A 72,089-nucleotide genomic window follows, 5' to 3' on the forward strand; every position below is an offset into this window, starting at 1 on the left:
TAATTTCGATTTCAATTTCGATTTCAAACAGTTTTAGTAAACAACATCAAATGAATTCTGATTCTCATTCCAACAAATTTATGATAAACAACATCAAAAGAATAATATTCACATTCCGATTCATGTCTATTCTGATTCCTCGTAAGTAAACAGGGTCTTAGTTTTCCACATAGCCCTAGCCTACCATCTAGAAGAATATTTAAATAGAAATACAAAGTTGAATTAATTAAATTTGTCGAAGGTAAATGATTCCCCATATAAATAAATATTTTTATTTTTTATGAATTAAACTTTTATATATGAGTTATAGTATATGAAATACTTTTGGATAAAATAAATTTTGGTCACTAAGTTTAGAATAAGTTTCTATTTGGTTTTTAAGTTTCAAAAAGTGACAGTATAGTCTCTCACGTTTGAAAAATGGTTCTAAATGATCGCTGAGCTTATTTGACCGTTAGTTGACTAACAGAAAAATGAGGTTGCACAATTGAGTTGACAAATTTTAAATAATATGACAATATTAGATACTTTTATATTATTTTTATCTTATGTGGAAAATTTTTTCATTTTTTCATTTTTTTTCTCCTCCTCTCTCTTCCTCCCCTTCTTCTCCAGATTTGGCTTGCTCCCTCTTTTCTAACTTTCTCTCATTAACACCAACAACTCTCCCTCTATAACCCTGTCTACTCCAACTCCGACCAAAATTGCTCCCTCATCCTCCCGCCTCTATCTCTATGGTCTGATGACCCACCCCGACTTAATCAACACAGCAAAACCGCCGATTATATACAAAAGCAAAATTCAGTTCAATCAACACAGCAACAAAATAACTTATCAATTGAATCTCGGTTCCTTTAAAAATATCTTAAATTAAGCCTTTTTTTCTCTCTTTTGTGAAAAGTAGTTATCTATTTCGTCCCTTGGATTTGTATGAAAATTGACATCACTCGCATGTCAAGTTTGAATTTTTACACACATTCTAAATCTTGGAGTTTATTTCTAAAGTATCCAGATTTCATTACATTATTGGCCAGTGGTTTGAGATATTTTTTTCGGTGGTAGACATTGGATCGGAGGCTGTGTTTAACATAAGTGCATGAATCATTTAAACTGTTCGGTGGGTGGTCGGAGCACAGAGACAGGGGCTAGAGAATGAGGGAGCAGTTTTGGTCGGAGTTGGAGTAGACAGGGTTATAGAGAGAGAGTTGTTGGTGTTAACGTGAGAAAAGGTGGACCAATCAAGTCTGGAGAAGAAAGGGAGGAAGAGAGAGGAGGAGAAGGGAGGAAAAAAATGAAAAAATAAAAAACTTTCCACATAAGATAAAAATAATATAAAAGTATTTAATATTGCCACATCATTAAAATTTGCTAACACAATTATGCAACCTCATTTTTTTTAGTTGACTCTTTGTTAGTCAACTAATGGTCAAATAACTTCAGGGATCATTTAAAACCATTTTTAAAACTTGAGAGATCAAACTGTCACCTTTTTAAACTTAGGAACTAAATAGAAACTTATCTTCAAACTTAGAGGCCAAAAATATATTTTACCCTATACTTTTTAAGGTAAAACCCATAAATAATGTTAGAAAAACAAAACTTAAAATATTTTTGTAAATGATTTTGAGAAGTAAGACATTAAGAAATTAAATTTTGATATATAAGAAACTATAAAAATACTAATTTCACAAATTGTAACGTCAGTATAAAACTTGAAATTATAAGTTGGAATGTACGGTTTGGAATTAAATTTTGATATATAGGTAAAGTTATACAAATAATTATTTTGTAAATTTACGCATAAAACTTTTTTTTTATAGTACAATGGACGCATAAAACTTTTACTCTAGGTTGAAAGTAAATTTATATGACATAGAAATAAAATTATTACTTCGAATGTTGGTAAACAAATGTGATTATATAAACTAGATAATTTAGATACATTAAATAATTAATTATTTTATAAACTTTAAATTATATAACTTGAAATAAGATTATAGATTAGAATTTAAGTAAAGAAATTCAATTCTATAAAATATAAAATATTTGTAAATCTAAGAATACAATTCTATAAAATATTTGTAAATCTAAGAATACAATTTTTACATTTGTATAAAATAATAAGTAATTATTTGATAAATTTGAGAGCTATATATCAAACATGAAAATTATATAACTGGAAAGTTAAATTATATAAAATTATAAATAAAATTGAACTTGTAAGGTAAGTTAGAATTAAACTTTTAAAAAAGAGCAAAATTATATAAAGTACTTTTTTTTCTTGTTTTGAAAGTAAAAATCAAGAATAAGTTATAAAAATAGGTAATATTTTGTAATTAATTTTGAGTGATAGAATTACGCGAAATATAATTTTGAAGAGTAATAGAATTAAAGAATCCTATTGAATAATTATTCTGAGAATGTCAGTATGAAACTTAAAATCAGGCAAGTTAAAATTGTAAAATTATATAACTTAGAAGTAAAATTAAAACTGGAAAATATAAGTATTAAAATTATATAACTTAAAGTTACATTTGTATAATTTAAAACTTGGAACATCTATCCTACTTCGATTAATTTATTGTTTTTAAAACATCTATTTTACAAAGTAGAAAATAAGTGTTATATATATATATATATATATATATATATATATATATACACACATATATATATAGACTCGAACCTGCCTTCATATGTATATATATGTAGACTCGGTTATATATGTAGACTCGGTCTCGCCTTGATCAAGTCGCTGATTCCGAGTCTCGTGCCAAAAAGGTCGAGGAGGATCTAGAAATTGCTAGGGTTGATGCTGTGTCTTGTGATACCAGGATTGCTGAGTTAGAGTCAAATGCCTTTTGGAGGTTGAAGGGAGGCTTATCATGGCTGTAAGTAGGGGTGAGCATCGGTCGATCGGGGTCGATTTTTGACTGACCCCGACGTCGAAACCGACCTAGTCGATTTCCTATTTATGGAAACCGACTTCGTCTATTCTCCTAGCTTGCACCAACCGACCAACTAATCGGTTCGGTCGGTCGGTTCGTCGTTTTTGTAATATTTCTCTATTTTTTTGGTGAAGATGCTGGTGTCAGAGCCGTGACCAGTGTTGTACACGAAACGAAGTAGGAAAATGCTGGGAAACATGGACAATAAATGAGTTTCTATGTGATTCGAGATATGAGAAGAATAAAAAATAGAGAAGAAGACGAGGAAGAATAATGGGGAGGCGGGAAGAAGAAGGATGAAGAAGATGAGAAGGAAAAAAAAGATTGTGCGCCGTGTGCTGCGATGGGGAGGGATGAAAGAAAGGAGAACAAACTAAAAAAGAAGATAGAATAACGAATGAGGGAAGGGAAAAAAATTGAAAAAAAAAAAAAGTTAATTAATTTTTTTTTAAAAAGTTATCTTGAAAACCAGAGGCTATTGGCCGCTGGTAATCAATGCTGCTACATGCAGCAGCACGCATGGCAGAGACATGCAGTCTCTTCTCTCTTTTTTTGTAATATATAAAACAAATGTTGGTCGGTTCGGTCGGAAATTACTTCTCCGACCAAACCTACCACCCAAGAAGTTGGTTTTGTGATTAAAACACCGACTCCGATCGAATTCTTCATAAAACCGACCGACCGACATTGGTTCGGTCGGTTTTAGTCGGTCGGATTGATTTTTCGAAGTTCTTTGCTCACCCCTACTAATAAGGTCTAAAGAGGTTGAAAGTACTGCCTTAGATTCCTTGGGGCAGGAGTCTGCTCACGCTGCTAGTCTTGAGGGCCACTCTAGCTGACATTGAGCGCACCCTCGCTAAGGCGATCCTGGATGAGTCGGAGCTTTTAGAGTCTCATTTTCGTGGTTCTATTGGCTTCCGCCAATTGGAGAGAGAGTTCCAGCAAGCAAGGATGGACTTTATGAAGGTCCGTCTCCATGGAAAGTGTTCAGATGAGGACCTCCAACGTGTCCTCGACACCTTTGAGCGTTTTTGGTCTAATCCTAGCAGTTGCGACTCCGAGGAACATCTTCAGCATCTCATCTCCGAAGGCTATGATTATATGATACATGGGATGAGAGCAACTACTCATTTTGATCCCCTCCCTCTTAGACTTAAATGACTTGCTTGTATGGGTTTGTGTTTGTTGCCGTTTGTCTTTTGTAATCACGATTAATTTCAATGTTCACCGGCTTATGTTTTTGGAACATCCTATAAATTTAACACATTTCCAAGAATAAATTGTGCAAAACAAACAACCCCTAATTGTCATACTTTCCTTCTCACCTCTTACCTCTCTTTACCGTCATAGTATACAAACGCCCACTCCATCCCCCATTAGCTTATCTCATTTTGTTTGTCTATCGCTATTTTCTGTGATCTTCGTCTCCTAATGTTTGGCTTTTTATTTCATATCCTCGTTGTTTCTTAGTTGTCACTTGTGCTCTCTCTATTCATTCATTACTCAATTTGTTGCTTGTCCCTGCGTGTATGGTTCAAAATCAGCTTGTTTCTTCAATCTCTCCCTCACTAAATTAATCTGCATTTAACACAATATTGTTATAAGTACAGAATCAATAACAATCATAAAACATTTAAATCCCCATATATTTGATCAATAGAACTACAGACTCTTTATATCAAAGAGTTGAAGTCAAAAGATTACACATGCAGTAGTTTCAATTTACAAAACAACCCTTAATCCAACTAACTACAACAAATCCGCATTTAGTTGTTATAATAGGTTCAAACAATATAGAGATTATCACGTACAAAGCCACCTCACCATACTTAGTGCGTACCTTAATACCCCTTGAAGCCCATGGCTCATGGAGAAAAGACATTAAGCTTGTCAGAAATAGGGAGAAACGTTTTTGTTGACTAAGGTTTTGCAAAAACATCTGCAACCTACTCAGTTGAAGGAAGATGCAAAACAACCAACTTCTTTTGGAGAACTATATCACAAATGAAGTAAATTTTTTTTTTCAGGTGTAAAAATTTATTTCAATAAGGAGATATAAATAGTTATTTCTTTGCATTACTCCTATTCCAATAAACTAAGATCGAAGATTATTTAATGTAATTGGAACAAGATATAACTGATATACTGTATATATTCTATATGCAGTGTATATATTCGATATACAGTATATAATAAATATACAGTATATTCGATATACAAGTGAAGAATGTTTCAGTAATAACCTAAAATGGTCTATAGTACATGGATAAGGTTGGGCACCTTATCATGGCAACATTATGGATACGACCAGCTTTGTAATAGTTACAAACGATTTTATCCAGGTCATTCATGTGGAGACATGAGAGTAGGGGTATCCTATACAATGAGTTTGTATAAGATCGAACCGCAAAATTATTAATCATTAGCTCTAACACCATCTCCAATAGATTGATATTTCATAGGATGACTAGGTAACTTGATCTTAATCCGAAGCGAGTTATGGACTCCTGCCTATAAGGGATCGTCCTTTGATTTGTATAGGTGAGAGTGGCCTGGGTTGCCGACTCAATAATCCTAGCATTTTGAGGACGAGACCGAGTGAGGAGCTGAGAACATAACTACGCAAAATGTAATTCACTCTTTCCCAACTTTAGGGTAAGCAGATGAGTGTTCCCCCTAAATGCTGACTCTAGAACTTGAATAAGGTGCCCCACCCTCTCACTAGCCCGAGAAGGACTTCTGTTTAATCGTCGGACCATAAATAGGTTGTTCATTAGAGGAGCAATGGTACTTAAGGTGCAAGATGTAACTCAGTGGCAAAACGGTAATTTGACCCAGTTGAAGTTACGAACACTCATAAACGATTGACTTGTTGTCAATGGTCAATTTTCATGGACACGGAATATTCTACAGTGAGAAGAGTGTAGCTGCGAGTCTTTAGTAGAGTGACCCACAGTTAATAAATGTTGGTTAATTTGGTTAATGAGTTTAATCAATTAACCTCGTATCATTGGAGCTTCTGATCTGTAAGTCCATTAGGTCCCTTTGCTAGCTCACAACAGGTAAAACGAGGATCAAGTTTTTGAAAGAATTTGAAATGTTCGAAATAGGGGATGTGTATAATGTATATTGATACATTACATAAATATGTATATTAATTTTGGATAAAGATTCAAAATTAATACTATATATTATGAGAGAAATATTTGAATAAGATTCAAATAAGAATTAATATGAATTGGATTCATATTTAAACTATAGGTTAAAATTAATGTGCATAAGATGTACATTAAAAACTATAGATTATAGGAGACGAGTATATTTGAATATGATTCATGTATTAATTTAATCAAATATATGATATTTGATTAATTGATTAATTATTTAATAGTTATATTAATTAAATAATTAATTTTAATATTAATTAAATTACCAACCCCACAGTTTTTGGTGGGGAGTGGTAAAGTGATGAGGTGGGGTAACTTCACCACCACATCATTAAAAAGGGATACATAAAGGGTTTTGCATCTCTGTTGGTTCTCCTGCAAAATTTAGTTTTCTCTCAAAATCCCACTGCTTTCCACTACTTTCAAAATTCTGAAAAGGTTCCCACAAACGAATCCTCATCAGAGACATAGCAAGGAGGATCATGTAGAGGTGTGTTCTTTGGTGTTACAAAGGAAAAGAAAAATTTCAAAGGTAAAAGGTTTTTCCAATGTTTTTTATTTTTATGTGTTCAAATTTCAAAAGAAAATTCAAGAATACGTTATACCATTTCAGCTTGGGAGTCACATCCCATCACCCCAAATTGTCACACCACAATATTGGAGGTTTACCAGAAACAATGGACAACTCATTTAAGAGAGAATGAAACTAAATAAGTTCCATAACAACATTAGCATTAAATCGAAACTTGGCTTCAGTGTTTAATCGAGAAAGAATTTGTTGCTTCTTCGATCCCCAAGTAACAAGATTACCTAAAAAATATATACAATAGCTAGAGGTCGACTTCCTATCATTCGGGTTGGAGGCCCAATCAGCATTAGCAAATCCATGGATATTAAGATGGAAAGGCTTAGATAATAACAAATAATGATGTACCTTTTCAAGTAATGAAGGATCTTTTTAATGACAAGAAGAGAAAGTTGATGCATAAATTGACATACATGATTAACAACAGAAGCGATTTCAGGTCGTGTAACAGTGACATATTGCAAGGAGCCAACAATAATTTTAATTATTCATAAATTTTCAAATTGTATAATATTTTATTAATAATAATTAATATATTATTTATATTTCATGTTAAAAATTTTCTAATAATTATAAAAAAGACTATGTAATTAGATAAAGATTCAAGTATTGCACGTGCTAACTAACTAGTATCTTAAAAAGTGGCATTGTTTGTGCAATAAAAGTCGGTCAAGGTCAACCTAGCCAAGGGATGCTGATTGGGCAAGCTTGGGTGTTCGAAAGACACTTGGCAAGGAACAACCTAAAGAAGGGAACAAAAAATCGACACTCAAGTAAGTTTTAGTTCGACCTTACTATGGAGACTGAGCTAGAATATGATACTTGACTGAAGAGTGAAGTGTCCTATTAATAGGTTGGGGTATCTGACATGATATTTGACCGGCGGTTGGACATGTCGGGCTGAAGGTCGGGCTGTTAGGCGCGCATGATCAGGAAAGACCTTCATCCGACTTTGGTGCCTTTTTGTTGCTAAGTGTTTAAGGTCGTTCATATGGGGGAACAATAATTCAAAGTAGACCTATTGATCCATCCACCCTCCAACAGGCACGATCTTGAACACCAACCAAATAGAAATGTACTCTAAGAAAATTATCTAAAAGCCAAGTATGATTCCTCCCTCCAATATTGTTATTATTTTTCTTTTATTACCATTTATTGATGTTCTATTTATTTCTTTTTAATTTTTTTCACACTAGCAAACAAAATCGATCATATTTCGTATATCAGAAAAAGGAACGATCCATCAGGTTCAGGATTGACCATTAATAATGAGTTAGACCGCACCAATGTCAATCCGTTTTATTCTATTTATTCCAAGGCAAGGGTTCAAGAATCACTTCGTCAAAATCAAGGAACTATTTGTACACTCGTTGTAGGATAGGAACAAAGAACACTAATCTTTGAGAATTTTGTCAGCATCTAATAGCCTTCAAATGAATCCATTCAACGATGGAAAATCTTAGAATGTGACAAGAGAGTCAATTTTAAAAGATCCTCGATGATACGCGACAGCTCAAGCGTATGGACTACTCGAGCCTCTAGCCACTTGAATCTAATCGTATAAGTGGTTCAACCCGAAAGGTTAAGGGTTAGATGGATTACTTTTGCAGTTGTTACCTTGAGTAGATAAAGAATAATCACTATGCTCGAGGCCGAAAACACTCCACGAGTTTGGTGACTAATCAAACAAGTATGCTCCGAGGGGTAAAATATGAGATCCTAAGTTCAACAACACAAACGAAATCGATATTTTGGGGGGGGGGGGGAAGGGTTTTGCACACAGCACAGGGGTGAGAAAACTCTCAATAAAATAAAATAAAAACCAAAGATATTCTTCAATTGCTCTTGGAACAACTTAGGAAAATATTTCCTAAATTTTTCCAAAAGTGGGCGGCAAGGACCAAGGGTTGGCGCCAAAGGGGATAGGCAGCAGCATCAAACAGGCACGTGCCCATGAGGCAGACGTGCGCATAGGGCAGGCCGGCGTGAGCGAACAGGGGTGGCGGCGTGCGAGGGTGTGATGCAGGGGCGCGAGGCAGAGCTGGTGGGGCGCGCTGGGGTAGGTGAGGCGTGCGGGCAGCATGGTGTTGGGTGCTGGTGGTAGGGCGTGGGGTGCGCAACAAAAGAGTGCGCGCATGGGCGCTGGTGGCGGTAGGGCGCCTTGCGAGGTTAGCAAGGCGTGAGCGTGGGCGCCCACAGAGGCACTGGCGGTGTGAGCGTGCAGGCACGGGAGCAAGCAGCAGCGTGCGGGTGCGAGCGGCATGCATTGTGAGGTTAGCGCAGTAGAGGTGCGTGCGCTAGTCGAGTGGGCGAGCGGTTTTGTCAGTAGGTGGGCGAGCGCTCGAGTGTGCAAGCAGGAGGCATGCATTAGGATTGAAGGGTGCAGACGTGTATGGGCTAAACGTTGGCTGGCGCGCGGGGGCGACTCTTTCTGAGGTTAGCCTGCCGTTGGTGGTGTAGGCATGCGCGCTATGGGCATTTTGCTTGCGGTCGAGCTCGTCTCTTGGCTTGACTTGGTTCCAAGGACTTGAGGCCACTTATGATCACATCATCTCCTCTTTCTTGAAAAGGATCCGTCCTCGAATCAATAACGTCACCTACATAAAAAGTAACCTCATCAGTGACAAAATCGAACATACCACACTATACTCGCCATAAAGTGTTATTTTGTACTCATCATCATGCATTGTTGCTAGCACTTGGAAAGGAATTCTTCTCTTTGGTTCAAACTCAAGGTAGAATTGTTAAGCATATGTTGGAATCTCCTTTCCTTTGGATTCAGTCTAAAATTTTCAAACTTTGATAAGTTTAGCATTTGCTCCACAACTTCCTCCATTTGGTTCCATCTCATCATGTTGTATTCTTATTTATGTAATTTTTGAAAATCAACACAAAAAGAATTCAAGCTAGTAGAAACTTTAAGATTTAATTCATACTTACCTTGTGGGGCGATCTTAAAATCATGAGATGACGATATGGTGAGTTCTTTTAAGTTCCTTTTGATCATGAACCTCCATGGCTTTCAACTCTCCTTGTGTCTAGTCGTGACTGACCTTAAGAGTTGTTGAACGTTCCTGCAAAAGTCTCAAAAGAGTACAAGTACTAGGATAAAACATGTTAGCTTGTAAGTAGGGATCCTTATGCAATACTTCCATGAGATTTGACTTGTAAGGTCAAATATGTTGGATCTCACTGTCTTTATTTTCTTCCTTCTTTTCATACGTGTTTCTCAACTCTTCTTCTTTTTCTTTTACTTGCCTCGGCTCACATGTATCCACAAATATTTCTTCATGCATTAATTGTTCAAGTGTAGATATTTCACAATCAAAAGAAACTTTGTCATCTAAAGAATTAAGAATACTATGCATACAATCACTACTCTCATTCTCATCAACTTCGTGCAATGCTTTATTACCAATGGGAATATAAATTTCATACATGGTTCCACAAAGCATGTCTTCTTTTTCATCACCTTCTTTTTCAATAATGGGTAAGATGTCATTCAACAACTTGTAATCCATGGGAATAGGAATTTCATGTTTAGATTCACAAGGTGTTTTATCTTTAATTGTACCACTTAACTTTTCATCAATAGGCATACAATCATGTAATACTTTGCAATCTAATGGAATAAGATCAACATGCATAGCATCACAAAACATTTCATTTGTTCATCTTACTTTCTTTCTTAACAATAGAGATAAAGTCATGCAATACTTTTCTAGCACTAGTAATAGGTATGCCACACATACTTCCACAAAGTATGTCATGCTCTTTATTTTCTACTATTGGGACTAAAGTAGGCAAGCTAATCTTTCCTAACATAGGAATTTCATGATTATTAGGTTTAGGATTAGCATACCTTGAAGATTCTTGTTGATGGCTTCTTTCAATCCTCTTAGCAAGGTGTAACATTTCTTCCAACCTAGTACAAGGTCGAATTTCTTCTCTTTCTGCAATCACCTTGACAATTTCTTTATTGAGTCCATTGTAGAACCGATCCATGATGGTCTCCTCATCTTCAAATATGTTAAGCTCCTCAAGTAATGAGCACATCTCGTCGTAGTAAGCTTTAATATTTTTGTCCCTTTGTCTCAAGTTTTTCAACTTGACTAATGACTTAGGAAAAAACTCTCTCCTCATTATTGGCTTAAGTTCTCTCCATGAGGTGATTCGACTTTCTTGATTCATTTTCCTACTAAAAAATAAAGAATCCCACCATATTATAGCATAATCTCTAAAACAAGTGATAATAAGATTTACCTTGATGCTTTCACTCCAACCATGGTGTTTCACAAAGATGCTCTCGACTTGGTCCTCCCAATGAAGATATTCTTGTGACTTTGTACTTCCAAGGAACTTAGGAAGTGTAGGGGTTGAGTGCCCAAGGTAGCCATTAGTATGGTGATCTTTCCTCCTTTGATGAGCTACATTAAAAACATGGTTATTATAATTCTCGCATCTTGGACTTATTCCTTCTCCTTGAGATTTACGAGATCTCATTTGTTGCTCCATAACTATAAAAGACAACGTTAGTAAAACAAGAATACAATTCTCACTTCACTTCCTCACTTGGTCTCTCAGCTTACTCTCTCTTTTGTGGGGGTAATGTTGGCATGGATACCCTCTTGAAGATGCTTACTTACTTGTTCGTGGTGAATAAGCTCTTGAACAATCAAGCACAAGACTACAAATAAATATGCAAAGATGTTTTTTTTTTGAATGGGTCAATAATATAGATGATACCAAAGACAATAAAGAATCAAATGATATTGAAGATACCAAATGATACTATAAGGGAAGAATGGAACAACTGAATGATAACGACAATGAATGATGACAAAGGATGCTTAAGAAAACAAGATGCAAAAACCTTGAACCTAATGCTCTTGGTGACTAGGACTTGACAACAATATATAAATTAAAGTCAAAACACAACAATGAAAGGGATATGCAATAAAAATTTAAGAAAACAAAAATTAACTTAAAAAGATGTACAAAATCCAATTCGTAGTGCAACACACACAAAAAATGTCTTACCAACAAAAACAGTGGGCTTTGAGGCAAGAGGGGTTACTTTCAGTGAGCGGTGCATGGTGTATACATCTTGGATGGGGCTCAAACCAATGACCAATAGAAATACAATTGAGTGTACTGAACCTATGTCGGCTGCCAAATGGTTTTGAAATTGTTTGGAGGGACTGCTCTCTCAAAAAGAATTCTGGAGCTGCACTAATGATTCTCTCGGGTGGCCCGGGGGGTGTGGCGGCTGTCCTCCTTTTTTAGGGCTGTCCTATATTTGCAAAATAATCCCAAAATAATTTTAATGCGAAGAATAAACAATAATACAATTACTTGCCAAAAAGATTATAGATAGTCTTTTGTATAGACACCTTATCTTCAATCGTTGATAACTTTTGATGCAGACCTTGGATGATTACGATCTTTATGTTCCTGGAAAGCTCTTTCAAGGATCTTCAATTTGAAATCTAATTTGACTATAAACAACAAAAAGGTCAGTGAGATATAAATCATCAAAATTGGTACAGGGAACTCTCGGCTGCTGCAGGATTTTTTTCAGAATTAGTGCTTCACTAAAAATTCAATAACTTCCAGACTGCAGATCTAAAGTTATTGGTTCTAGTCTCTCTCGAAACCTAACTCAGAGATCTTTTGAATGTCACTTGCTTCACTCAATTTGAACTTTAGAGCAAAAAGTTATGATATTTAAAGTCGGCTCTCGGATTTGGCTCTCGCATATTTCTCTCAAATTCTGGGTTCCAAGAAAAATTGATAACTTTGACTTCAGGGCTCGGATTAAAGTGAAACTTGGTTTGTTGGAAAGATTTTTTGATGCTGAACAGAAATAAATAAGATTTAGGCACTTTAATGTAATTTTTGAAATAAATAATTCTTATGCAAGAATGATAGAAAGAATAGCACGTAGAAGAAACAAGAACAAGAGTGATCTTTTTATGAATTTTTCGAATAAGGTAAAATTAAAGACAATACTGAAATTGAAAGACAGGAAAATAACATAAATCCCGATCTAGAGCCTAAGCTCTGATACCAAATGATACGCGACAACTCAAGCATATGGACTACTCCAGCCTCTAGCCATTTGAATCCAATCGTATAACTGGTTCAACCCAAAAGGCTATGGGTTGATGGATTACCTTTGCAATCGTTACCTTGAGCAGACATAATACTCAGTATGCTCGAGACTGGGAACACTCCACGAGTTTGGTGACCAATCAAAGATCCTAAGCTCAACCACACTTCACGAGTTTAAGTTGTGTTATAAAGGAGGGGAACACGTCTATATATAGGCCAAGACCCATGGTGGCGAGCTGAACGCTGGCGGGCGCGCGGGGGCGACGCCTTTCAAGGTTAGCCCACCGTTGGTGGCGTAGGCATGCACGCTGTGGGCATTTTGCATGCGGTCGGGCTTGACTTGGTTCCAAGGACTTGAGGCTAATTATGATTACATCACTCAAATTCCAAATATTAAATGAATTTATTTTTATTTTTGATGTTTATATATTTGAAGTTGTTGAATTTGTTGGAACCTAATCTATAGTATATATAAACGGGGCTATAGGGAGAAACTTTTTCTCTCTATTTTGTCGTTTTAATTTAAACATTTTCATATATACTTTGAGGGCAAATTAATCATTTAAATATAAATTTTTCTCTCTCACCTACCCTTTCTCCCCCTCCCACGCCACTTCCCAATTTTTCTCTTTTTTTTTTCATTTTCTTTCAAAATTCAACTGGGTGTTCAAAATTTAGTTATTATGAAACTTTTCGTCTCCCTCCATATAAATTGGATTGTAGATGCGAGCAGTGAGTGCTTGAGCGGTTTATGAAAATGAATAAATTTGTAATCAATTAGCGAATAGATTTGTAATCCACTTAATCATTTTAAATTTATATTATTTTAATAATTAACTTTAATTTAATTTTGACGCCAACCTCTTGATTTCTTAAAAGATTAATGATAATTTTTAACTATCGTACTGTTTTTTACATTTCTATACTTTAAAATAAAACTACAAAATTTCACGTGCATCACACGTGTTGCTAACTAGTAGTGTCCAAAATGATTCTTCATTTATGCCTCTTGTAATAGTAAAGATAAAGATAAGTGAAATATTACAAAAACTTAAATACATATATATATAAGAAATCATATGTTTATTTATTTTTTATTTCAAGACAATAAAATTTAGAAATAAAAATAAAATTACACTCCTGTAATTTATTACGATTATTAATTTATTTTTAAAATATAAAATTATAGTAATTTGACATAATGCTTTTAGTAGGACAAGTGTAAGGTGAGACATTGAACTTTTGAAATAAAAAAAAAAAGATAATAGAGGTTTTTATTTTGACATAATTTAGAAATTACAAACTTGGAGGTATATATATATTATATATATATACACAGACATATGTGTATGTATATTTGTTAGGGTTGACTTTTTACTACATAAACATGTGTCGGTAGTCCTGTTTGACTACGTTTTTTTACCACTTTCCCATTATTATTTGCCAAAAAGGACCACATATTCTTAAAGTAGAACATGCATAGATTATTTCTACATAAAAGTCAAACTATGGTACTTTAGGAAAAATATGAGATAAATGCGGTCAAAGTTGGAAGAAAATAATAGAATTATGTTTTTGCAGAATTGCGCCCGACGTATTTTTGGAGGACAAAAAGTCAAAACACACGTTTTGATTAATGAAGAGCAAGGAGGACATTTCCCACATGTTCAAAACCATGAGTCGAAGTCCAAGTGAGGTGGTTACGTGAATCTCAACCCTTTTCCACCTAAAATGGAGGGGAGTTTCAACCAACCTATAATGCTATAAAAGGGAGTCATCCATCCAGCAGAATTTCATCCCTTCCAAGCTTCATTTCATCTTCTTTTAGATGCTCTCTAGTTGTAGAACACGTTTTTACAGTTTATGTTCATGTTCTAGTTGTTCATTTTTTTGTTTTTCACGCTTTTACCTTTCGTATTGCTTTTAATTCAAGTTCTTACTTCCCTTCTTTGTTCATTCTGTTATTTTAAATTCTTTAGCAAGTTTCAACTCCCCTCACGCTCGAGAGAGAAGAGGGTCAAGCTAGAACTCATTGTACGACTTATTTATTCATTTAAATTCAATGAAAAATACTTTATTTATGTTTTCGTACATTTACTTTCATTTAAATATGTTCTAAATTAGTTATCAACCTCCTTGTGGAATGTCTTAGCAAATGATTTGATTTTCAACACGCTCGAGATTTTGGCCAGATTGCGCCTGACACTTTTTTGGGTTGATTTCTAAAAACTTCTCTTTACATCTTTTTTCCATATTGCCAATTGGAACTTGATTTATACACCAAAGCCAAACCTTGGGAAAGGTGAGTTAGGTAAAATAAAAGGAAACCAATATGAGATGTGACTTAGGAATAAGCGCATAAAACATGGTCCTATGCATAAGCCCTCTAACTTATAATGCAAATGAGTTGGTAGATATTCTCTAGGATTGTAATCACACATAGGAATATGATTGTAGGTTACCCTACCATCTGCAGTAACCAAAAGTGGTAGTGAAAAAGTAGAAGTCAAATCCCAAGAAAAGCCAGAAATTGCACCTGGTGCTTTTTCCCAACATAGTGTGTTTTCCATGTTTTGCATCAAAACTAAGGTAGGAGACAAGGAGGTTGAGTTTTATTAAATTACTTGATAGTTAAAACCCCAAACGACAACATTTCATCACATTTTTCTTCCTAAATCACAATTGCATATTTGAACCCTTCACTTCTTTAAAATTGTTTTGAAAAGCAACAAGTCCCTAAGGATTCGACCTTGGATTACTTCTGAGTTTTATTTATGACCGTGTGCACTTGTACGAGTGTCTAATATTTTTAAAGGTAGAGAAAGTCCCAACAATATTCAAGTGCTATAGTAAAGGAAGATACCTCAATCATCATAAGTAGTGATAAGTAGTGATGAGATTCTTAATTAAGAGGATTGTGATAAGAAAGACGGTTGATAGGAACATGTATGCCTTGTTGATACATTTAAAAATTGAACTTCGTTTATTTATTGAAAATGATTTACGAAGCACATGGTGGGGAAGGTGATGAATCCCAAAACATTTTACTCTGCCCAAAAGGAGAGGAATTGGGTTACCTTTTAGATGCATTAAAAAAAGAGCCATAATCCCTTCGTCGATGGAGGAGATGATGAGTCAGAGAATCTTTGACTCGGTCCAGAAGGATGAATTAGGTTACCTTTTGGATGCATTACAAAAAATGGCCATAATCCCTTCGTCGTTGGAGGAGGTGATGAGTCCGCGAACCTTTGACTTGGTCCAGAAGGAGGAATTAAGTTACCTTTTGGATGCACTACAGAAAAGGGCCATAATCCCTTCGTCGGTGGAGGAGGTGATGAGTTTGAGAACCTTTGACTCGGTCCAGAAGGAGGAATTAGGTTGCCTTTTGGATGCGTTACAAAAAAGGGCCATAATCCTTTCGTTGATGGAGGAGGAGACGAGTCAGAGAACCTTTGACTCGGCTCAGAAGGAGGAATTAGGTTTCCCTTTGGATGCATTACAAAATAGGGCCATAATCCCTTCTTTGAAATGGTAGATGGAGCATGCGGTGGAGGGGAGGTGATGAGCCTGATGTCCTCTCATTCAACCTAGTTGGATGCATAATTGGTACTTGTTTGAAGTACATTTCCTCATTAACCATTGATTCCTTTTCTTGAATGGAGTATTCTAAATCTTTGTTGGCGACAACTACTTTTCTAGCATCTGTCTGGAAAACAAAAAGATGAAATCCGAGTATAAGAGTACATGCTCCCAAAAACACCTTAGAACTAATTGACTCCATTTCTTCTATGTGTTTTATAATCTTCTTTGCATCCCTTCGTTTATATAGCCTTAGGTTTAAGATTGAAACTAAGGTGGAGTTCGTATAAAATCTAAAAATAGTAATTGGTTTTAAAAAAACACGGAAATTGTCAAAAATCTAGTTGGTAAGAAGTTTCTAAAATAAAATTGTTGAACCCAAAATTAGTTTTTTTTAAGCTCATTTCTGAAAGATGTTTTCAAAGTTTTCAAAATGAATGGGGTAATATTATTATTATTATTTTATTTAAACAAATGTGTTAATATATTAATGTATATAATCAATTGTATGTGCTAAAATTTCACTCATACTTTCCACTCATCTTGTAAGCAGTTCAATAATCTTTCAATTTCACTACGGAGCTTGATTAAGTGATTAACCTAACACATTTGAATAGTTTAGGGTTGATTTGGTAACATTTCTATTTCTTGTTTTTCGTTTCACATTTTTTTAAGAAATTTAAGCATTTTTCAAATAACTATGTTTCTTCTTTCTCTTCTTTTTTGGGAACATTCTCAAAATTATATAGAAATTTTAGAAACAACCAAAACAAGTTTATTCATTCTTGTTTTCATTTCCAATTTGTTCTAAAATATAAATAAAAAAATTGTTTTATCATATTTGAATTCCTGGATGTTAGAGCCATGTAATTCATTTTTCTTTATTAAAAATGAAACAATAGAAACAAGAGACAAGAACTACCCGAGCCTTTTTTTTTTCTTTCTCTATTTTAAGATTTGTGACAACTTATGGGCATTTTTATGGCTAGATAAGATTATTATTCGGTATTAAAATTTGAGATGTGTTTATACTTTTTAGTTAGATCATTTTGTTGTTGAATTTGAATGTTTTTATTTTCCTACTTGGCCTTTTCCTTGTTATAAATAGTGTTTAAAAAAAATTAAATATAGTAAATTGATTAATTAATAATTTTATTGATTAACAAAATATGTTAATTATAAACCTTGTTTTAAAAATTAATTATAAATAATTAATTATCAATAATAGACAATATATGCAATTTTAAAGTGGTTGAAATACAAAATTTTTTTGGTACAACTTAAATATTTGTTCCTTTAATTATTAATTCATAATAATCTATTACTTGCTTAAAAAAAAGACATAAACTTAAAAAATAAAATTATTTTTGGTCTATTCTACCCTTACAATATTTTATTAATTACTTTAATATATCTTTAAAAAATTTATTTAGAAATTTAATAAAAGAAATCTAAATAATCAAAATTCTGTTGTTACAAAAGTTGTTAAATAATCAATATCTGAATGAAAAGTGCAAGACACAAAATGTGATTCTAATCACAAATGTCCAATTGACGACCCTTGAAGGTACTTATTTGTTTTTGTTGCAAGAACAAATATATAGACCTAAAAACTAAAATTTAAAATTATAAAAAAATGTAATTGTACTCTTTTTTAGTAGAGTTATAATTCCATTTATTTATGTACATTTAAATATACTATTAAATTGAATTTAATATTTTAAGACAATGAATCTCAGGATGCATATTATTATAGAAGATCAAAGGTTGAAAGATTTTTTTATATCGATAAAAAAAGATGATGGAAGCAAAAGAGCTAAACATGGATTATGTTATCAAAGGAAATGTATGTGATGTATATTGTTATTTTATTACATAGTTGGATACAATGCAACAAAATATTTTAATGATTTAAAGGTATTTGTTTAAGCTAAAATTTATTATTTCTTAAAAATCCAATAACTAATTTGAATCTCTATTTTGCAGGATACTAAAGAAGAAAAAAGTAAGCATTATCAAAATTTTGTAGTTACAAGAGATAGAAAATACTACTTTTTGGTGAAGGTGGACAAAGCAGGAGAAAATGATCGTGAACGTAAATAAATCATTGTTCAAGAAATTTGCATTACTATTGGTTCAATGTCTTGCAAAAAACAAGAACAAAATAAAAGAAGGGAAAAAATCAATTGAAACCCAAGAAAAAACAAAGCGTCCAAAAGTAATAGAAAAAGATTAGATGTTTGATTGTTCGAGAAGACTATTTTACATTTTATTTTGAATCTATGTCATAATATTACAATGTAGTTGGTTGACTTCATGTCATAGTTTGAAGTTTTTATGTTTTTACAGTTAAAATATGTTTATGCAAAGAAATGTACAAGGTCAAACCTTGGTCAAGGTCGAACTCGGTCCAAGTTCTGACTTCAAGCACGATGGGAAGACTTGCACAAGAGGACAAAATCTCTGACGCTCAAGTCAGTAACCAGCTTGGACTAAATATAAGGTTTGAGGAGAAGTTCAATACATGGGTAAGAATGAGGCCCTCTATTTATAGGTGTAGGCTCCGACAGGCCTTGCAACAAACGGTTACCTTGGTCGGAGTTGAGGTCGAACCTGTCAAGTCTTCCAGATCGAACCCAGACAAATTAACTAGGATAATAATAGCCAATTCTTCCACCTCGGAGAGTTCGAGGTGGAAGTACCTGGAAATTGTGTTTAAGATATATAGGCGAATCACTGCCCTCAATGTGGCTCTCCAATTTCCTTCCCCAAACATTGGCCCCCTTTTTGTCAGGTTCAAGATTGACATGGCAGAGAAGTTTTTCACGAAGGAAATTGGCTGACGTGGCGACTTCTGAGTTCGGGGTGGGAAAAATAATCGTTGGAGAGTCTCGAAAATGGAGTCGACAGTTGTTAGATACTTGAGTGCTTCCGACGTTCGATCTTTCGCTTGATCTGAGTCGTCGCTTTTCAAACACGTGTACGATAGAGCAGATTTTTGCAGTAATATAAATAACTCTAGTGTTCAGATCTGCTTTTTGCACTTTCTGAAAACTTGGAGTCGATTTGAGCAGCTCGGAACTAACTACAGGTCAGTCTCTTCCTTACGGTTTTATTTGCAATTTTCTTGCTTGATCATGTCGAGTTCTTCAAGTTCTTGTAGTAGTAGTTCCTTCGATAGTCTAGGTCGGGTCGGAGCCATTGCCCTAAGCGGGTCGACTCTATTGAGGAATTCACAAGTAGGCTAGATTTCGAGTTAGAGGAGGAAATAGATAACTTTAGATTTCTGACGACGATGGCGATGATAGTGATACTTCTACTTTGGGCCAAGGGTTGGAGTTTCCTTCCCAAATGCTGGAGATCTACCGCGACCCTCTTCGCAAAAGATATAGTATCCCTGATAACGTCATCCTTAGGCTTCCCAAAGAAGGTGAATGTGCTGATGACCCTCCTGAGGGGTGCGTCACACTTTATTTGAAAATGTTCGAATATGGGTTCCGCTTGCCTATTCATCCCCAAGCGCAGGAGTTCCTAGTCCGAACTAGACTTGCTTTCGCCTTGGTAGCTCCCAATGGATGGGGTGTTGCCTTTGGTCTCGCGGTACTATTTTGGCTTAGATGTCGTGAAGTAGAAGGGTTAAACCTCCTTGGGGCCGACCAGCTCTTGGCTTGTTTCAAGGTGAAACTCATCTCCAAGAAGCCTGGTTGTTTCTACTTATGCATGAGGAAAGGTGTTGGAGGTATCATTAAAGGTCCTACCTCTTTAAAAAAAGTAGGTAGAAAAGTGGTTTTATGCCTCCGGGGAATGGTTGGCGAAGGACGAGACCGACCAGCCCTTCTTCAACGTCCCCTATAGATTTCGGGACTTAGGTAAGAGGTCGTGTCTTCTGCTTATTTTTGAGTTTCAATTGTCTTCATACTCTAACCTATTACTTTTATTTTGCAGTTGCCATCAGGCCCGTTCCTTAATTGTCCCAATCTACATTTGACATTTTAAAGTTTTACAAGGATAAATTCAAGGGTGGCAAGAAGGTTGGCACTCTATTGACCGACAAGCTGGTTATCACATCTGGATTGTTGGATTATAATCCTCTAGTCTCTCCTCTTGAAGCTCGGAGGCTGAACTCGGAGCTTATAGCTGTATATTCACGCGTTTTCTTTTATTGTTGAATTTGCAGCCATGGTTTGCACGTTTTCCTAGGATGTGAAGCTCAAGTTTGGGCCAAAGTCGAGCCCCGTTATTGTTGATCCCCCGACGGAGGTCAAGGTGCTGAAGAAGCGCGTCGAGAACAGCCCACCGAAGGAGACGAGGGAGTATGGGGTTTCGCAGTCCCAAGAAATCCTTGATGTTTCTCCTCTCCAAGAGGTTCGGAGAAGATCGCCTCCCAAGAAGTCGAAGAAAAAGAAAAGGAAAACCCTTTCTTCGGAGGAGGTCATGATCGAGGTGAGAAGCAGCTGCTTCACTGGGCTCACGGACGATCTTGAGGCCATAATGGGGGCGACATTTGACATAAAGATGAGATTGAGCCTTCAAGTGCTAGAGTGGAGGACAAGGTGATAAGATGTCGAACTCTTGCTTCGAACGTTGCTGGAGGAGAGCATCGAAGTTTGTCAACGTTCCCAGATCGACCATTCAGAGAATGTTGGATTACTCGGCCGAGGTAAGACCTCTCGTGGGTTTTGATTCTTTCGTACTTGGGCATTTTTGCTATTTAATTTGTCTAATGTCTTCTTCGTTTGTCCACAAACGTACGCTGCCATCTGTCATGCGGCAGTGATGATGAAGGCCGAATTGGACGGTCGCAGTCTCACTACTGTGAAGGAGAGATAAGCCTTTTTTACACTACTTGAGACTACAGCAGCCTTGAAAGGAGAGTTGAAAGAGGCCAGAGTTGAGATTGAGGCCTGGAAGTCGACCTCGGAGGCCGACAACACCGAACTGAAGAGCGCTCAAAAGGAGATTGCGCGCCATATGGAGGCTTTAAGGGGCACCCACGCCATTGCGAAGGGCTTGGAAAATGAGAAGTTCGAGCTCATGAAGTGCAACGACAGGCTCGTTCGAGGTGCTGAGGCCCACTAGGGGGAGGTGGAGAAGATGAGAAGCGGAGTTGGAGCATGAAAAGTCAAAACTTAGCAACGACCTGTTCTTGGAAGAGGCTTTCCGACTCCACCTAGACTTTAACGGCTTCACCAAAGGCTTCAGTGATGCTGGCTTCAAGTTCCTGATGAAGAGGATTCAGAAGGTGGCCCCTGACTTCGACCTTGAACCCATCAAGCGCTAGTAAGCGGAGAAGTGGGTGTCTGGTCCAAATAAGACTCTTGGGCCCTAAAGCTTGGTGGACTAGTACCTGAGATACGTGGACTCCAAATCTGAAGAGGAAGGGGAGGGTGAAGATGGCTTGTCCTAAGGAGGTGATGTTGTTGGTACGACTTAGGAGGACAACAGGGTGGAGCTTCATGCTTCTATGGTTGCTTCGTCTCAAGAGGTCGAGGCAGTGGACTCTCAAGAGCTCGACCTGCTTGCATCACAGGGTGAGCCTGGGTTGTACCTTAGGACCAGTTAGTCGGCCCCCTAACCCTTTGCTTTGATCTATTTTCTTGCTTTTTCAAATATCTGTGTAATTTTTGTGGGTTTGAGGCATATACACCTTAGTCCGGTCTTGAAGACTCTTATGAAATTGATGTTTTTATATCTCTTTGTTCTCACACCTCTGCCTTTTATTCGAACAGTTACAATTTTTTACTTAAATTACATTATTCTTGGACATCGCATATGTTTTGTGATAGTAAATAATATGCATGTGGCCCCTATTTGATTTCAAGTCTAACCCATTAAATATATGAGACATGAGATCAAATCAATTCGAGCACTTTTATTCCTTTGAAATTCGTGAATATTTGTACAAGTCCACGTGATGTGAACTATTTCACAATTAAGGGATAATAGCGCTTTAAGTGATTTGTATTCTATAGATGTGGGAGTAAATTCCTGTCCAAGTCGGCCAACATGTAAGTGTCTGTGCGTACGATGCCTTGAACCTTGAATCGCCCCACCTAGGTCGGTTCTAACGTGTTAACGTGCTTCTGAACCTTCCATAGTACCAAATGTCCGACCTGAAAACTCCTGGGTCAAACTCGGGCGTTGTAATGTTTCGCCATATGGTTTTGAGGAGCAGGTTAAGCAACTCTTCCTCATTCTTGGCTAGTTCGTAATGATCTACCCTTTCAGTTGGCATTCCGATTTCCATGGGCACCACGACCTCAGACCCAAAAGCCAAAGAGAAGTGAGTTTCGCCTGTGGATTCTCGCGGGGTAGTTCGATAAGACCAAAGGACTTTGGGGAGCTCCTCGGCCCACTGTCCTTTTAGTGCGTCGAGTCTCAATTTGAGGTCACGCTTGATAATCTTGTTGATGGCTTCAACTTGTCCATTTGCCTTGGGGTGGGCTGGGGACGAGCTGAGATGGCTGATTTTGAGCTGATAGCAGAAATCTTGAAATTGGCGTTATTAAATTGTTTGTCGTTGTCCGTTACAATTGCGTTTTGGATGCCGAAGCGACACACAATGTTAGTGCAAATGAAATAGTCTCGGCGTTGACCCATTTGGTGAAGTAGTCTACTGCTACCACAGCGAACTATGTTTGCCACTTGCCAAGAGGGAAGGGTCCGATTAGATCCACACCCCATGAGCGAAGGGCCAAGGGGTGGTGATCGGAGTGAGCAGCTCGGGTGGTTGGTGAGTGATGTTTGCAAAACACTAGCAATTGTCACACGTCTTTACAAATTCTTTTGAGTCTTGGTCTAATGTGGGCTAATAGTAACCCTGTCGAATTACCTTGGCCGATAACGACCTGGCCCTCGAGTGGTTGCCACACACTCCTTCATTTACTTCTCTTAGGATGTAATTTCCATATTTAGTTGTGAGGCACTTGAGAAGAGCTAAGGAGAACCCACGTCGGTATAGAGCTCCATCTCGAAGTATCAACCGAGCCGACTTTCGTGCCATTTTCTTTGCCTCTTTTGGGTCTTGTGGAATGTTGCCCATCATATATTATTTAATTGGGTCCATCCACGATGGAGATTGAGGGTTGATCTCCATCATGTCTGGTTCTAGAATTGAAGGATTGTCCATTATTTCTATATAGATCGTCATGGTAAGATCGGTTTCGTATGCAGATGCTAATTTAGCCAAAGCATCTGCATTTGAATTCTCGGATCTCGAAATCTGCTTTACCTCGTAGGTTTCGAATTGGGAGAGGTGCGACCTGACTTTACTCAGGTACTTCTCCATTCGAGGATCTCTCACCTGGTATGCTTCCTTAACTTGATTCAGGATCAACTGAGAGTCGCTATACACTCGGATGTGGCCTACGCCAAGTCTTTTGGCCATACGGAGTCCGGCTAGCAGGGCTTTGTACTCGAGCTCGTTATTTGAGGTACGAAAGTTGAAGTGGAGGACATATTCAAACCGCATGCCGTCCGGTGTGAGTAGGAGTACACCCGCACCACATCCTTTATCATTGGAGGACCCATGCATGGTCCAGGGCAAGTCGGCCTCTGAGATCGGGGTGAGTGGGGGCGTGAGTTTGGCTATAAAGTCTGCAACTGCTTGTCCTTTCATGGTTGTTCGAGGTTCGAACTGGATGTCGTACTCACTTAACTCCACTACCCATTTCATCAGCCGACCAGATATTTCCGGCTTATGACAAATTTGCTTCAAAGGTAAATTTGTGAGCACGGTCACGGTATGAGCTTGGAAGTAGGGCTTGAGTCGTGCCTCGACTTATTAGGGCGAGAGTATGACCATGGCAAGAGCCAGTTTTTCCATTTGGGGATATCTGCTCTCGGCTTCGGTCACGCCTTTCTCATGTAATAGACTGGACTTTAGCGCACTCCTTCTTGTTTGATTAGGGCCGAACTGACTGCCTTATCGGACATGGTCATGTATAACTACAACTTGTCTCCTGGCAATGGTCTCACGAACAATGGGGCCGAGCAGAGGTCGGACTTGAGCTGTTCAAAAGCCTCCTCGCACTCGGCTGTCCACTCAAATGACTCATTCTTTCGCAGTACTTTGAAGAAGGAAAGACATTTTGCGGTGGACCTGGAGACAAACCTATTGAGGGTTACAATTCTTCCATTCAAGCATTGCAGCTGTTTAAGGTTTTTTAGTGCTTGCATCTCGAGCACAACTTTAATCTTCTCAGGGTTGGCTTCGATTCCTTGGTTATTCACCATAAAGTGCACTTGGCTAGATTGAGTTTCATCTGGTACTCGTGAAGTACCCCAAATGTCTCGGTCAGGTCGGCAAGGTGCGACCTAGCTTGCTTACTCTTGACAGTCCACATACACCTCCATATTACAGCCCTTCTGTTTGACGAACATTTTCTTCACCATTCTTTGGTAAGTTGCGCCTGCATTTTTTAGGCCAAATGACATGGCCTTGTAACAATACAGGCCTTGATCGGTTATGAAGGAAGTGCGAGCCTGATCGGGCTCGTACATCTTTATTCGATTGTATCCTGAGTAGGAATCTGTAAAGGTGAGTAGCTCGTGCCTGGCCGTTGCGTCTACGAGTGGGTCAATCCTTGAAAGTGGAAAACAATCTGTGGGGCATGTCTTGTTTAAACTTGTGAAGTCTACATCACAATCGGCCAAGGAAACACCCAAGTCACCAAGATGGCCGAGTTCGTCGTGATTGATGGGAAGTCTGCTTACAATTCCATTTTTGGATGACTTATTATCCATGCACTCAAGGCATCCCGTCAAAAGTTCATCGAGTCATGAAATATTCGACTCCAAACGGGGTCGGCATACTCCAAGGTGAATAAGGGAGTGTTACGCTGCAACACTCAAAGGGTCAGCGTTTGCGCCTTTAGTAGTGAGGGCGATACCTCCACCACGCACCATCTAGATCTTGTCGCAGTAGTGGAAGAGCTCGTCTTGTCCCCTTGCTTATCCTGGAGAAGCAAGTCAGCATAGATACCAAGCTGGGGGCCACTGACAGAGAAGAGCTCATATCCATTCTTAGAACCAACTCGATGGTCCCATGAGGACATGCTCGACATCGATCATAAGATAATGGTGCACCACCTCAACATCGACCCATCATTCTGATATGTTAAACAGAATAAAAGACTTGTAAATAAGGAGAGGAGTGATCTAATAGTTGACGAAGTCAATAAGCTTTTGAAAGCTAAATACATAACTGAAATTTTGTATCTCAAATGGCTCTCTAATCTAGTTTTAGTAAAAAAAATCTAACGGAAAGTGGAGAATGTGTGTAGACTTCACAAGTTTAAACAAGACATGCCCCACAGATTGTTTTCCACTTTCAAGGATTGACCCACTCGTAGACGCAACGGCCAGGCACGAGCTACTCACCTTTACAGATTCCTACTCAGGATACAATCGAATAAAGATGTACGAGCTATCTGTCTCTGGGCTGGGAATGAAGTCAATTGAAGAAGTTTCTGATGCCACTAGTCAGATTCTCTGGAGAGTTAATCGCAATAGCAGGTTGCACTGAACATCCTGTTCTGATCGAGGAAAGAGAAAATAAAGTTTGGAAGATTGCAGAATTCGTTGTGGTCGACGTAGCTTCGGCTTACAATACAATTCTTGGTAGGTCTTACATTCATGACCTGCAGGCTGTTCCATCTACACTCCATCAAATTATGAAATATTAGATAAAGAATGGGGTGTGAGCAGTGCGAGGTGAATAGAAAGCGTCAAGGGAGTGTTATGCGACTGCTCTCAAAGGCGCTCCAACCTATGCAATGGTGATTAACGAAACCTCAAGTGCAGCCGAATAGGTCAAGACAACTCTTCCAGCGACGATCGTATAGTCGGCTAAGGAGGCTGAAGGTTGGGGCACTCCCATGGAAGAACTAGAGTAAATTCCTCTCGATTCTTTAAAGAGGCAAGTGAGCGTCGGAGCCAGATTATAAGCTCCCTTAAAGACTAACTTAATTGGTTTTTTACGCGCAAACTCTGACGTATTTGCATGGTCCCATGAGGATATGCCGGGCATAGACCCAAGTGTATAGTTCATACGTTAGACATAGACATAGATTATAAATCGGTTAAGCAAAAGTGTCGACCTGTGGACGTTGCGCGTAGTGCTATAATTTATAAGGAGGTTAACAAGCTCCTACAAGCTGAATTTATTACTTTGCGTGGTTCTCTAACATAGTAATGATTAAAAAGGGTAATGGAAAATGGCGAATGTGCATTGATTTCACGAATTTAAATAAAACATGTCCAAAAGATAGTTTCACATTGCTAGGAATCGATTAGCTGGTAGATGCGACTATGAGGCATGCATTATTAACCTTCATGGATGCATATTTAGGTTACAATCAAATTAAAATGCAACTGCCTGATTAAGAGCACACAACTTTTGTAACCGATTAGGGACTCTACTGCTATAAAGTAATGCCCTTCAGATTAAAAAATGCTGGAGCGACATACCAGCACTTAGTCAACATGATGTTCTACAAACAAATAGGTTAGAACATGGAGGTCTACGTTGATGACATGCTTGTTAAAAGCAAAACGTCAGAACAACATATAGCTGATCTAACCGAAGCTTTTGGAGTTCTACTGTTGGGTTTCACACCTTTTCGTCTAAGACATTATAAGATGAAACTTAATCCTACTAAATGCGCTTTTGGCATCTCTTCAGGAAAATTCTTGGGGTTTATGGTTAATCAAAGGGGGATAGAAGCGAATCCAAATAAAATCAAGGTTATCCTTGTGAAGGAACTGCCGAAGAACTTGAAGAAACTTTAGTGCCTTAATGGATGAGTTGCCACCCTGAACTGTTTCGTCTCCCGATCAACTGACAAATGTTTGCCATTCTCAAAGTCCTACGAAGGAAAGGAAAATTTGAGTGGACAGAGGAGTGTGAGAATGCTTTTCTTCAAATGAAAGAATACTTGTAACTATTCCTCTACTGTCAAAACCGGAGCATGGTAACAACTTATATCTCTACTTGTCAGTCTCCAACACTGGTATAATGACGGTTGACAAAATCCATTATTGTGTACGAGCAAGTCCATGACTGACGTAGAGACAATGTATCCAAATATAGAGAAACTTGCTTTCGTGTTAGTCACATCTATTCCGAAATTACGACCATATTTTCAACTCACAAGGTCACAGTTTTGACAAAAACCAGAAACGTCAGGAAGCTGATGAAATGGGCTATTGAATTCAGCGAATAGGACATCTGCTATGATCGTGTGTTTCCTTAAAGAAAATCGTCCAACTTAGCGAACGTCAACTCACACAAAATGAGCTGAACCACGATCTCCCGAAACCGAACCTACAAGGCAGAGTGAGCACGCCGATGCCAAAGTCAGTAAGAGTCCGAACTAAATCGAGACAGAATCGAGATGTTCGTGTACCTTTAGACAAGTGAAATGATCCTATTTATAGGCATAAACCCCGACAGCGTTCCCGACATGGCCTCAACGGTTTTTTCAGGTTGCCATGAAATGCGGCGTGTGACTGGGTGTTTATGCTGAACGCACGCGCTAAGCGTGGTAACAATTATATAGATACAAGCGCACACCTGTCAGAGTAATATAAAATGGATGGAGTATCCAAGTATCGATCCTCAAGGACTTCTAAACAATTCCCAAACTCTAAAGTTTTAAAGAATAGTGAATGTTGGAATGAGTGATTCTTGTAAAATGGGAAGTGGTCACAAATAATGGTTTGGATTTGGGATTTGGACTTATAATAAATAAACCTAGCCCGAATTACTTCAAGTTAGCCAACAAAGAATCAAGGACATGCTAAAGATAATATGCATTTTACTTTAGAAACTAACGACTACGCTTCTCACTTTACTTATGTCTAAGCAAGTTCAAAGTCCTAAGACATTCCCTAATATGTCTATTATGAGATATATCTTAGTTTTAGGATGGAAATAGTCGCAACCTCGGGTTAAGGTCCTATGTCTAGGCTACTTAAGCGGAACCCTTATGTCTAAGGCGCTCCTCTCCTCGGTTTAACCACTCAACATTGCAAATAAGCAACCTTTTCAGTATTGACTTGTTAAGACTTACAGTGGCCTTCTCTAAATCCTAACTTTTTGGGAAAACATGTTGAGCAATGAATGGAAAGTAAAAACACTACTTTTTAGCAACCCTTTTTAGACATAAAAGGCTAACTATCCATAACCAGGCTAGAGACGGGAATTTAGAAAGACATATTGAAGAAAATACAGCAAGTAAAACGGTTGAATGTGGAATGCATGGGTGAAAAACAAAAGTTAACTAACGGAGAGTTTTTATCGGGATTGAGAGCTTCGCCCTTCTCTTTCAAGCAAGGGGGAGTGTCACGTGCTCTTTCCTCCAAAAACACAACTCTCTTAACTAAAAATAAAGTAAAGGCAAAGAGAAGATAAGCAAAGTGCTAGATTTTTATATATTTGAATAAGTAGAAAATAACTAAGTAAAAATGGAAAGAAAACAAAGCTCAATAAAAGAATGTAAAGTGCTCGGGATTTAAAAACCAAAAGCAACTAATGAAAGCAACTCAAAAGTACTTAGAAAGCAACAAAGAAACACTAAAAATGATCAAGAGAAGGAAGCAAGGCTTGATGAATTTGGTGGAGAAGTTGCTGGAATTTATAGCTGTGCAGAATTGGTTAGGTAGGTCCTAAAACGGTGGTGAATCACCCATTTCCAACTCTTTTGACTGACCAAATCGTGCTCAAACTGATAGTGGAACACTTCTTCTACACGTATGCATCGGTTGGAACCACCAAAACGCATTGGAAGACGCGTTTCATTAAGGGCAAAGTTGGAAGAAAACCTGTTTTTCTGCAGGCATCCCAGGCGCCTGGCGCCTCCCATGTAACTTTTTCGTCTTTTTGCTTCTTTTGATTAATTTGCACTCCCAAATGGTCCTAAAATGTCATAAATACAATATAAGCCATCGACAAACCATAGTATATGAATTTTGCATGAATTGGAACTCAAACGATCGAGAAAAATCCGAAACAAAGCTGAAACATAGTAAAAACAGCATCTAAAACCTTCTTTTTACGCATGTAAACAAGCGTAATCACACCCCCAAACTTAACTTTTTGCTTGTCCTCAAGCAAAACTTAGCAACTTTAATCAGCTTTCTAACACATGGACAAGGAAAAGCAAAAGCAACCGAGATGTTCAATCATAAATTGTCTCAAGGAAAAGATGTCAAAGCCTACCATTCTATTGCCTTTGTAAACTTAGTCACTATAAACCAAGTTTGAAATGATAAAAACTTTTTCTTTCAAAATCCTTTTTCCTTTCAAAAACAAAAAACGTTTTCAAATACCCCTAAGGAATCTGCACACTCCCTCCTTACACTAAGACTTTTACATCTGACAGACCGGCTACTAGCCCCTGAGGTTTTCACACACTAACATCGGTTCCAACCACAGCTACTCGTAGAAAGACTCTGAACTAACAGCTAGGTCATAAAACGACGACAATGAGAAACACGAAGTCACTTATCACCATCTTTACTGCTATTTTCAAAGTCAACACCCAACCTAAAACTAAATGGGTGTCTACAGTAGGACTTGGGAATCATAAATACATTTTCTTTAACTCTCAATGTTTTTACCACTCTTTTCTTTCTAACACAAGTCTTTTCCCCACTCTTATTTTCTCTCAACAAGACTCTTTTTACTCTTTTGCAACTTTTTTTTTTTTTGCTTTCTTTCGTTTTTATTTTTTTTTTTTAGCTAAGTGCTTTTTCAACATTTTCTTTCTTTCCAACTGACTCTTTTTCAAAAGAAAATAGCATGATTTTTTAAATATAAATAACACCTTATCTTTTTGAAACAACGACTGACACAACGACTGTCCCCCCCAAACTTAAGAGAGACAGTGTCCTCACTGGGAAAAGACTTTTGCATCGGATGAAAAAAAGGCTTAACAGTAAAAAGGACAAGGACTTCCTATATAGGGGTAAAGAAAAAGCTTAAAGTTTGTAAAGATCAAAAAGACATAAAAGAAAATGAGTTTATCACATAAACAAAGGAAATAGCTCAAAGCTTAGTCAGGCATAGAACATAAAACTCAACAATCTCTTATAATCATCATCGACATGAAATCACATGCACAGCACAGATGCTTCAAAATAGGCATGTGAAAAGCTAAACTAAGGTTAAGTGAAGGCATACTTTAAGTGATCAGAAGATAAACGATACTAATTTATTCATGCTTCAACTGAGCTCGAAACATAATCAATACAAAAAAACATGCGTAGTAATGCTAGAATATGCAAACTACGTCATTAACCAAAAGAAGAAAACACAAAAAATAGCAAAGAAGGAACCTCCCCTTCATGAAGTCGGAGGTTGTGGACTAGGATCAATGTCAATACTGGGAGATGGATGACCAAGGATAGCAGCTAGCGCTGGAGGCCATGAAGGTAAAACCGCAAAATCCAATGAAGTCCTTAAGTTGTAGATATGTTGCACGACTTCTCGAACCTGATCTCGCAGCTGTTGGTTCTCCTCTCGAAGACGACGGATCTCCGATGTAGGAGACATCCCAGTACCTTCCCTTCTTTGTAACGCATGGGCGATAATACGCCGAATATTCTTCTCTTCCACAATTGGGGCATCTCTCTTAATTTGATCCTCAGGGAGCTGTACACCTTGTCGCAAGCATAAAGAAGTGACCAAACGTGGGTGATAAAGCTTACCACGTGTCCGGTGGGCACACTCATGGATACTGGTATTTATCAATTCTCCATAATTCACATCTATGCCCTTTAGCATGGCATAAACCAGCAATGCCCTATCCTGAGTGACATGCTCATCATGCTCCGTTGGCAGAATTCTGTTTTTGACTATGTATAACCATCCTGCAGCAGCTAGGGAAACATCCTCGGGTTTTAGTCGTACCTTGCCATGAGTAGTCAAATCCCAAGTGGCAGAGGGCTTCCCAACACATTCTAGAGCCTCATCAAGCTGTTCCAGAGTCGGAGTCACTAACATCTTATTGCCCACAGCATCTCTGATATTCTCAATGTTGAAGGTGTAGTTGATCTGAGTGGCATCAAACCGTATTTCCTTCCCGCGCACTATGGCTATATGTGACTGGGGATGGACAGCAGCATAGAACTCTCTGACTAACTCCAAAGCCTCACATTGTATGGGCTGAATGAGTGGTCTCCATTCTTTGTCTCTGGCGGTCTCCCTCCAATCATCAGGCACATCTCCTAGAGTGAGATCGAATCCCAATTCTGTCATAATCTTACGGGATTTCATTAATGAAGTTCGAGTGGCTAAATTTTCCGCGTTCCATTTCGTCTCGACCTCCTCTCCCTCAGACAAGTCGAGTTCAATTGTATCAACTGGCCCAGGTGCCACTACCTTTTTCTTAGCTTCAGCTGCTTTAGCTTTCGCAGCTCTCGTTTTAGGTTCATTCACGGGCACTGTTGGCTTCTTAGCCTGAACTGCACGTCGTTTTGAACTCTTTTTCTCCCGCCTCTTGTATTGGAACATTTCCCTTATCGTCTGCGTGTCCTCAAGATCTTCTTCGCTGGTAGGTTCTTGAGTACTATTCTCCCCAACCTTGGATCTACCTGTATCACACCCAAGCGGGTTAACTGTATTAGAAGGAATAGTATGAGCATCCCTTACCCCTGGTAGAGTGGCCATCGGTGTGACATACTCATCCGTTGCCAACGGAGTAGATCCAGTTGCCCCAGTAGGCAACTCTTGGTGACTACAAAACGCTCCTTCTGTAGGTGTATCCAATGGGGAAGGTTCCTGAGTATCTGTTCTCACCACTTCGTTCTCGGTATCCTCTGTTTCCGGCATATTTGAACAATGTCCTCGTGAAACCAGTAGAAAATCATCATTACCATCTTCCGGTGTAATAATCAATGGAGATGAATAAAACTGCTCCTCGTCCCTGTTCTCCATAGATGAATCCTTAGGCGTCAGACGCCTACTACTCCCATCTTCCTCAATTTCTGGGTCTATCATCACCTCCTTGCCCTTCCTCTTTTGCCCTATCGAAACCCCGGGCTCTAGCCTATGGCTGTGGCTCTTCTCTTGCTCTCCTCCATGCTCATCTCTTGCATCCATTGGCATATTGATTGGGGTTGGCATCCTAGGAGGCTCTAAGGGTTTTAGTTGTCCCATGTTGAAGGTACTCGATATGTTAGGGTTCAATTGGGGTGCTTGAGGTCCTCTTTCTAGGAATGGAAGTTGAGGTGGTGGGGAAACTCTAGGTGAAATCATCCCATAATTATGTGAAGGTACCCAATGACCCATTCCATAATAAGGTGGAAGGCTAGGAAATATAGTAGATGGATTTGGCGTTCCATAAGGATGAACACTAGCTGGAATTTGCATTTGAGACAAGGGAAAATGATATGAAGGAACCGGGTTAAACATAAACGGTTGGTACATACCCGGATTGATCATTGGAGGAAGTTGTTGAGGATTTTCAGCCCTAAACTCACTGTTTTGAGGTATATTAAAGGTGGGTAGTTGCTGAAAATTAACATAACCATGTGGGCTCATTATAGGATGTTGTGTAGGAGCTTGGGATGGAGGACATTCAAATGTTTGAAGCGGGTTTCCTCCCCTAACAGCAGCTAGCCTAGAATCTGAACCCATGTGGTGTTGGAAGTTCTCCAATGGTGGAAAAGGAATGCTTGTGGCATTTGGAGCTTGAGTGGAAGAGGTAGGAAGTGAAGTATGTTGAGAAGAGGAAGCCATAGATGTAAGCAAATGCTGGAAATTTCTTCTTCTCTTTGGTGGTGGCTGAAAATCGAAAACAAGGGTGATGAAGGGAGTGGTTTTTTTTTTCCGAAAAAACAAGGGGAAGAAGAGAGTTGTGTGGGTTTTGGTGGAGTTGTAAAGCTTAGGCAATGGGTCTATTTAAAGCTTTCCCCAAACTAAATCCTAAATGGAAAGGGATTGACATTTAAGTTCAACCAAGTTTTCCTAAACCTAAAAGGAAAAGAAAACAAATTTGAATACAAAATAGGATTAGGGAAACAAAATTTGAGTTTGAAGAGAAGTTCTTAAAGCTAAATCATAGAGGATTAATGTTTGACCCAAAATAAAGCCCATGCTATCGAAAATTAAAACCCAAACCGTGAAGGAAAACGGAACTCGAACTGCTGGAAAACAGGGCAGACGCCAGGCGCCTGCGTAAAATTTTTTCAATGTTTTTTTTTTTTTTTTTCATTCTTTCTTTTTGTTTTTCAACGTTTTCCAAAAACATTAATAAGCAAAACTTTTTATGATTAGACAAAAAGAATGTAAGATACAAAAATTTCCTTCCTTTACTTTTGTTCTTTCCAAACAGATAAGAAGGAAAAACATTTTTCGCAAACATTTATTGACCTGAAAGTTGAATAGAGGTTTTTCCTCTATCCACTGGTTCTCCAAAATACGGCTTAAGTCTCTGCCCATTTACTTTAAAAACATTTCCCTTAGAGTCAACTAGATCCACTGCCCCATATGGGTAGACTTTAAAAATTTGAAAGGGACCAGACCATCTAGACTTAAGTTTTCCAGGGAAAAGTTTCAACCTAGAGTTGAATAACAGAACCAGATCACCTTCTTGAAGATTGTTCGGCCGAAGACGCCTATCATGCCACTGTTTAGTTTTTTCCTTAAACAACTTAGCATTCTCATAAGAAAAGTGCCTGTGTTCTTCTAATTCCAACAATTGTAACTTCCTCGCTTCACCTGCAGCCAACAAATCAAAATTTAATTTCTTAGTAGCCCAAAATGCTTTATATTCTAGCTCAAGAGGCAAATGACATGCTTTTCCAAAAACTAGCCTATAGGGGGACATGCCGAGGGGAGTCTTAAATGCTGTCCTATATGCCCAAAGTGAATCATCAAGCTTAAAAGACCAATCCCTACGGTTAAGATTTACAGTTTTTTCTAAAATGTTTTTTATCTCCCTATTAGATATTTCGGCTAACCCATTCGACTGAGGATGATACGCTGTTGCAACCCTATGACGCACATTGTATTTAGTCAGCAACTTTTGCATAGACCTATTCACAAAATGAGCCCCCCCATCGCTTATCAGACAACGCGGGGTTCCATAACGCGTAAAAATGTGCTTTTGCAGAAAACGAATGACAACTTTGGAATCATTGGTAGCAGTTGCAATGACTTCTATCCATTTCGAAACATAATCTACTGCTAACAATATATAAAGCTTACCATTAGAAGATGGAAATGGACCCATAAAATCTATACCCCACACATCAAATATTTCAATCTCCAGGATCGGGGTTTGAGGCATTTCGTGGCGTTTAGATATATTACCTGTCCGTTGGCATTTGTCACAAACCTGGGCAAACTTATGTGCATCTTTGAACAGAGTGGGCCAAAAGAACCCACTTTGCAAAACTTTGGCTGCGGTTTCGTGTCCTGCAAAATGTCCTCCATATGGAGACATATGACAAGCGTCTAATATCGCCTCGTGCTCTTCTTCTGCGACACACCTGCGTAAGATATTGTCAGGTCCTAGCTTATATAAAAAAGGCTCATCCCAACGATAACATCGAACTTCATTTAGAAATTTCTTCACCTGTTGCTTGTTGAACTCATAAGGAACTATTCGACTTACCAAATAATTTGCTATATCAGCATACCACGGAACTGAATCAACTCGCAAGAGTTGCTCGTCAATAAACTGTTCACGAATAACAGTTTCATCATCACAGAGCGGGGATTCCAATCTAGACAGGTGATCAGCAACTTGGTTTTCAGTACCCTTCCTGTCCCTAACTTCAATATCAAACTCTTGAAGTAACAAAATCCACCGTATCAACCGTGGTTTAGCATCTTTTTTAGCAAATAAATATTTTAAAGCAGAATGGTCAGTAAAAACAATGACTTTTGTGCCTATCAAGTAAGACCTAAACTTATCAAAGGCGAACACAACTGCTAACAGTTCCTTTTCAGTAGTAGTGTAATTGAGTTGTGCATCGGTCAGAGTCTTACTAGCATAATACACAGGATGCAAGATCTTGTTTTTACGTTGTCCTAACATAGCTCCTATTGCATAATCACTAGCATCACACATGAGCTCAAAAGGTAAATCCCAATTAGGTTCGATAATTATAGGAGCTGAACTTAGAGCAACTTTCAACATTTCAAATGATTTTAAACAGTCATCATCAAAAACAAATGGTCTATCATGTTCTAACAATTGACACAAGGGTTTAGAAATTTTAGCAAAGTCTTTTATAAAGCGGCGGTAAAATCCCCCATGCCCTAAAAAACTTCTAATCCCTTTGACATTTGTAGGAGGAGGTAGCTTTGAAATGATGTCTATCTTAGCGTGGTCTACCTCTATTCCTTGCTTGGAAATTTTGTGACCCAAAACAATACCCTCTTGTACCATGAAATGACACTTCTCCCAATTTAGGACTAGGTTTGTTTGTTCACATCTCTCCAATACTCTCTCCAAATTAACTAAACATGCGTCAAAAGAATTTCCAAAAACAGAAAAGTCATCCATAAAAACTTCTAAAATATTTTCTACCATGTCAGAGAAGATGGCCATCATACACCTCTGAAAAGTCGCGGGTGCATTGCATAGTCCAAAGGGCATTCGCCTAAAAGCGAACGTACCATACGGACACGTAAATGTTGTCTTCTCCTGGTCTTCTGGAGCAATAGTAATTTGATTATAACCCGAATATCCATCTAAAAAACAATAGAAATCCTTACCTGCCAGACGGTCGAGCATCTGGTCAATAAACGGGAGAGGAAAATGGTCTTTCTTTGTTACCTTGTTGAGTTTGCGATAATCAATGCAAACTCTCCACCCGCTCACAGTTCGGGTTGAGATGAGCTCATTCTCCTCGTTGGCCACCACGATTATACCCCCTTTCTTTGGTACACACTGTACTGGGCTTACCCAGCTGCTGTCGGATATTGGGTATATAACACCGGCGTCAAGCCATTTAAGAATTTCTTTCCTTACAACCTCTTTCATCTTCGGGTTCAACCGCCTTTGACTCTCAATAGAGTTCTTAGCATCTTCTTCCAATAGAATTTTGTGCATGCAAAAGGCTGGGCTTATCCCTCGGATATCTGCTATCGTCCATCCAATGGCCTTTTTGTGCTTCTCCAAAATCTGCAATAAAGAATATTCATTAGTAGGTGATAAATTGGAAGCTATAATAACTGGTAAAGTGTCGTTATCCCCTAGATACGCATATTTCAAATGCGACGGCAATGGCTTCTGCTCCAACGTGGGTGGTTCCACTATGGACGAAAGTAACGACTTGCATTCTTCTTTTTGTATTTTTTCAATAGGATTAGCCACATCTTCTGGTCCTTCTGCTATCTTATCAAGCTCTTCTTCAATCTCTGTAACTAATAAGTCATAAAACTCATCAAACATAATAGGATTCAAGCTATTTATAGCAGAGCACTCTTCAAAGTCTCCTGGTAATTTCATGGCGTCTAGAACGTTAAATTTAACTTCTTCATTATTTACCCTCATTGTAATTTCTCCCTTCCTTACATTAAAAACTGTATCCCCAGTGGCTAGAAATGGTCTTCCCAAAATAATGGGAACGTCTAAGTCTGCCTCGCAATCTAGAATGATAAAGTCCGCAGGGAAAATGAATTTGTCCACCTGGACTAAAACATCTTCTATCTTTCCCTCAGGTCTTATGATAGATCTATCTGCTAGTTGGAGGGTAACCGTAGTAGGTCTAGCTTCTCCTATGCCTAAAGATTTGAAAATTGATAATGGCATAAGATTAATGCTAGCGCCTAGATCACATAATGCCCTACCTAAGTTTTTTCCTCCTATGGAACATGGAATGGTAAAACTGCCAGGATCATTACATTTCATGGGTAGCGGGCTGCCTACAGCCTCACTACTACATTTTGTCATGGCTACCAGTTCATGCTCTCCTATTTTTTTCTTCCTAGAAACTATATCTTTCAAAAACTTAGCATAATTTGGCATCTGTTCTAGAGCATCTACTAATGGTATATTTATATGCAGTTGTTTTAAAATATCTAAATTTTCTAAACTGGGAATCATTATTTTTCTTTACTAATCTTTGTGGAAACGGGGGAGTAGGGGTAAAAGAAGGCTGTACCTGTGGAGGAACACTCGGGGTGTCCTCATTACCTTTTCTAATATTTTCTTTTTCTGGTGTTGTTGGATTTTCTGGTATCTTTACAATTGGTTCAGTGGACGGAATCTGTACATCTGTTGTTGGCATTGTTGGTCCATCATATGCCAGTCCACTCCTGAGGGTGACAGCTTTGCACTGTTCTTTCCCTTCTCGTTTTGGTAATTCAGTATGGCCTGGAAAAGAACCTTGTGGTCTATTCTTCAATTCATTGGCGAGCTGTCCCAATTGGGTCTCGAAATTCCTCATTGATGCCGCTTGGGATTGTATCACTGCGTCGGTTCGGGCCATGTACTCCTTCATCATATTCTCAAGATTTGAGTTGTTATTTTGAACTGGTGGAGTCTGTGTTCTCTGATTATACTGCTGTTGCGGTGGTGGGATGTATTGCTGTGTAGGTGGAACATAGGGCTGCTTGTTCTACTGGCTCTGCCCTTGATTAAAACCGCTCGAACCTCCTTGTCCTCCCCATGAGAAATTAGGGTGGTGCCTCCAACCTGGGTTGTAGGTGTTCGAATATGGGTTAAAGTTCCTATTGTTCCCATGTCCTACATAAAAAACAGAAGCAGGGTTATGTGGACAATTATCATAAATATGGTTTTCACTGCAAAATGAACAAATGAGATCGTTGACTTGGCAAACAGGGGCAGGAGTGCAATAATCCGACTGCACAGGTTGTATCGGCGTGGCTAATGGATTTTTTATTCCCAATGCCATCTCTTTCAGCCTCTGGTTCATTGTAACCATCTCTTTTTGCATCGAGGTCGCAATGTCCAGAGCCAAAACTCCAGCTGGATCTTGCTTCTTTGGTGCTGCCCTAGATCTTTGCGAACACCATAGTTCGTTATGTGAAGCTAAGTCATTTAGGATGTCAACTATCTCGTTGAATGTCTTCTTTGTAAAGGCTCCGTTGGCAGCATTGTTTAGCATCATCTTAGTAGGATGATCTAAACCTCTAAAGAAATGTTCTATCTGGATGCATGCCGGTAAGCCATGGTTCGGACATTTCCTGATTAGTTCTTTAAATCTCTCCCACGCCTCGTGAACAGGTTCACGATCATATTGTCTAAAGGAGATGATCTCCTCTCTGATATCAGCGTGGCGAGTAGGTGGGAAGAATTTTGTTAAGAACTTCTCCACTAACGACCCCCATGTGGTGATGGATCCCGGTGGAAATGCATTGAGCCATGCTCTAGCTTGGTCCTTCAAAGAAAATGGAAAAAGTGTTAGTCTCAGAGCATTGTCTGTTATACCAGGTAATCGAAATGCATTTGCAATTTGAATGAATGATTTCAGATGATCATGTGGATCCTCATGTTCCTGCCCTCCAAAATGTCCAATTGTCTGCAACATTTGGAACATCATTGGTTTAAGCTCAAAGTTTGCGTGGGCTGGAATAGGGTTGACTATCCCTGAATCAAAGTTCTGAAAAGTCGTGGCGGCATATTCTCGCATTGCCACGTCTCTGTTGTCCGCCATCTGGATATGGTTGAATTCATCATTTCTTGCATGATCCCTCATATTACCGTTAACAGCAGGTGGATCAACCGGATCACGAGGTGGAATATCTGTCATTGATGTGCTCCTACTCTCTACCTCACTTTCAGGACTGATTTCACCTTCTCTCTCTTTTTGCTTTTCTAGTTGTTTTCGAAGTCTTTGCTCCTTTCGAGTTTTTCGAAGGGTCCGCTCAATCTCAGGGTCAAGGGGTAGAAGAAAAGATCTTGTGCTCATGCACTTTAACGTACCCTTGTGAGATAAACGACCAAAAATATAGAACAAAAACGGTGGATGGAAATTACACCCAACAACAATTCACAAAAATAAAAACTAAAAGAATTTGAAAATAATTTTAAAACTAAAGTCCCCGGCAACGGCGCCAAAAACTTGACTGGGTGTTTATGCTGAACGCACGCGCTAAGCGTGGTAACAATTATATAGATGCAAGCGCACACCTGTCAGAGTAATATAAAATGGATGGAGTATCCAAGTATCGATCCTCAAGGACTTCTAAACAATTTCCAAACTCTAAAGTTTTAAAGAATAGTGAATGTTGGAATGAGTGATTCTTGTAAAATGGGAAGTGGTCACAAATAATGGTTTGGATTTGGGATTTGGACTTATAATAAATAAACCTAGCCCGAATTACTTCAAGTTAGCCAACAAAGAATCAAGGACATGCTAAGGATAATATGCATTTTACTTTAGAAACTAACGACTACGCTTCTCACTTTACTTATGTCTAAGCAAGTTCAAAGTCCTAAGACATTCCCTAATATGTCTATTATGAGATATATCTTAGTTTTAGGATGGAAATAGTCGCAACCTCGGGTTAAGGTCCTATGTCTAGGCTACTTAAGCGGAACCCTTATGTCTAAGGCGCTCCTCTCCTCGGTTTAACCACTCAACATTGCAAATAAGCAACCTTTTCAGTATTGACTTGTTAAGACTTACAGTGGCCTTCTCTAAATCCTAACTTTTTGGGAAAACATGTTGAGCAATGAATGGAAAGTAAAAACACTACTTTTTAGCAACCCTTTTTAGACATAAAAGGCTAACTATCCATAACCGGGCTAGAGACGGGAATTTAGAAAGACATATTGAAGAAAATACAGCAAGTAAAACGGTTGAATGTGGAATGCATGGGTGAAAAACAAAAGTTAACTAACGGAGAGTTTTTATCGGGATTGAGAGCTTCGCCCTTCTCTTTCAAGCAAGGGGGAGTGTCACGTGCTCTTTCCTCCAAAAACACAACTCTCTTAACTAAAAATAAAGTAAAGGCAAAGAGAAGATAAGCAAAGTGCTAGATTTTTATATATTTGAATAAGTAGAAAATAACTAAGTACAAATGGAAACAAAACAAAGCTCAATAAAAGAATGTAAAGTGCTCGGGATTTAAAAACCAAAAGCAACTAATGAAAGCAACTCAAAAGTACTTAGAAAGCAACAAAGAAACACTAAAAATGATCAAGAGAATGAAGCAAGGCTTGATGAATTTGGTGGAGAAGTTGCTGGAATTTATAGCTGTGCAGAATTGGTTAGGTAGGTCCTAAAACGGTGGTGAATCACCCATTTCCAACTCTTTTGACTGACCAAATCGTGCTCAAACTGATAGTGGAACACTTCTTCTACACGTATGCATCGGTTGGAACCACCAAAACGCATTGGAAGACGCGTTTCATTAAGGGCAAAGTTGGAAGAAAACCTGTTTTTCTGCAGGCATCCCAGGCGCCTGGCGCCTCCCATGTAACTTTTTCGTCTTTTTGCTTCTTTTGATTAATTTGCACTCCCAAATGGTCCTAAAATGTCATAAATACAATATAAGCCATCGACAAACCATAGTATATGAATTTTGCATGAATTGGAACTCAAACGATCGAGAAAAATCCGAAACAAAGCTGAAACATAGTAAAAACAGCATCTAAAACCTTCTTTTTACGCATGTAAACAAGCGTAATCAGCGTGCTGTCGTGGAGTGTGTCGGAGGCATTACCGAGCTGAGGTAAGCTAACTGGTTCGACCACTCTCGTGGGAACACAATTCGAATGAACTTATTCGGCTTGGCCACTGAACGGATTCCACTCGACCAATACGATGAGCCAAGGCGAAGATACTTGGTCGTTATTTTGCAACCTTCACAAGCCACGTGTCACATTTTGCATCCACTCATCACTTGCCACGCGTATGCTGAAATCTACCTCCAACATTGGCCCCCACTGTCGGAGGCATGACCGAGCTGAGGTAAGCTAACTGGTTCGACCACTCTCATGGGAACACAAGTCCGAATGAACTTGTTCGGCTTGGCCACTGAACGGATTCTGCTCGACCAACACGATGAGCCGAGGCGTAGATACTTGGTCATTATTCTACGACCTTCACAAGTCACGTGTCGCATTTTCCATCAATTCATCACTTGCGACGCGTATGCTGAAATCTACCTACAAAATTTGCCCCCACTGAGTTGTGGCGCAACGTCGACTCAGCTCCGTGTCGTGGAAGAGGTGAGATGCTGACTTGAGTCGTCATTATGAAGATCATAACGCGTTCATTGGTATGGCTGACGTGTAATGATGTCACCAATTATTGTCGTTTTGAAGGGATTAGATTGTAGCCGTTGGATTCGAATTTCACGAACGATTGAGATCGGTTTATCCCTTTTCTATAAATAGACAACTCCGCATTTTTCATTTCTTTTATTTTTACTTTGCGATTTCCTTGAAACCCTCTCAACCTTCAGATTACCTCAGTTCAGAATATGTTTTAGGTCAGTCCTTAGGTGCTTCTTTTACATTTTTTTATACGGCGTCGTCATCTGAGTCAGGTGGGGGGGTGTTATCCGAGCTTGCACGAGTCGTGAAGGCAGTGCCTCAGTTTCTAGTATAGATCTTGACCTCTATAGAGCCGAATTGATCTTAGATAAAGCCTCTCCTAACATGAAAGACCCAAACTTAGACGTAATCAATACTAGGACCGTCGAGCCGAACTCAAATGGGGATTCCACTTTGGGCAGGCCTAACATTGTTTATGAATTTCCTCCCTCCATCTGTAGAGAGTCCGACCTGGTTAAACTTATGGAGGAATACCGAATACCTAATGACGTTTTGATGAGGCTGGCCAGGTCGACGAGAGCCTAGATAACCATCTTCTTGGGTGGGTCGGCTTCTACTCACATATGTTCGATTGTGGGGTTCGGCTGCCTCTCCACCCTTTCGTCCAGAGATTTCTTTCTGCCACCAACTTGGCCCTAGCTAAACTGGCAGCCAACAGGTGAGCCACTCTCCTCAGACTATGGTTCATCTAGTGGAGCTTCAGCTCAGGCAATGAGAGTCGTTTTCTCACCGTTGGTTAGTTCTTCGCCACCCACATAATAAAACCTACAAGGAGCATCCGGGTCGGTACTATATATCGGCTCGGAACTCTTTTTGGCGAGACAAGTGGTTCCTCGTCTCGGGCGAGTGGCTCGTCACTAAGGGCGGGGAGGCTTTTTGCCAGGTTCCTGGCGAGTTCGTGGAATTAGGTAAGTTTCACGTCGGGTCGGGTCAGTCTTAGTGTAGGAGTTTTGTCCTTTCTTAATTTCCTTTGGTCCGAGCTGACTTGTATATTTTTTTGTTTAATTTAGCTTTTTCTCGTCTTACACCTTGGCTCAATCAAACATCTGTGGAGATCAAAGAACGCGTGGAGTGTTACGGGAAAATCTGGTACGAGGGACTCTTAGACGAACCGAGCCGAGCATCTAGACTTGAGAAGATGGTGTCCAAGTTTTTCAACTATATAAGCAGAAAGCGCACCGAGGATGCTCCAGCCACCCATCATGTTGAAAAGAGGCCTAGGAATGAAGGGACCTCAGCTCAGGTCCTACGTGCTTTGACGGGATCCTAGCAGCCTCTCCGTGTGGAGCCTTTGCAGACCCTTGCATCGGTTCCATCAGGGTCTCATTAGAAGAGATCTGGTTCAGCATAGAAGGCACGTAGGTCAGACAAAGCCTCGTCTCGGTCTCTAATCGCCCTCATCGTTTTGACGTCAGAATGGGAGGGCTCTAGCTCGGCTTAAAAATACGACTTTGACTACCCGTTCAAGTTCAACTTCTCCCCAAACACCCTTGGCAAGAGCGTTGTGACGGCTGCTCGCAACTCCTCGGCTTGGTCAATTAAGCCCAATGAAAGAGTCTTCCTGAAGAAACCTGCAGACTATATGGAGACCTTGATCAACCTGCTGACCTGCACTTCACAGCCTGCTGTGCCGGATCTTTGGTGAGCAAGAAGCTTTCAGCTAGGATGATCAGTTTGTCACGAGAGCGCGAGGCCACCAAGGCGATAGAGGCTCTGAAGTCCGAGGTGGCCAAACTCAGGGCTAAGAAGGCTGTTGAGGAGAATGAGCGAACTCTCCTGGAGAACCATCTAAGCCGAGCTCGTCTTGCCGTGAAGGATGTTGAGGCCAAGACGAAAGACGAACGGGAACTTCGGTTGAAGGCGCTGGCCAACCTAGCGGCGGCTGTGGCTAATCATTAGAAGAAATGGTCATCCTATGCCGACCTGGAGAACGCCATCAAAGTGATGCCTGAATTCAACAATGTGGTGAAGGGTCTAGCCAACAAGGGCTTCGACTTTGCCACTGACGCCGTGAGGAAGCTGGCCCCTGAGCTCGACCTTACTTCAATATATCAGCAATATCAGGTTACGCTAGATGTATAGGATGATAAGAACGTTCAAGTAGCTGACCCAGTCGATGACCAGGCTGACCCGAACGTCAGAGGTTGAAGCGCCACACTTGCTGCCATTACTTTTGACGTCTCTTTTTTTATTTTGTCGAGTCGAAGTGATATTACTTCGGCTAAGTTTTGTAATGGCTGAGGTACACACTCCTCGGCCTCATCTCGTTGAAAATTTTAATGAATCTAACGTTACTGCTTTTTGTTCATCTCTTTGCTTTAGTCGACCTGTCTGAATCCTTAGCGCGTGGAAAAATTTACATATACACACATTTTTCTGATGCCGCTAATGAATGGGGGAAGCGTGACCTGAGTCGCTTAGCTAGTAACTTCGCTTCCAACTCTAATATTCCTGCTCGACGCCATTTAAGTTCTAACTCGGCTTCTTTTTTTTAGACGAGGTAGACTTTGATCAAAACAAGTCAACTTTTATTGATAATGACAACCTAGTTACACGTAGATTGTTTTACACTTATTGATGATAAATGCGTGATGCGGAGCATTCCATGGGTGAGGTAGATTGTTGCGTTCAAGTCGGCAATGATGTACGTGCTGGGCCAAACTATCTCACGAACTTGTATAGGCCTGCCCAGTTCGACTCCAGCACTCTCACTTGCGTTAGAACCTTTTTGAGGACAAGGTCTCCTGGTTTGAACGAACGCAGCTTGACTTTTGCATTGAAGTACCGTGTCATCCGGTTTTGGTACTCTGCTCGGTGAAGTTGCGACTGAGTGCGCTTTTCCTTTGCCATTTGGTCAAAGTTCTCAACCCTTAATGTCGGTAGGCTGATTTCTACTGTACAACAACTTTCGAGCCGAATGAGAGGTTGAACGGGGTCTCCCTAGTTGATCTTCGGGCCGTAGTTCGATATTACCAAAGGACCCCTGGAAGCTCTTCGGCCCAGCAACCGTTCAGTGCCTCCAGCTTCATCTTTAATCATCGCTTTATGATTTTGTTTATGGCTTCAACTTGCCTGTTGGCTTGGGGATGAGCAAGGGACGAACTGAAGTGCCTGATGCTGAGGTCGTCGGAAAATTTATTGAAACGAACGTTGTGGAATTGTTTGCCATTGTCAGTGATCAGAGCATATGGTATGCCGAACCGACAAACAATACTTTTCCAGACAAAACTCGTGATCTTCTACTCGGTTATCTTCGCCAAGGGCTCGGCCTAGACCCATTTGGTGAAGTAATCTGTGGCTACCATTGCGTGGTTCACCTGACCCTTGCCGGTAGGGAGAGGTCCTATGAGGTCCAGGCCCCACTGAGCAAAAGGCCACGGGCTGGATATGGGTGTAAGCAGCTTCGAAGGTCAGTGCGGTATGGTAGCGAAGCGTTGGCACTTGTCGCACTTCTTGACAAACTGTTTTGCATCGTGGTCTAAGCTCGGCCAGTAATAGCCTTGCCTAATTATTTTGAATGCCATGGACCAAGCACCGGAGTGATTTCCGTATACCTCTTCGTGGACTTCCCTCATAACATACTCAACCTCATCTGAGTCGAGGCACCTTAGGAGAGCAAGGGAAAAGCTTCTTATCGAGTTTTCCTTGGTGGATAACATAGTGGGCGACCCTACGACCTATCCTCCTTGCTTCAGCTCGGTCTACGAGGACTTTCCTGTTCAGGTAGTCTTAGTAGGATCAATCCATATGAGAGTGGGTGGCTCGATGTTCATTAGTTCGACACGCTCGATGGAGGGCTCGATGAGCATCTCTCGGGTACAGAGCGGGGGATTTCGGTCTCGTATGTCGAGGCTAATCTAGCTAGTGCGTCGGCATTCCAATTCTCCGATCTTGGTACTTGACAGACGATGCACTCCTTGAGCTGACTGAGCAACTCCTTCACCTTGCTCAAGTACTCTCCATTTGGCTATCCTTTGTCTGGTACTCATCGTTTATTTGGCTGACTATGAATTGCGAATCACTGAGGAAGAAGAGGTGGTTGACTTTCATTCCTCTAGCATCTCTTAGCCCTGCAATCAAGGCTTCATACTCCGCTTCGTTGTTCAACGCTCTGAAGCTGAACCGTAGAGCGTACTTGAACCTTAAAATTGTAGCTTAATTACCCTATAACTAATCACTTCTAACCATCATATCTAACCATATAAGTAATATACTTATAAAAATATAGTTACGATGAAAATGTTGAAACAAAATCATGTATACATATATGAAAATTATTTGAATCAGTAAATTAAAGTTTAATGTTGCTTTTTTATTTTTCTAATCCAATCTAATTACGTAATTGAACAAAATATCTAAAATATAGATATATATAAAGTATAAAATATTTTTAAAAAATTATATTTAGTTTAAATTTTGAATATTTAATAATAATTAGTTAAATTTATTTTCTTTTATTAGTTTGTTTTAAGATTTGGTTAGTTAAATTTAATTTAAAATTTGTTTTTCTTTTAAATCAATTACTTGAAGATTTTGTTAGATTTTTTATTTAAATTTTATTTAAAATTTGTTTTTTTTTAAATCGATTATAGGTTTCTTTAAGATTTTATTAGATTATTTAGTTAAATTTAGTTTAAGAATTAAGTTTTTTATTAATCGATTGTCTATGATCTATATTTTAAAGATTTTATTAGATTTTTATTGATGTTTGTTTGTTTCTTTTCCTTTTTTGAACTAAAATGTTAAGAATTAAACTTTTCTAAAATTTAAATTTTTAGTAATAATTAGTTAAATTGATTTTAATTGTTTGTTTGTTTTAAGAATAAGTTTAATTTAATTTAAAATTTGCTTTTCTTTTAAATCAATTACTTTAAGATTTGGTTAGATTTTTTTAGTTAAATTTAATTTAAATTAAGTTTTTTATATATCGATTGTTTATAATCTATTTCTTTAAGATTTTATTAGACTTTTATAGTTAAATTTAATTTGACGTTTGTTTGTTTTTTTTCCCTTTTTTGAACCAAAATGATAAGAATTTAACTTTAATTTCTTTAAAGAAAAATAAAAAAATGCTCAATGCCATTTAATTTTTCACTATTATTTTCGACTTTTCTATTTACTCTTCACAAGCTTTGAATTTACACAAAATTGAAAGACGTTTTGAACATTAATCCTTCTTTTTTTAAGGTTTGGATTCAAAATTTCGATCTAGATTTTTTCTTGAAAAACAACAGATCTTCCTCACCATGGATCCAAATTTTCTCAATCGTTTAGGGATTCAATGCAAAAAAAAAAAAAAGACATTTGGTCGACATTTCTCGACATTTCCTCGACATGTCGACATGTCGACGACATTGGGGGAGAAACGATTTTCTTCCCCAATGTTGTTGTCGAGACCGTCGACGTGTCAAGCGAAATTTTGAACATTGATGTGAACAAGGGATTAAAAAAAACTTTGTTTTATGATAACATCAATTATATAATTGTCATTTTAAGAAAATATTAAATTTGAAAATAAAATTTATATTTAATATTTGTCCCCAGTGGATAGCTTGGGTGGCTTGGGACCCACCAAGCAATGACTCCTTGCGTATGTTCGGGTATGGAGATAATGCGCATAGCCCCAGGTATAAGGGCATAAAGGCCAAATGGCAACGTAGATATCTTAAATTATGGACAACTGAAATTCCAGGCATCTAAAAGTGTCGAGGATCTACATCCCCAGAAAGCAAATGGCCCCTAAAGTATTTAACTGGTTTGACTGTGTATGAAAAGCTTGACATGCATCTTACGAATGTAGCCACAATATATTTATATGAAGCTATTGATAATGAACTTTATAAATCATTGAAGGATTTAAAATACTTGAAACATATAATTTAAGCTCTTAGAAATTGTAATTAATAAAATTACAGAGATCATTATATGGATTAAAGTAATCAAGACGAATGTGATATAATCGTCCAAGTAAAATTTATGGAAAGAAGGATATCAAAATAATCTAATTTGTTCGTGTGTCTTTATAAGGAAATAATAGTAAGGGTTTGCTTTAATAATAGTTGGAACTCCTAGATAGATTTCTAAGACAATATAACATCTTAAAAAGGAATTTAAAATGAAAAATATGGGAAAAACAAAAATTTTGTTTTGATTTGAAAATTTAACATTTAGGAGAGATAAGATATTATTCATCAATCAACATATACATAAAAGATATTAGAAAGGTTTTTATATAGATAAATCAACCTCATTGAACATTTTAGTGGTAGTTCATTCAGTTGACGTGAATAAAGATATATTTCGACCTCTAGAAGATAATGCAAAACTTATTAGTCTTCGAAATACAATATCTTAATGCAATAGGTGTACATATGTATCTTGTTAATAATATAAGGTCAGATAGAACATTTTCAATAAATTTATTAGCTCGATGTTGACCTAATTGGTTGCACAGATGCTGGATATTTATCTGATTCACACAGAATTAGATCTCAAACAGGTTATTTATTTACTTGTGAAAGGATTGTTATATAATGTCGGTTAGTACAATAAACCATATCAGCCACCTCCTCAAATTATGATCAAATTCTTGTAATTCACGGGGCTAGTTGAGCATGTGTATGACTAAGATCAATAATTCAGCACATTCGTGGAACATATAACTTGTCCTCTAATAAAAATATTCTAATGATATTATACGAAAAACAACATATGTATAATCCAAATCAAAGGTGGCTATATTACAGGAGATAGAATAAAACCTATCTCGCTAAAGCTTTTCCAAACTCATGATCTTGATGAAAATTATGACATCATTGTTTAACAAATTCATTCGAAGAATAAACTGACAGAATTATTTACAAAGGCAATACCTGGAGGGATTGAATCCCAAGCGGAAGCATGCAAATGTTTGCATCCGATTTTTCTTTTGAAAATTAAAATTCACAGTAAAGTGAAAATACAGGGAACACGTTCTATTACCTTTAAAGAACTCATTCCTCTAATTCAATATAGACACCACCACTTGATTATCCTGCCAATCTCTAGATGTTAGGAACTTGGTTTTTGGGAATCGTGTTTGAAGATGGTGAAATTGATAAGAGAATAATAAGAGAAAGATAACTTTTTCTCTGTTTTGCCAATGCAAGGGGGAGATGCCTGAAAAATGCAGTACCCTTCTGCATTTAACGATGAGGTGGGGTGCAGTTACCGACCTCATCACTTCCCCATTCTCCTGCAAAAATGGACGAGGGTGGGATGTTATTAATTAAATTAATTAATCAACAATTAGTTTAATTAAACAATTAATATAATTAATTAATAAAAAACCAATAATTAGTTAATAACATATCATCCAATCAAATTCAAATACATTTCTCTAATCCCTGGTTTTAATGTGTATCCATGCACATTAATTTAATCTATAGTTTTAATATGAATCAAATTCATATTAAATTTTATTTGAATCTTATTCAAATAATTCTCTCGTAACAATAAAGTATAATTTTGAATCCAATTCAAAATTAACTTTATATAATTATAATGTATCAATGTACATTCTATTAATTTCGTTTAACACATTTGAACAATTCAAATTATTTTCAAAACTAAATTTCTTAACTATCCTTTACGAGCTAGCAGGGGGACCTAATCGACCTACAGATCAGAAGCTCCAACAATACAAGGTTAATTGATTAAACTCATTAACAAAATTAACCAACATTCGTTAACTGTGATTACTTCACTAAAAACTTGCAGCTGCACTCTTCTCACTGCAAAATATTTCATGTCCACGGAAATTGACCATTAATGGTAAGTCAATCATTCACGAGTGTTCGTAACTTCAGCTTGGTCAAATTACCGTTTTACCCTTGAGTCACATCTTGCACCTTGAGTACGACTGCTCCTCTATTGAACAACCTGTTTATGGTCTGACCATTAAACAAAAGTACCTCTCGGGCAGTGAGAGGGTGGAACCCCTTGTTCAAGTCTCGAAGTCAGTATTTAAGGGAACACTCATCTACGTACCCTAAAGTTTGGAAGGAGTGAATTTCATCTTGTGTAGTTATGTTCTCATATCCCTACTCAGTCTCGTCCCCAAAATGGTAGAATTATTGAGTCTGCAACCCGGGCTACTCTCACCCTTACAAATCAAATAATGATCCCTTATAGGCAGGAGTCCGTAACTCGCTCAGGATTAAAATCAAGTTACCTGGTCATTCTATGAAATATCAATCTATTGGCTAACGGTGTTAGGGCTAATGATTAATAATTTCGCGATCCGATCTTATACAAACTCATTGTATACGATACCCCCACTCGCATGTCTCTACATGAACGACTTGGATAGAGTCGTTTTTAACTATTACAAAGCGGGTCGTATCCATAGTGTTACCATGGTAAGGTACCCAACCTTATCTATGTACTATAGACCATTTGGGTTAATACTGAAACATTATCCACCTGTATATCGAATATGTACTGTATATTAATTATATATTGTATATCAAATATATACACTGTATATCAGTTATATACTATTTCAGTTACATTAAATAACTTTGGATCTTAGTTTATTGGAATTGAAATAATGCAAAGAAATAAATCTTTATAAAAGTAATGCAAAGAAATAACTCTTTATTGAAGTGGACCGTCATGCCGAGAACATGTTCCCAAACAGAAGTTCCCTCCTTCATCCGCGCATTGAAGATGAACTTGAGAGCTTCATACCTGACTTGTGTGGACTATTGCCCAAAACTGTCACGCAATGAATCGATGATCTCACATGCAGTTATCATGTTCTCAAGCCTTTTGGCCAAGACATTAGTTATGCTGGCCAAGATATAGAATTGGGCCTTGTTATTGACCTTAATCCATCTGCCATATGCACCACAAACAATTCATGATACATCCAAGCCTGGTTCCTTAGGGCAGACCTCAGTTAAGACCAAATGTAAATCATCCACGACAAGTATGAACTTCAAATTTGTTTCCCACGTGGTATAGTTTTTGCTAGTCAATTTATCAGCAACAAGTATAGAGATTAAAAAGGTAGTCGTTGCTGAAAATAAAAAAAATTATCTACATTAGAACTTTGCAAAATTTTTTATAAAATCAATCAATTTTAGAAGAAAAAAGAATTAATGAACCCTAACAATTATCAAATTTGCAATGATGCTTCAGTGATTTAGAATAACAGCCGTCGAAGGATAGTCAGTCACTCCTTACTGAATTGAGACAATCTCAACTAAACACTACACCAGAATAACTCTTATTCCTATAATGCTTTAGTTACCATTTATTTGGTCCATAAATCATTAACTACGTTTGGTGCAAAAATTGAAGAACCTTATCCATTTCTTGAGTTTGCCTTGACAACGACTTCATGCAAACACCTTCCGAAGGGAGGATGCTCCCAGCGTACAACGAGGCCGAGCATGAAGCCTTTCGTTGCAAACTAATAATGATGATATATTGTCACACGTCCTTCTCCCACTTACTTTAAATACTTTCTTCATTCACCTCGGTATTGACTCATGCAAACACCTTCCGAAGGGAGGATGCTCCCAGGGCACCACAAGGTCGAGCATGGATCTCACAGTGTGAACTTTACGAAAAATGTGAAAGAATGATATGTCATATATATATGATATATCAAAATATACCTAGTATGGTACATACTTCTTTTTCTCCCACTAAGTATTTTATAACCTAGGGTTTATTATTTAGGAAGACTATGTTAAGTAAATTTTCTTAAATAAATACATTGGCCCAATATAACTCTTTATACTAGTTAGTTCTACCATAATTTTTCTAGCTCGTTAAATGGTTTAACAAACTAAATATATTATCGCATGCTTTATAAAATATTGACTAATTCAATCCCCAAGTCAGTTCCGAGGTAAAGTTGTTCCCTTACGGCCAACTTAAGTACCTCGGCCTAGACAGAACCTTCCTAAGACAGGGTTTCCTTACCGGCAATATTTTACAATTAAAGTTTTTTTTATAAGAATAGCTCTAATCTTAAGTAGAAAAAAAAAATTAACATAAAGTTTAATTAATTAATTTTAAAACCGCTTTTAAAACAAATTAATTAACCATATGCATGCAATACTAAGCTTTACTAAACATATATATAACAATTAAATTTTATATAATTAAAACTTATAAGCATGCATCAAATGAAATTGATAAATATAATAATTATATTTAGTAAAGAAATGTCATACTCAATGTAACTGATTTTTCAATTGATTAACATAATAATTATATTAATTACAAGAAAAATATATCATGCTTCATATAATATAACACTTATATTAATAAAATGCATGATCATGTTTAACCTATAGTGGGATTTTAAACTATATGGCATATTTTATGCAACACCTATTTAATTAAACATACATTCATAATGCATAATAATTAAATAATAAATTTGGATCGGTTTTTGGCATACTAGGAGAAAAAAGAAGACAAAAATTAAATAAACAAAACCCCTGACTCTACTTGAACATGCACCCTCTCGGTGCTACCAACAGGCACCGTTGAGATGCTGGTTACAACGTCGAAACATTGCGACGCTTGTAGCGTTCGTGCGCGAGCTAGACTAGTGTTAAGACGCTGTCACAAGCATCTCAACACTACAACGGTCCAAATGCACAGCCTACAAACTGCAAACGCAGCGTTGAGACGCCATAGAACAGCGTCTCAACACTGTGCTCTCAGACCTTCCTTCTAGTTTCAACTTCTGCAAATATTTGGGTAAACTTGCTGCCACGAACCACTTTTAACGACTCGAACTTAACAAACTCGATTTACAAAATTAAATTCCATAAACAACGGGCCCTTACTTTGATCAAATCAACAAAATTTGCAAATCTAATGCCAAAAACTACAGTTATCCAAATTGTAAACCATCATACATCAAAGGTAGAAAAATACCCACCAAAAAATACTATGCAATTCCAAACCAAAAATCAGAACAACAACCTAGCTCTGATACCAATTGAAGAGATTGAATCCTGAGTGGAAGTGTGCAAACGCTTGTGTTCAATTTTTCTTTTGAACATTAAAACCCACGGTAAAGTGAAAATACAGGGGAATGAGTTTTATTACCTTTGAAGAACTCATTCCTCTAATTCGGTATAGCCACCACTACTTGATTACCCTACCAATCTCTAGACGTTAGGAACTCGGTTTGTGGGAACTGTTTGAAGATGGAGAAATTCAGCAGACAATAATGAGAAAAGGAGAACTTTTTCTCTGTTTTTCCAACACACAGGGGGAGATGCCTGAAAATGCAGTACCATTATGCATTTAATGATGAGGTGGGTTGCAATTACCCACGTCATCACTTCCCCACTCTCCTGCAAAAATGCAAGAGGGTGGAAAGTTATTAATTAAATTAATTAATTAATTAATAATTAGTATAATTAAACAATTAATTATTCAAAAAACCCATAACTAATTAATAACAAATATTTGAATCAAATTCAAATATATTTCTCTCATCCCTGATTTTAACATGTATCTCATGCACATTAATTTTAATCTATAGTTTAATAGGATCCAATTCATATTAAATTTTGTTTGAATCTTACTTAAAATTAATTTTATATTATAATGTATCAATATACATTCTATTAATTCCATTTAACAAATTTGAACAATTAAAATTCTTTTCAAAACTAAATATTCTTAACTATCCTTTACGAGCTAATAGGAGGATTTAATGCAGCTACAGATCAGAAGCTCCAACAATACGTGGTTGATTGATTAAACTCATTAACCAAATTAACCAACATTTGTTAACTGCGTATTCCTCCACTAAAAACTCGCAGCTGCACTATTCTTGCTGCAGAATATTTCGAGTCCACGAAAATTGGAAATTGACGCCAAGTCAATCCATTACTGCAACTTCAGCTAGGTCAAATTATCGTTTTACCCCAGACTTACATCTTGCACCTTAAGTACCACTGCTCCTCTAATGAACAACCTGTTTATGGTCTGACCATTAAACAAAAGTCCCTCTCGGGCCAGTGAGAGGGTGGGAATGAGTGAATTCCATCTTGCATAGTTATGTTCCAGATCCCCACTCAGTCTCGTCCCCAAAATGGTAGAATTATTGAGTCCGCTACCCAGGTCACTCTCACCCTTATAAATCAAATAATGATCCCTTATAGGCAGGATTCTGTAACTCGCTCAGGATTAAGATTAAGTTACCTGGTCATTCTATGAAATATCAATCTATTGGCTAACGGTGTTAGGGCTAATGATTAATAATTTTGCGGTTCGATCTTATACAAACTCATTGTATACGATACCCCCACTCGTATGTCTCCATATGAATTACCTGGATAGGGTTGTTTGTAACTATTACAAAGCGGGTCGTATCCATAGTGTTACATAAGATAAGGTTCCCAACCCTATCCATGTACTATAGACTATTTGGGTAATTACTAAAACATTTTCCACCGGTATATCGAATATATACTGTATATTAATTATATACTGTATATCAAATATATAAATTGTTGTTCGCTTCCTCACAACTAAGAGAAAATTAGTACAAGTATACACTAAATAATTAATTGTAGTATATAAACAACATCGTTTCCATAGCAATTGCAGCTATACTTTGAACTAACAAATCAAAATACCAAAAAGCAAAAATAAAAGATGAGTGGAATATTGTGGGAACAATGAAAATAAAAAACAGTAAATGGACAAGAATATAAATGTTATGCGATTTTGTGCTAGAGCATCCAAAACAGAGAACAAAATGAAACGAGTTATGTGACACGATATGAAGGTAAATCGAGGGGGATTCACTCTAATGCTTTCAGTCACTACTCACTATGCTTTAGTAGACCCAGAATATTGATTTCCCAAAAAGACATGACTCTCTCCTGAGATACCCAAGAGAGTTGTAATTAAAGCAAGTAATAAAAATAGTTTATAGGCACGATAGGGTGAGTCTCATCCTTGAGTACTCACCATCCTACTTCAAAGAGAGTAATCTAACACAAATAGAAGCAACCAAGCTAAGCACGGACTCTCCCGAGCCTCAAGCAAGCTAATCACACCAATAAAGTTGGCCAAACAAAATTAGTGAGATGGAAGAATTAAAATACTTCTATTAAAATAGTAATTAAGGTCACTCAAGCACAGTTAACAAAAATGGCAACATCGAGCTTATTGCCCCTGAAGGTGGGGTTTAGTTCATAAGGAAAGAAAGGAAAATAATGGGTAAACAAGAATGAGCTTCATTGGTGAAGTAAGCAGTATAGAAATTGAAGCTTCCTCGGCAGTAAGATGATGACGTCAAGGAGAATCAACCCATGTCCTTTAGCTCCTTCTTCAATGGGAAAAGGTTTGGAATGTTCTCTAAAATTGATGCCCAATATGATTCTCTGTTCCGGGGCTCTCTGTAGCAGATGAGCGCTGTTCTCCTATTTATATCGGGTCCTTAAAATTCGGATAACATCTGGAAGCTGTACGGACGTGGTAAAAATGGGTGCAATCAATTATTACACAGTCATTTATGCTAGAGCATCCGACAAACACCAGGCTCCAACATAGAAACTGTTTCATGCAAGCTCCAACATCATCAACAGCAGACATTGTAGCACTTAGCTTAATCGTCCTAAATTCTGCAAAACATAGCAAAATAACATAAAATCAGCTCAAACTCACTCATATAAAAGATAATGAGAATTCTAGACAGCTTAGGTTATTTCTTCACACAATCACTTTCTTTTCTTGTTAATTAGCCAAGGACCTTCACGTTTTCGCACAATTATTGCCTAATTTAGACCACAAAACACTCTCTTATGGAGAGTTATTGTTGGGACTTTCTCTATCTTTAAAAAGATTAGATATTCATGCAAGCGCACACGGTCACAAGTAATACTTGGGAGTAATCCAAGGTCGAGTCCTTAGGGACTTGTTGCTTTTAAAAATCAAGTAATGCCATGAAATGGTTCAAATATGCAATTGTGATTTAGGAAGAAAAATGTGATGAAACGTTGTTGTTTAGAGTTTTAACTATCAAGCAATTTAATAAAACTCAACTTCTTTGCTTCCTACCTTAGTTTTGATGCAAAATATGGAAAATACACGATATTGGAAAAATGCACCAGGTCCAATTCTAGCTTTTCTTGGGAAATTGAGTTCAACTCTTTCAGTACCGCTTTTGGTTGCTGTAGAGGCTAGGGTAACCTACAATCATATTTCTATGTGTGATTACAATCCTAGAGAATAATTACCAACTCATTTGTATTATGGACCATATTTTATGCGCTTATGTCTAAGTCACATCCCATATTGGTTTCCTATTATTTTACCTAACTCACCCTTCTCAGGGTTGGGCTTTAGTGTATAAATTAAGTTTCCACTGGCGTGTTGAAAATCAAATCATTTTGACTAAGGCATTTCACAAAGAGGTTGATAACTAATTTAGAACATTTTTAAAGGAAATAAAATGCACGAAAACATAAAGAAAGTATTTTTCATTGAATTAAAACGAATAAACGAGCCATACAATGAGTTCTAGATTGACCATCTTCTCTCTCGAGCGTGAGGGGAGTGTAAACTCGCTAAAGAACTCAAGAAGAACAAAATAAATGCAGAACAAAAGTTAGAACTTGAATTAAAAGCAATACGGGAAGCAAAAGTATGAAAATACAAGAAAATAACAACTAAAACTTAAATCTAAAGCCTAAGAATGAGTTCTACAATGAAGGAAGAATGAAATGAAGCTGGAAACGAGCTTGGAAGGGATGATTTGCTGCTGGAGGGATGACTTTCTTATATAGGCCCTTGGCGTTTTTGAACTTCCCACCTTTTTAGGTGGACATGAGTTGAGATACACCTGACCACTCTCATTTGACTTAAGACTCACGGTTATAACTTTGATTCAAACACATAGGAAATGTCTTCCTTGTCCCTCATTAATTAAAATGCACGTTTTGTCAAATTGTTCTTCAAAATTGCGCCAAGCGCAATTCCTACAAAACAAAAAACTATTATCTTCTTCCAACTTTGACCACATTTTTCTGATATTTTTCCTAAAGTACCATAGTTTGACTTTTATTCAGAAATATTCTATGCTCGTTCTACTTTAAGAATATGTGATCATTTAATTCTTTATGGAAAATAATAATGGGAAAGAGGTCAAAATCATGGTCAAACAAGCCTACCGACACATGTTTCTGTAGTAAAAAGTCAACCCTAAGAGTTATCAATTGTACATTAAATATATACTGTGTATTAGTTATATACTATTCCAGTTACATTAAATAATCTTGAATCTTAGTTTATTGGAATACGAGTAATGCAAAGAAATAACTCTTCATTGAAATAAATAATTTGTTCATTAAATACAAATACACGAACTTAGGGGAAAAAACCAAACACTACCTATTGCAACATTTAAAAAATTGGTACACTACATTGAGATGCGGCGACACAAAGATCTCAAGTGATATTACCATGACAAGGAACAAATACAATTGGTATCAAAGCATAGTTTTGATTTCGATCTTGTTTTGAAATACATAGAAAATAATGGTGGGTATTTTTCTCTTCATTTGATGAATGTGGTTTGGGAATAGATGTTTTTGATTTTTGACATTAGATTTACCATTTTTTCCGTTGATTCAATCAATGTAAGAGCCCGTTGTTTTGGGCATTTAATGCTGTAAATCGAGTCTGTAAGTCCGTGTCGTTTGTGGTAAGGAGTTGCTGCAAAAGAGTACCATAAAATTGAAGCAAACTGCAGGTTCCCCGTGCAACCGGAAGGGACACCGCATCGCCGCTGGGGGCGGCACCTAGGCGATGGGCTTAACGCCTCGGTGTTGTTCTTATGCAGCTGAAACCCGAGGGCGCTGGGCACGGGCACCGAGAAGAAATGTTTTTTTTTGTTTCATTGTTATAGGATGCCAAAAAGCGGTCTATTTTTGCTATTTAATTATTATGCATTTTAAATTTATGTTTAATTAAATATATGTTGCATAAGAGTATGTCATACAGTTTAAAATCCCACCCTAAGTTAAGCATGATCATGCATCATATGTATATAATAGTTATATTGTATAATAGCATGTTTTATTTTCATAATTGATTAATATAAGTGTTTTATTAATTAGATGAAAATAAAGTAGCATTGAGCATGACATTACTTTAGTTAATTTAATTGTTATATTAATGTATGTCGTCAATCCATGATTATATGTTTCATTTCTTAAAATTTATAAGAGTTATAAAATTTTGGTAGATAGAAATTAAAATCTATACTAAAGAGTTGCATGCAAACGTAGGGTATAAGTTAATTAATTTTAAATGGGTTTAAAATTAAATAAACCTTATGTTATATCTTCTAACATGATTCGGGGTAATCTTTTATTTTGTTTTAACTAGTTTTAAAATGAAATAATAAAAGACTAAGTATAAAATATTGCTTATAACGGTACCCTGTCTAAGGAAGGTTCTGTCTAGATTGAGGTATTTAAATTGATCGTAAGGTAACACCTCTATTTGGGAACCGACCTGGGGGTTGAATTAGTCAATATTTTATATGCATACAATAATGTCATTAGTTTATTGACACGTTGAATAAACTAAACATTAATGCACAACTTTCAATATAAATAGTTATATTGGGTCGACTAAAAAAAATTCACCTAGTTAATTTCACTTAGCCGAAATTATCTAAGTAATATACCCTAGTCTTAGAATACTAAGTGGGAGGTTAAGGTATATATTCGATTTATCGAGTATGTTTGACATATTAGGTATATTTATATCCCTTTTCCCTCACATTTTTCTTTAAAGTTCACTGTGAGTTCCATGTTCGGGCTCGTGTCGCCTTTGGCGTGGCCCCCCTATGGAATGTGTTTGCATGGTTCAATATCGAGGTGAATGAAGATGGTATTCATAGTAACTGGGAGAAGAACGCGTGACAATTGATAAGGCTTGATTATAGGCTAAAAAGAATAGGTTTGCCTGCTTAGTATAGGATTATTTAGGATGAAATCTGTGTGCTTATGCATCTATCTTAGCAAAAATGTGCATATTTTGTGATTAAGGACTTGTGCATTTTATTATCGGTAAATAGAGGTTAATTAATGTAAATATGTTTGTTTTCTATAGAAAAGTGAAGATTGGTGATTACAATGCATCAGGAAAATCACACCCCCAAAATTTCCAACTTACTAGAGCAATGCGTCAGGTGCATCACACTCCCAAAAGAAAAATCAAAGACTCTTAAGAAGGCATTAAGTTCAGCACCTATCATAGTAGAACCTTATTGGAATCTACCCTTTGAGGTAATGTGTGACGCGAGTGCATTAGGAGCCATGTTAGGACAGAGAAAAAATAAAATTTTGCATCCAGTTTACTATGCCAGTAAAACTTTAACTGCAACACAGCTCAACTATACCACCACATAGAAAGAACTATTAGCTGTTGTATTTGCCTTTGACAAATTTAGAGCATATTTGATAGGTTCTAAAGTTATTGTTTTTACTGACCATTCTGCCTTGAAGTATTTGTTTCCTAAGAAAGACGTGAAGCCAAGGTTGATTTGGTGGATTTTACTTCTTCAAGAATTCGACTTAGAGATTCGATATTGGAAAAGTATAGAAAACCAGGTGGCGAGCCATTTGTCTCGATTGGAGTCCACTAACCCAGAAGGCCCATCAGCAATCAAGGAACACTTTATTGATGAGCAAGTTCTTCGTATTGATAACATTCCTATGCGGATATTGCAAACTTTGTGGTAAGTGGTATCTTTCTTTATGAGTTTAACTCATAACAGGTAAAGAAATTTTTACACGATGCTAAGCAATATAGGTGGGATGAGCCGTACCTTTATAAGTTAGGTCCTGATAATATATTACGCAGGTGTGTAGCTAAAAAGGAATAAGCAAAAATCTTGGAGGCATGCCATACATACCCGTATGGTGGGCTTGCTGGTCGAAAAATCGCAACTAAGGTATTACAGAGTGGGTTCTTTTGGCCCACCTTATTTCAAGACACCCATCAGTCTGGCCAGGTATGTGATAAGTGTCAACAGGTAGGTAATATTTCCCAGAAAAATGAAATCCTCTCAACCCCATTTTAGAAGTAGAAATTTTCGACGTATGGGGCATTGACTTTATGGGACTGTTCCTACCGTCATTTGGTAAAATTTACATTTTGTTATATGTCGACTATGTGTCTAAATGGATAGAAGCCCCAGCAACTTCAGTAAATGATGCTATAATTGTTATTAAATTTTTACAAAAAAAATATTTTTACTCGCTATGGTACTCCAAGATGTCTAATTAGTAACGAGGGAATGCATTTTGTAAATAGGGCAGTAGGTAAAGTGTTAGCAAAATATAATGTTCAACATAAGATTGCTACTACTTACCACCCACAAACATATGACACGACTGAGGTTTCTAATAGGGAAATTAAATCTATCCTAGAAAGAACGGTCAATACAAATAGGAAAGATTTGACGATTAAATTAGATGATTCCCTATGGGCGTATCGGACTGCTTTCAAAACCCCTCTTGGTATGTCTCCTTTTCGTCTAGTATTCAGTAAGACTTGTCATCTTCCTGTAGAATTGGAATATAAAGCATATTGGGCCACTAAAAAACTAAATTTTGACTTTAATACTGCAGGTGAAGAACGGAAGCTCCAATTGAACAAGTTAGAAGAATTCAGGCAATTTTCGTACGAAAATGCCAAAATGTATAAAGAAAAAACAAAACAGTGGCATGATCGATGAATAAGGCCCAAACATTTTCAAATATGTGAGAAAGTTTTGTTATTTAACTCCAGACTCTGACCGTTTCCCGGAAAGTTAAAATTTCATTGGTATGGCCCATTCAAATTTGCGAAGGTATATCCTCATGGAGTCATCGACTTAGAAGACAATACGGGTAATATTTTTAAAGTTAACAGTTAAAGAGTTAAGCCTTATTTTGGAAATCAATTTGATGGAGCTGAAACCTCTATTTTCTTTTCAAATACATGAATAGATTAATTGACCCCTCATTTTGTTTTTAGAGCTTGATTGGGGGGCACTCTATTGTGAATTATTTTACTTTTTTTAGTTTTGAAGTTTATTTTATTTCAAAAAAACTCATCAAGTTTTTTTGTTTCTCCTGTGCAGAGCAAGAACCTCGGTATGGTTAAAGGAGGAAAATATTTTTCTTAAAAAAAAATTAGTAGCATTCTTTTTAATAAAAGAAAAATTTGGATTTTATTTTCAAGAAGTTAATTGAGCTGGTAATTTCTAAAGATTTGTTACGTAAGAGAAATTTGGCCTTTCTTCATTCAAAAAAAAAAGAGAAAAGAAAGAAAAAAATATATATAATAACAATTTTCGAAAAAATATAAAAGCAAGTAATAATTGGGTTTTGTTGTTTTAAAGAAGTTGGCCTTAAATTTTTTGAAAACAAATAAATTGGGCCAGAAGTTTGTAACTCAAATTTTGACCTATGGTTTGTTAATTTGTTAAATATTAAATAAAAAAAAAAACAAAAGTCAAAAACAATTTTATGTTGTCTTCTTCCCGAGCACCCCCTCCCCCCTCCTACCCCCTTCATTTTTTTTTTGTTTCTTTTTCTTCCATATATCCACCATGGGAATCTTACCATCATCTTACTCCGTGGGTTGCCGGCATTCCCAAACGTCCGATGAAGAAACCCCATGGTCGTCTGTCGCAATCCCTCGCCGAAAACGAAGCTTCGCCATACATCATGGTTTCCGGCCGCTCACTTCAAGTCCAGGGGTGTGTTTGAGATTGCCCAAACCTGAACTTTTTGAAGAGGCTATCCCAATTTCTGCATCCCGACGTCAAGCGCTACAAAATACTCTCTGTAATAGTGCTCAAAATATGGGAACGGTTCGAAATCAATGGTGGCCCGAGTCCAAAACGAAGAGATTGAAAAATTGGAGTTTCTAATCCGTTTCTCTTTTTAATTTTTTGGATTCTTGTTCTTTTTTGTTGCTAAGTTAGTTTATTAGTGTGCATGATTAGGGATGGGTTGTAGTTAATTTTGATTTTGTTTATCTGGAACCATGTTGCAAAAAGTTGTGGATATTGTTTTTGGTGTTGACTGGATTCTATATTCTCATCCATATAATGAAATATGTTGCCAGACTTTTTGTTTTTGTGAATCTTCAAGTGAGTGCACAATTTGTCTCATCAATTTGAAGCATGAAAAGTCTTGGATTTACCATCTTTAAGTAGGTTCTTGTTCTTTTCTCATGTCGATTATGATAATTAGGAATATGCATGAGCTTTGTTTTCTACTACTTAGATCAAGCTATGACTCATTTGCCACATTGTTTTTGGATAAAATCTTTTGCTACTTCTCTATGTTTAACCTTTAAACTTGTTAGATCTTTTAAAAGGATCCTTGTCCTTTAGTGGCAAAAAATTGTTACGTACCTTTAAAATTTTCACACTTAAAACCAGTGAGAACACTGTCTCCTTCAAGTTTGGGGAGTAGCTTAAACAATCATAATAGAATGTTAAGATGCAGTGAGCTAAAAAAACAAAGTGTGGAAAAACAAGAAAATTGTTTGTTCTTGAAAAGAAAAAAAGAGTGACAAAAGAAAAAGGAAAGCGCAAATTAAGAAAAGGAAAATAAAAATAAGAGTGGAAAGAAAAAAGTGTGAAAGAAGAAAATATGAGGCAAGAAAATGAGAGAAGAAAAGTAAGAAAGCTTGTCTCTTAACTCAGTTCCCACTCTGTTTGCGAAAAGAGTCTCACTTAGGGATACGCGTAATTTTATGGTAGCAACTTTGATCTACCTTGACTTTGTGCGACTCAGTAATCGACAAGCTCGGATTGGTTGCCATCCTAGAGAATCCCTTGAGTGACTGTCCTATTTTTTGAGTCATTTTTGTGCTAGAAAACTTTCATTAAAGGGAGTGTGCATAATCTGTACTGGATTTTGAAAAAGTTTCTTTCAGTTAGACAATAGAAGAATTTGAAAAGCTTTTATCTTTTAAACAATGGTCGCCTTATGATGATTGTTGCTTGAGAAAAGTAGTAGGGGGTAGAGCTTTGACGTTCCTCCTAAGACACCATATGAGCAAATTACTTGGCTCTGCTTAATGTTTGGATTACTCTTGAATTTTGCATTCTTATTATTTATTTGATGATTTTTATTTTTGCTTGAGGACAAGCAAAATATTAAGTTTGGGGGTGTGATAAGCCTTGATTAAAGGCTAAAAATAATAGGTCTGTATGCTTAGTTGAGGATTATTTAGGATGAAAAGTGTGTCATTATGCATCTATTTTAGCAAAAACGTGCATATTTTTGTGATTAAGGACTTATGCATTTTGTTATCGGTAAATAGAGGTTAATTGGTGTAAATATGTTTGTTTTTATTTGTTTTTATAGAGAAAAGTGAAGATTGGTGATTACAATGTGTCAGGCGCATCACACTCCCAAAATTTACAGCTTACTAGAGCAATGCTTCAGCCACATTCAATGACTAGATGATGAAAACATGAATAACCACTTTTGACCAAATAATTGGTCTAAGATTTGGTCTTCTATCCTGAGATCTCTACAGCAACCAGTGGTTACCAACTTCCCATTAAATTCTCAACATTTTGTTACCTCTCAAGCCTATAAAATGAGCTTCCAAAGATCACTTCAACACACCTCATTTTCCATACTTTTTGTTCTTCCTTTCTACTTTGTTATCAACTTTAGTTTTTTGAGTTTCTTTTCTACCATTTAAGTTTTGTTCTTCAATTAAACTTTTTGCAATTACTCTTTTTTATTTTATTGTAATTCAATTTGTTCCAATTTTGTACTTTCTTTCTAATTTTAATGAAAATGCATTCTTTTGTTATCTCATCTTATTATTTCAATTCTTTTACTTCCATGAGTAGCTAAATTATTTCTTCAAACCTCCTTACAAATGGTTTAGCTCATCTATTTTAAATTACATCTATCAGTAAGCACGGCATATTACACTCTTTTTGCTTATCTTGATTGATATAATTATTCAAGTTGATTTTCTTGTTGGTCACTTGTTTAAATCACGTTAGTTTGATCTTAATTCTGAAAATGTTAGAGTCAAACATATTTCATTAAGATAAAACGGGAACTTACTTAGACATAAGAACTAAAACAAGATCCTAAACATAGGCTCTCTTACCCATTAAACGTAAGTTGAAATTTTATTTATTTATGATTCTAGAGTTTCATAGACGTATGTAAACGCTAGCGTAAGCTTCTAAACAAACCAAAAGCAGTATGGAATAGGAGTTGAACCAGTTTTCATAAATTGAGCATAATTACGGGTACATTTGGTAGGTGGAATTCATCTTTTTAGAATTAAATCTTAGTAGGGAGTTGACCTTTTAATCTATGTGTTTTTAGTTTGTGTTCCCAACAATTTCACCAACTTTTATCCAAACTCGATTGCTCATTTAAGCAATTTACAAAATTCAATTTTAAAGAAAAACTCGTCCCTGTGGAGACGAACTTGGAATATTTCCATATTATTACTTGTGACAATGTGCACTTGCACTTACCCTCGAGCTATTAAGCAAAGGATCAACAACAACACATCCTACGATCTCTGCCATTAGTTTGCATCGTGAGATTTCATACATGACCTACGTGTCGTCCTGGGGCGATCATCCCTACGGAGGGTCCATTGTATGGAATCGAAACCAAAACGCAAGAAATGGATAAGGTTTTCTTAAGTTTTCCTCCAATGTTGTCCTTCCCTACGACGACGAGATTATTGGGGCGGACTTCTAGGGTCTGGAAATGGTGGATCACACTTATCAGGAATTGTTAAGCTACTTAGCAATTTCCTGACCTAATAAACGGTGACTAATGATTATAGGAATAAGAGTTATTCTAGTGTAAGATTTTGTTGAAAATGTCTTAATTCAGTGAATGAATAGCTGTCGGCCCTACGGTAGCTGTTGTTCTAAATCACTAAAGCGTCATTGCAAAATAATTTTATTAGGGTGCTTGATTACTTTTGCTAAAATATGATTGGGCTAAAAGACAATGCATGAAACTGATATAGGTTTGCTTTTATTTTCAGCATGTCAACTTCTATTATTGCCCTTTTGGCCGTTGAAAAACTTAACAACGAGAATTACAAACAGTGGAGATCGAACCTAAACACTTACTCGTAATAGATGATCTTAGGTTTGTCTTGCAAAAAGAATGTCATCAAGCTCCTGTGCCTGACGCCACTGTGGCAGTGCGCAAGGTGTATGATTGCTGGATCAAGGCCAACGATAGGGCCAAAGTCTACATCATGGCGAGCATATCTAATGTGCTTCCTAAGAAGCACAAGAATATGATCACTGCCAAGGAGATCATGGACTCGCTGCATATTATGTTTGGACAATCGTCCTCACAGGCTCGAGAAAAAGCTCTTAAGTTCATCTATAACTCCCGCATGAAGGAGGGTTCATCAGTACAAGAACACGTTCTCAACTTAATAGTCCACTTTAACGTGGTTGAGACGAACAAGGCTGTCATAGACGAGCAGAGTCAAGTCAGCTTTATTTTGAAATCTCTTCAGAAGAGTTTTTTGCAATTTTGGAGTAATGCTGCTATGAATAAAGTTGGAATACACCCTTACCATACTCTTAAATGAGTTGCAGACCTACCAGACACATACGAAAAATAAGGGACGGAAGGGGGAGGCAAACGTTGCAACCTCTAAAAGTTCCTCTGATGTTCGACCTCTGGAACCAAATCTACACCTTTTTCTTCTGGAAGTAAGACTTTCAAGAACAAGAAGGCTTTCAAGAACAAGAAGGCTGGTGGTAAGGGGCCAAACTTGATTGTACTATTGTCGCTACTAAGAAAGGCAAGGCCAAAGTTGCAGACAAGGGAAAGTGTTTCCGTTGCAACGTGGACAGGCATTGGAAGTGCAACTGCTCAAAATACCTGGCTGAAAAGAAGAAAGCCGACGAAAGTAAATACGATTTACTTGTTTTAGAGACATGTTAAGTAGAGAATGATGATTCTGCCTGGATATTAGATTCAGGGGCCACTAACCATGTTTGTTCTTCGTTTCATGGAATTAGTTCCTGAACGCAGCTTGAAGCCAGAGAGATGACTCTCAAGGTCAGAACGGGAGAAGTTGTCTCAGCTGTGGCGGTAGGGGAGCTCAAGTTATTTACAAATAAGAATATGATATTATTAGTTAATGTGTACGTAGTTTCAAAAATCAAAAGGAACTTAATCTCAATTTCTTGTTTGTAAGAACATCTATACTCTGTTTCTTTCAATTCAAATGAAGGGTTCATTTTCAGAAATGGTGTGAGTATTGAAGGGATCGAATCTCGCAGCAGAAGCGCGTGAACGTGTGTGCTTCGATCTTGTTTTAGAATTACAATAAAAAAAAAAGACATAAGCATGATTAAAAGAAAGTTAGTAAAACATACCTTTGAAGACACATCTTCAATGTAGACACCAACGCCACCAAAAATCCTTCCTCGCTATCCTCTAGATACCAAGAACTCGGTTTGTCGGAACTGTCTTAAAACTAAAAGGGGGATCGAGAGATTGAGAGAGAGGTTGTATGCTAGAGTTTTCTGAAACTCATACAACCGATGACCGGGGAACTAAAAAGAAAAAAAGGGGAGAACCTCCCTTTTATAGGGAAGGAGAAGTGAGGGGGAAGTCGCCATTCCCTCACTCACCACTTTCTCACTTCGCACCATTAATGGTGGGAAAACCTCCCCCACTTCTCACCTTCTTTTTTTATATATATATTTAATTTAATTAAAAATATTTTAATTAAATTAATAATTAATTAAATCCAATTTAATTAATTACAAAAGAATTATTAATTAAATCTAATTTAATTTAACCAAATTAACATACCTCATTAATTTAAATAAATCATATTTAATTAAATTAATTAATCAACCATATTAGAATCAAATTCTAATATCCATATCTCTCATCATTTTGAATCCAATTAAAAATTAACTTTATATCATAATGTATCAACATAATATGCATCTCATACAATAAACTTTTAATTACCTTTAAAGAATTTGAAAATTCTTTTCAAGGCTAAATGTTCTTAACTATCCTTTACGAGCTAGCAAGAAGACCTAATGGACCTATAGATCGGAAGCTCCAACGATATGAGATTAATTGATTAAACTCATTAACCATACTAATCAACATTCGTTAACTGTCAATCACTGTACTATAGACCCACAACTTCACTCTTCTCACGGTAGAATATTTTACGTCCATGGATATTGACTATTAACGGTAAGTCAATCATTCACGAGTGTTCGTAACCACAGTGGGGTCAAATTATTGTTTTACCCCTATGTTATATCTTGTACCTTAAGTACCGCTGATCCTCTAATGAAATATTTTACGTCCATGGATATTGACTATTAACGGTAAGTCAATCATTCACGAGTGTTCGTAACCGCAGTGGGGTCAAATTATTGTTTTACCCCTATGTTATATCTTGTACCTTAAGTACCGCTGATCCTCTAATGAACAACCCGGTAATGATTCGACCAATAACTGGAAGTCCCTCTCGGGCCAGTGAGAGGGTGGGGCCGCTTGTTCAAGTCCAGGAGTCAGCACTAAAGAGAACACTCATCTACTTACCTTAAAGTCGAGAATGAGTGAATTTTATCTTGTTTGGTTATGTTCTCAACTCGCCATTCTGTCTCGTCCTCAAAATGGTAGAAATATTATTGAGTCGGCAACTCGGGCCACTCTCACCCATACAAATCAAAGGACGAGTACTAATAGACAGGAGTCCATAACTCACTCAGGATTGAGATCGAGTTACTTGAGCATTCAATTGAAATATTAATGTATTAGCTAATGGTGTTATAGCTAAAGATAATTAGTTTGCGGTCCAGTCTTAAACAAACTCATTGTATAGGATACCCCCACTCGCATGTCTCTACACGAATGACCTGGATCAAGTCATTGGTAACTATTACAAAGTGGGCCGTATCCATAGTGTTACCAGAATAAGTTACCCAATCTTACCCATATACGATAGACCCTTTAGGTTAATACTGGAATATTATCCACATGTATATCGAATATATACACTGTAAATATTGTATATCTGTTGTATACTATTACAGTTACAAGACATAACCTTGGATGTTAGTTTATTGAATTTGGGTTAATGCAATTCTAAGAGAAACATCAATAACAACTTTATTGAATAAATATTTGTTTTATGTTCACAAACCATGAGTTTAGGGCATAAAACCCAACATTCTTGGCATCCAAATTCTAAGGGATTGCAAGAACAAAATGCTAGCCTTTCTCAAGCAACTTATATGGACAAGATGCTTCTTCGATATTCGATGCAAAATTCCAAGAAGGGTTATTGCCTTTAAAGCATGGAATTTGTTGGAAGTTTCTCTACTTTCAAAAGATAAGAGACACGTGCAAGTGTACATGGTCACAAGTAGTACTTTAGAGTAATCCAAGGTCGAATCCTCAGGCACTTGTGTTTTCAAAATCAAGTAGTGAAGTGAAATTCTTAACAAATGCAATTGTGGTTTATGAAGAAAATTGTGACAAATGTTGTTGTTTGAGGTTGCAAATATCAAGCAATTTTATAAAACACAACCTCTCTGCTTCTTACCTTAGCTTTGATGGAAAATATGAAAGATACACACTTCGGGGAAATTGCACCAGCCACAATTTGGCTAATCTTGGGAATATGAGTTCTACTCTTTCACGAACCGCTTTTGGTTGTTGCAAAGGCGAGGGTAACGTACAATCATATTTCTATGTGTGATTACAATCCTAGAGAATATTTATCAACTCATTTTCATTTACGGGTCAAATGACCTATGTCTAGGACCGTGTTTTATGCACTCATGTCTAAGTCACATCCCATATTGGTTTCCTATTATTTTACCTAACCCAACCTTCTCAGAGTTGGGCTTTAGTGCATAAATCAAATTCTCAGTGGCCAAACAGGAAAAAGTCGTAAATAATTTTTTTTAGAAACCAACCTCTGGACAAATCCCGAGCATGTTCGAAATCAATTCATTTTGGCTAAGGCATTCCACAAAGAGGTTGATAAAATAAATTAGTGCATAATGAAAGGAAAGAAAACGCACGAAAACATAAAAGAATGAATTTCCATTGAATTTAAATGAATAATAATAGCATACAAGGGTCTCTAGCTTAACCCTATTCTCTTTCAAGTGTGAGGGGAGTGTAAACTCGCTTAAGAACTTAAAAAGAACAAAATAGATGAAGAATAAAAGAAATAACTTCAATTGAAAGCAACACAATAAGTAAAATTGTGAAAATACAAGGAAAGAACAACAAAAACATAACTCCTATGAACTTCAAAGCTTATGAACGAGAACTACGCTAAGAATGAAACAAATGAAGATGAAATTGGATGATTGCCTGCTGGAGGTTGAACTTCCCACCATTTTAGGAGGAAATGGGTTAAGATTCTCCAAACAACCTCTCCTTGACTTTGACTCACGGTTTTTGCTTCATTTAAACATGTTGGAAATGACTCCCTTGCCCTTCATTAAGTGAAACGCATGTTTTGGAAGTTTGACCATGCCAAAAAGCGCCAGGCGCATTTCCTACAAAACAGAATTTTGTGATTTTCTTCCAACTTTGACCACGTTTTTCTCACATTTTCCCAATGTACCATATATTGCAAATTATTCAGAAATGTTCTATGCATGTTCTACTTTAAGAATATGTAAGTCTTTTTAGCTAATAATGATGGAAAAGAGTTCATTTTTACAGTTAAACAGGCCTACCGACTCACATTTTTACAGTTAAAAGTCAACCCTAACAGAATTCATATATTTAATGATCAATGTCTCAAGACACCTCAAGAAGTTAAGGATATGAGACGCATACCCTACGCTTTAGCAGTGGGCAGCCTGATGTACACTATGCTGTGTACTATGCCTGGCATTTGCTATGCAGTAGGGATGGTCAGATGCATCCCATACTCCACCATATGGAGGCTGAGTACGTTTGCAGCTTGTGAAGCAGCAAAAGAAGTGGTGTGGCTTAGGAAGTTCTTAACAAATTTTGAAGTCGTTCCGAAAATGAATTTGCCCATCACACTTTATTGTGATAACAGTGGTACCGTGGGAAATTCTAAAAACCTCGAAGCCACAAGAAAGGCAACCATATCGAAAGGAAGTACCACCTCATATCGAAGATAGTGCAACGAGGGGATGTGATCATCACAAAGATCGCTTTGGAGCACGACATTGTTATTCCTTTTACGAAGGCGCTCATGACTAAAGTGCTTGAGGGCTATCTAGAAAGTCTAAGTCTACGAGCATTGTACAATTAGTTTAGGGCTACGAGCTTTGTACAATTAGTCTAAGGCTACGAGCGTTGTATAGTTAGTATAGGGTAAATGGCAGGAATGTAATGGGTATAGTGTATGCCCTAGTTTATTGTATTTGACCATTTGCTTGCTTTATGATTCTGTACACCCCACTAGAGTTTAGTTCAAGTGGAAGATTGTTGGATGTGTTGCCCTAAACTCTTAGTTTGTATATATGTAAAAACAAATTTATATTCAATAAAGTTATGTCTTATTCAATCAACTTATTGTAGAATTTACAACATTGCATTATCCCAATCCAATAAACTAAACATCCAAGGTTATTTTCATGTAGTCATGACAGTATATATACCGGGTATATAATTGATATACTCTCGATATACAAGTGGATAATGTCTCGGTAATAACCTAAGGGTCTATTGTATATGTATAAGGTTGGGTACCTTATCGTGGTAACACTATGGATACGACCCACCTTGTAATAATTACAAATGATTTTCCAGGTCGTTCATGTTGAAACATGCGAGTGGGGGTATCCTATACAATGAGGTTGTATAAGATCGGACCGCGAAATAATTAATCTTTAGCTGTAATACTATTAGCTGATAGATTAATATTTCAATAGGATGACCAGGTAAGTCGATCTCAATCCTGAGTGAGTTGTGTACTCCTGCCTGTTAGGGCTCGTTATTTGATTTGTATGGGTTAGAGTGGCTCGAGTTGTCTAGTCAACATTCCTACCATTTTAAGGACGAGAATTCACTCCTCCACGACTTTAGGGGAGTAGATGAATGTTCCCTTTAGTGCTGACTCAGGGACTTGAACAAGGGAGTCCACCCTCTCATTAGCCCAAGAGAGACTACCAGTTATTGGTTGTACAATAACCAGGTTGTTCATTAGAGGATTAGCAGTACTTAAGGTAGAAGATGTACCACATGGGTAAAACAGTAATTTTACCAAGTTGTGGTTACGAATACTCGTGAAGGGTTGACTTGCTGTTAATGGACAATATCGTTGACACAAAAATTTTCTACAGTGCGAAGAGTGCAGCTGTGGATCTTTAGTAGAGTAACCGACAGTTAACGAATGTTGGTTACTTTGATTAATGAGTTTAATCATTTAATCTCGTATCGTTAGAGCTTCTAATTTGTAGGTCCATTAGGTCCCCTGCTAGCTTACAACGGGTAAAACAAATATCAAAGTTTTTTTTAAAGAATTTGAATTGTTCAATTTAAATGAGGGAATGTAGGTTAATTTTATAAGATACAATTAATATAATGTATATAGATACATTATAATATAAAGTTAATTATGAAAGACATTAATAAGTAAACTATATATTATGAGAGTTATATTTGAATAAGATTCAAATAATGATTAATATGAATTGCATTCATATTAAAATTAATGGGAATAAGATTCACATTAAAACTATAGATTATGAGAGATATACATTTGAATATGATTCAAATAAGGTTTTAATTAAATATATGATATTTAATTATCATTAATTAATTATTTTTATAATTAATTAATTAAGTTAATTAAAATATTTTAATTAAGTTAATTAACAACCTATTTCGTCGCATTTTGCGAGGAAGTGGGAGATGGTGGGTGGGGAGGAAGCATCCTCCCCACTCCTCTCCCTCTCTATAAATTGAGAGTGTGTGTTATTGTTTAAAGGTTAAACAAAAACTCTCTCAAAAGTTCTCTCTCAAATTCCCTCTCTTTCAAAAAGACAGTTCCCACAAATCGATCATTTACAAGAGAATAGTGAAGAAGACTTGTTGGTGGTATCATTGAACTACGGAGAAGAACAGTCTTCAAAGGTATGTTTCACCACTTCTCCTTCTTTGCATTGTTTTTGTCTTTTCTTTGTTGTATTTTAAAACAAAATCAAAGAACAAGCATTCACGCACTTCCGCTGCGAAATTCGATCCCTTCAATATTACCATGACGAGGAGCAAATATATATCACACTATTTTTTTCCTTGACTTAGGTTTTATACCATTGGGTTTTTCTAACAAGATTTTTAAATGAGTCAATTACTAGATTATAGCATTTCTTTTC

At 37.2% G+C, this 72,089-nt stretch overlaps 1 non-coding gene across 1 annotated transcript; it reads left to right on the top strand.

The window, feature by feature from the left end:
• The first annotated feature begins 38,541 nt into the window (after nt 1–38,541).
• LOC148209175 (small nucleolar RNA R71) lies at nt 38,542–38,648 on the top strand. Its single transcript, XR_015787463.1, has one exon. It is a non-coding gene; the product is annotated as a small nucleolar RNA R71 (small nucleolar RNA).
• Nucleotides 38,649–72,089: the final 33,441 nt, after the last annotated feature.

This window comes from Momordica charantia (assembly GCF_013281855.1).
Source record: "Momordica charantia cultivar OHB3-1 chromosome 9 unlocalized genomic scaffold, Mcharantia_2.0 BLBB01000009.1, whole genome shotgun sequence".
NCBI classification, from domain to species: domain Eukaryota; kingdom Viridiplantae; phylum Streptophyta; class Magnoliopsida; order Cucurbitales; family Cucurbitaceae; genus Momordica; species Momordica charantia.